The following is a 72,089-nucleotide window of genomic DNA, read 5'->3' on the forward strand; positions in this document are numbered from 1 at the left end:
TACCAAGCTTCTTCTTCTTCCCACCGCTTTCTTTTTGTGGCTCGGAGACAGCTACCACTTCATCCAGATCGATTCCATGATCGATCAGAGTCTGTGCCAGATCCTTGGCGCTTTCAAATATGGTCGACCTTGCAGCCAAGACATTTCCTTTTGTTGGTTGTGTTAGTCCCCATATGTACCTCTCGATTTTCTTGCTCTCCAGGGTGACCATTCCCGGACAGAGGAGAGCCAGATCACAAAATCTCGCGGTGTACGCAGCGATGTCGGAACCCTTCATCTTCAAGTTCCAGAGTTCGTGCTCCAACTTTTGCACTTCGCCCCTTGGGCAGTACTCCGCGAGCATAAGCTCCTTCAGTCTCTCCCAACCCATGGTATTAGCCACTGGCAAGGTTAGGGTTTTGACTCGACCATTCCACCAGGTCAAGGCTCTGTCGGTGAAGGTGCAGGCGGCGAACTTCACCTTGTTTGCTTCAGAACAAACGCAAATTTCGAAGATGGATTCGATCTTATCGAACCATCGAGTCAGGGCGATGACACCTCCATTTCCGTCGAAGGACTTGGGTTTTGCAGTCATGAAGTCCTTGTAGGAACACTCTTTTTGATGTCCCTGACTTCCATCTTGTCTCTGGGGGTCGGTTCTGTTGGATTAATGTCTAAGTCCATAACTATAATTGGTAAGACTTGACCCGACCCGGCATGGTCCATTTGGGTTGCATGGCATCATGCATTTGGATAGACTATAATGAGAGAAATAACACTTAAGGTTGGTTAATATATTATAAGTTCTAATATATTAATAAGGTTATTTAATTAGTATTGATCAAGAATTAATTTGGAATTAATTAAGTGATCAAAAGGAGACTAATTAAATATATGGGTTGATTGTGTAAATCATTCATTCTTATATATGTGGGCTTGTGATCCAAGATTCCTTATGTTGGACTAAGTCCATGGGGTGACCCATGGATACTCCATGGAGGTTAAAATCCATGGAGCATAAGGAATGGGTAAAGTTATGAGTTACATGGTGTAACCCTAATAGCCACCATATAAAAGAATCCCATGGCTCAAGAAATCGTGCACTAATGTGTGAGTGTGAGGGCTAGACGATTTCAAGGAGTGTTCAAGTTTCTCTCAAGTTATTCCAAGTGTATTTGGTGTTGTGTGAACCATTTGAGGTGTCACACTTGGGGCACTAGGCACTCAAGCTTCATGAAGACATTCTACATCAAAGAGGTATGTATTCTATCTTGTTATATTTATTATTTTGTATGCTAGATTAGGATAATACCTTGGATGTCCATAATTGTATGTATAATAGAGAAAACATAGATCCAAGGTATTTAGGGTTGCATGTACACTTAGGAGTGTTAGAATGCTCATAACCTAACAGTGATGTCAGAGCCTAGGCTTGTTTTCTTGTTATACTTGCAAAAGTAGCTGAAAAATCGAGTTGGATGCATATATTCGATTGTTTTGGCTGGAATTGGACTAGGAACATTACCCTAAGATGTTTTTGGACTTATAAACTTGTTTTTGATGTGGTAATGTTCATGCTAATCCAATTTCTAAGATAATTGTCATAATTTCAAGATTTGTATTAGTTTGTATGTTCTTGCTAATTTCTTGAAGATTGATGATTTGAATTATCTTGTTCTTATGAGGTTCTTAGATTAATAGAAAAGTTGTGTGAAATAGTTGTTTTCAATCCATTTTAATCTAAGAGTTGATTCCAAAGTGTGTTTTTGTAACTTGTCCTCAAGTTATATGAAAAGTCACATTTAAGAATCATAAAACTCATAAAAGTTGGCAAAGGTTACAAAATGAAGAGTCTAGTTCTAATTAAATGGTTTTATGACTCCATAACTTGTCCTCAAGTTATGGAGGTTCAAGAGTCTCTTCATTAAATTAAAAAAAAAGTGTAACCTTAATTAGTTCCATAAGTTACAATAAAAAAAAGTTATTTTTTTTATTAATTAGTTTAAAGTCTTCCATAACTTGTCCTCAAGTTATGGAACTTGAAGAGTTTTAATTAAAAAAAAAACTACTTTAAACTCATAAGTTATGGAATTAATTAGTTTTGAATAGTTTCAAAAACTTGCCCTCAAGTTTTGGAATTTGAAAAGTTTTCACTTATGAATACTTTAATTCCAAGTTAGCCCTTAGAATTTTAAAAGTTAAAATTCAACCCTTATACTTTATAATATTATAAGTTAATAATATTTATATATATGTATAAGAGTAAAGTCAGTCTTACCATTAGTAGGCCTCATTCACGAAGCCGGTCTATAAGGGGGGTATAAGGTTACTGCCTATAAAATGGCAGTTTAATGGGTGTCCACTCTCACCCACCGCTTCCTTGACTGGTGGAGGGTCGTTAGCCGAACGGGTAGGACAAGGACTATAATTCTCCTTTCATTAAAAGTATTAATGATAAATACTAAGTAACTAAACTCTTATTAATGCCAAATCTTAGTTACTTAGGAAAATGTGAATTTGGTGCTAACCCATGAAATTACACTTTGCACTTTGCTTAAGTCGTTAGTGGAGCGTGTGTGGTTAACCGGCACACTAACCTGGACTTAACAAGGTAGGCAAAGGGTAACTTAATATTTATCATAGTATCGGTGGAGCGTGTGTGGTTAACCGGCACAATGATTAAGGGGTAAATATTAAGGGTACCAAGTATATTTGCATGGTTATTCACACCTTGTTTTGTGATCCTCGGCATCCCAGTCACAAAACCTGAAGGGCACACTCGAGATAGAAACATGCCTTTGAACAGTTCAATGAATCTCAAAAATCTAGGACTTTCAAATCCAATTAAAACCTAATAAATTATTTCGTTTTTCATGGTGGAAATTGGTGAATCGTCATTCACCTACCTTCAAATATTTTATAGCTTGGATTACGACATCCCTCTTCTAAGTTATAAAATAGTTTGTTGGGTCCTAGCCTTAATATTTCATATTGGGTGTCATATTAAGGACTTTAAATCAACTATCTTGAATATCTCCCAAAAAGATGTCTGGTCTAGACATTTATGATCTTCCCAAATCTCTTGAAACAAGCTTTCCTAAATGAAGATGATGTCCCATGGATATCATACTTCTTTCACCTCCTCCAATTATTCTCCCTAACCCACAAGCTCCTAAAAAGTTTAAGGTCACTCAAGCCCTATTGGCAAGGCAAGGTCTAGGTGTGATCACATCTTGGAGATGTAGTCACATATTGACAAGCCGGGAGAGTTGGGTGTCAAAGTCTTGAGAAAGTTGGTGGCTCAATTACTTTCTAAGTCACATAGTGAGTTCTTTTGGGAATCCTATGAAACAGACTAAGACAAGACCCTTAATGATCTTATCTATTTGCTAAGATCAACTTCCTAAAACGCTATGGACATTGACAATGATGACATTGGATATCCAGTAAAGCTCTCTCTTCCCAATGGAAAGGGATCGGCCATAGTCAACTCGGTTGACCCAATGGTAAAGAGAGAGGCGAAGTCTGAGATAGTCCCATTATCAAGGGTCCATAGGTAACTATTGCCAAAGGAAGGGGCATTGGTTACGAAGCTGCTAAATTTACCTAAGGATGTTAAAGTCAATAAGTTTGGCTCTACTTCAGGTAAAGTCCATTGTCTAACTCTATTAAGTATATGCTGATTCTGATCGCGAAGATGGATTTCAATCGCATGGTTCGGTGATCAGAATTTTGGGCTATTACTTAAGAGTTATGATATTTATATTGCTTAGGAATAGATAACAACAAGGTTTTCATATGGATTGTAAGGATAAGTTTTTCCGCAAAGTTTTAAAATAAAAGAAAAAGGTTTTGATTTTATTTATTTTAAGTATCCTTACAATGGCATTTGTGAAAAGTTGTTGCTTATAAGATTCCATTGATAGCAATATTGGAAAAATGGATTTGATTATTTCGGTTGTGGTAGTGTCTAATATTACCAAATAAGGAAAGATTCTCATCACCCAAGGTTCAATTGGACCGAAACTTGGAATCATGCAAGTTGTATAGTATGATGAATGAGAACTTTCAGCTTGGAAAATTAAGACTAATTCCTTATGTGAATAAGGAAAGGACTAAGGGATCGAGTACACATTCTTGTGCACTGGTCAAGTCCACCACAAAAGATCAAGAAGACTATTCGTCATGATTTACTTAAGTTCAGTAAATATGGTTATACTTATAAGTTTAAGTATAAGTCTGTAGCATTGGAGAAGGTTCAATGTGAGACAGAACGAATAAGAAGAATCAAAGTATGGCAGAAAGATAAAAGTTTCTCAAATCTGAAAAGATGGGAGAGTACTTTAGTATCATGTTTATGATCATCTTAATGATTAAGATACCATATCACAATTGGTCCTCTAAAGTCATCTTAGTGCATTCTTATGACTAAGAAGAGGAGTCATGAATTGTTGAAATGGTTAAATCAAAAAGATGAGTCATACTTCGTTCCAAAACAATTCTTAGAGTCATACTCCAAGATTGTAACTTGAGTGACATATCTTAAAGAGGGTTCGTTAACACTAGTCAAATGTAAGAGTAAAAGGTTATCTACTCTTGTACATTTGAAATTGGTAAGTTGTGATGTTTTGGATAAAACAGAGACCAACTTAGGCCAATTGTGTAAAGTGTTAGTCTTGATAAAGAATCCGCACTATCTCTTGAATATTTGACAGTGGGAGTCTTAAAGCTCTTGAAAGTTTCAAGACTTAATCAAGAATAAAACCTAAAGTCCTTCACTAGCACACGACTTGAGGTTTATAACCTATCGTGTTGAAATTTTTGTGCCTATTCAAGTTGGCTTTGCATAGGAGTTCTGAGAGTTCTCAATTGGTTGCACAACTACTTGGAAGCAATGGCAGGCACCTGAGCTGCCAAATGGCAAGAATTTAAGATTGCACAAGTTTAATCAATATGAGTTTGGATTTGTCACTAATCTTGTCTTGTGATTATGGTTTTGAGAAATTCACATGGATAAGAACACATACACTATTAAATCTAAGTGTCATAAGGTTTCTCTTCGATTCATGAAAATGATGGCGAGGAAACACTTTCACTAAGTAGATTTTAGCTAGATAGCAATTGTGATATTTGCATTCTCAAAGTCGTTAGTGGAGCGTGTGTGGTTTACCGGCACACTAACATGGACTTGTGAGAAGTGGCAAAGGTCTAAACAATTGAGACTATGATTACGGCATCCCAATTCATTGTTCTAAAATTGTTTAGACACACATGTGAGCTATCTAAGAGAGGTGTATGATTTTGATAAAGTTTTATCAAAACAATCTAGTATCAGAAATCTGAACTTTGGTAAGAAAGTCAGCTGATTTCTGAGTACATGTCAAAGCTAGTGGGAGCATAAGTGTTATGCTAATAATCATCATGTTAGTGGGAGTGTGATAATTATGACAAAGGTTGCAAGTTAGCAATGTTAATTATAGAAAACAAAAGTTTCAATTCGTGAGGTTGCAGGGGTTGAAAAAGTTGTTTTGCTATAATTAAGGGAGAGGAAATTATACTTCATTTCAATTCTAAAAGCTTAGATTGAGATTTTAATCGTATTTAATCAAGGATATATATATGAATTTCATGTTGGAATGGCTCAACATAAGGAAATTCAATACATGGGTCCATTATTTGCGTTCTAAAATTCGATTATGATTACGGCATCCCTTTTCATAATCTGAATTTTGAGAACTTGGCAAATTGAAATGGAAATATTATAGCAAAAGACTGGTTTAGTCTTTATGTGAGACATCATGAATCGTGTCCCATATGCTTCGGATATAGGATCGATTACATGTGCTATATTCATCCTTTCTAAAATTTTCTAAATGCCTAGGGCATTATGAAGGGAAAAGGTCTAGAATTGGATATGACTAAAATGATTAAGCAATTGTTGAGGACAATCTAAGGTTTACCAAAGATTGGTTGCTCAAGGACAGTTGGAAGTATAATGTTAATTCTGGAAGGACCATATTGACATAATCTGTAAGGAGGCAACTCTTGTTCAGAAGTGATAGTCAAAATGGAATATGGAAATGTTTCAAAGTTAGAAATTATTCAATCTGTGTAAGATTAGGAAACTTAATGAAAGAAGGATGTTTCCAAGGAGCTGATCTCCTTTGGAATGCTCTGTAATGATTGTTGTCAAGTCTTTCTGACTTCGTGCATAATCATTAAGAGGATCAATGCATATAAGTTTAGAATCTAACAGATTTCAGTAAATGGCATGAATTTGGAATTCTTGCATTTGCAGTAAGGATTTGGGACTATGAAAAGAGGATCATTTGCAGAAGTGATAGTCAAAATGGAATATGGAAATGTGTTAGTCCCCAGATGTACCTCTCGATTTTCTTGCTCTCCGGGGTGACCATTCCCGGACAGAGGAGAGCCAGATCACAAAATCTCGCGGTGTACGCAGCGATGTCGGAACCCTTCATCTTCAAGTTCCAAAGTTCGTGCTCCAACTTTTGCACTTCGCCCCTTGGGCAGTACTCCGCGAGCATAAGCTCCTTCAGTCTCTCCCAACCCATGGTATTAGCCACTGGCAAGGTTAGGGTTTTGACTCGACCATTCCACCAGGTCAAGGCTCTGTCGGTGAAGGTGCAGGCGGCGAATTTCACCTTGTTTGCTTCAGAACAAACGCAAATTTCAAAGATGGATTCGATCTTCTCGAACCATCGAGTCAGGGCGATGACACCTCCATTTCCGTCGAAGGACTTGGGTTTTGCAGTCATGAAGTCCTTGTAGGAACACTCTTTTTGATGTCCCTGACTTCCATCTTGTCTCTGGGGGTCGGTTCTGTTGGATTAATGTCTAAGTCCATAACTATAATTGGTAAGACTTGACCCGACCCGGCATGGTCCATTTGGGTTGCATGGCATCATGCATTTGGATAGACTATAATGAGAGAAATAACACTTAAGGTTGGTTAATATATTATAAGTTCTAATATATTAATAAGGTTATTTAATTAGTATTGATCAAGAATTAATTTGGAATTAATTAAGTGATCAAAAGGAGACTAATTAAATATATGGGTTGATTGTGTAAATCATTCATTCTTATATATGTGGGCTTGTGATCCAAGATTCCTTATGTTGGACTAAGTCCATGGGGTGACCCATGGATACTCCATGGAGGTTAAAATCCATGGAGCATAAGGAATGGGTAAAGTTATGAGTTACATGGTGTAACCCTAATAGCCACCATATAAAAGAATCCCATGGCTTAAGAAATCGTGCACTAATGTGTGAGTGTGAGGGCTAGACGATTTCAAGGAGTGTTCAAGTTTCTCTCAAGTTATTCCAAGTGTATTTGGTGTTGTGTGAACCATTTGAGGTGTCACACTTGGGGCACTAGGCACTCAAGCTTCATGAAGACATTCTACATCAAAGAGGTATGTATTCTATCTTGTTATATTTATTATTTTGTATGCTAGATTAGGATAATACCTTGGATGTTCATAATTGTATGTATAATAGAGAAAACATAGATCCAAGGTATTTAGGGTTGCATGTACACTTAGGAGTGTTAGAATGCTCATAACCCAACAGGTTCCACCTCCAGTTCCACCAGCGTTCACTTGTGCCATTGCTGCAGTCACGGCGGCGGTAACTGCAGCCTGAAACATGACAGGGTCGAACTGAGGAGGTGGTGGTGGTGGCGGAGTGTCGTCGTTCCTTCTGATGGGTCTTGGTCGAGGAGGCATCTTGTTCTAGAAACAATCAGGAAGAAGAGGATGGTAAGTCCTCGAGATATAAAAACAAAATATATCTCATCCTGATAATGAAAGTATTCTACCGAGCGATAAACACAGAAAGGTTACTAATACAAGTAAGTTATCGCTTAAGGGAGAAGAGGTAGAAACTCTTAGAGTGAATCTGTATACTGAGTTTGATTCTAGCGAAAATACTCCTATAATATTTTATGTGAGATGATTTTGGTAAGTTTTAGGCCTGCTATAGCACCACCGTCACTCCCAAACACATGTTGGTCATGTCTCAACTGAATATAGTTGATCAGGCTATATTCACCCTAGACATGATTACATAACTGCCCAGGTTTAACCGCAGTGTTCCAGCATCCAAATCCTTTTGTTCTTTTCTACTAGCGACACGAATTTTGTTATGTATGCATGCTCGTATACTTTTTATAAAAATACTTTATATTTTGAAAGTATACTTTTAGCGTAGAGCACTTAGGCCCCTTAGTGTTTATAGTTGTATACCACGTACGGTTCGGTAGACTAGTTCGGATTGTCAGACGAATTGCTGCCCGATTTTCATTAAATCAGGTGAGTGTATAGTCACTTTCACCTTACACATAGATATGAAGTATTTACCTTAAAATACGTGTTATGTGTAAATATATTAATTGTTTATTTGAGGTGACTGTTGAATTGATGTTTTATACAAGTTTTAAACTGTATATATATTTTTATCTACAAATATGTTGGGTAAAACATGGGTAGATGAATTAGATGATGTGTGATGAGAGGTATCGATGTTTAAGATGATCTAGTCATCTAGCAGAGTATAGACAACGCCCACAGACTATTTTAGATAGTCCAGTGGAACGTTAGTAAACTTGTAATCGGTACGTATGTTTGAACTATATGTTCATCAAGTGTTCTTGAACTATATGTTCATTAGGTGTTTTTGAACTATGTGTTCATCCATTAGTTCTTCCTTTTGACACTATTACGTGTCGGGGTACAGGAGCGTACGGGAGTACTTTATCAGTATTTTCCCTATACTTTTATTTGGAAGAGCTTTGGAGTCTTCGTTCTTTTATGAAGTGATCGGACTACCTTCATGAGTTAGTGATATAGATCATGAGTTAAATAGTGGGTGTGTGATGAAAGGTGAGTTGGATAGATGAGATGATCAGTGATATAGATCATCAGTTGAGAGTGAGTGGTGAAATATGGGAAAAGCTTTTACCCAAATGTTGGCGTGAGTGGTGCAATGTGAGAAAAGCCCTTACCCAACGTTGACCCCCGTCATTCAGCAGAGTAGGGATGACAACCATGGACTGTTCTAGACGGTCTGCGGAACACTAGCACGCTCGCAACCTGTAGGTGTTAATGGACTTAAGTGTTTATTCGTTGTACTCTATTCCCCTTCGTGAGGGGTGAAATATGAGAAAAGCCCTTACCCAAACATTGACCCCCGTCATTCAGCAGAGTATGGATGACAACCATGGACTGTTTTAGACGGTCTGTGGAACACTAGCAGACTCGTAACCTGTAGGTGTTAATGGACTTGAGTGTTCATTCGATGTACTCTATTCCCCTCATGAGTGCCCTTAGGGCATGTAAGGCTGGGGAAACCCCTTAAGTATGTTCATCAGCTGTATGGAAAACCCATTGACATGTATTGTGAGGGGGGGGGGGGGGGAACTCCCGTGGGAAATACCGTCGATGAATAAGAGCTATGGACTTAGTATATGGAAAAACCATTGACATGTATTGCGGGGGGGGGGGGGGGAACTCCCGTGGGAAATACCGTCGATGAATAAGAGCTATGGACTAGCACATGGCGACGATGTGACTTCGTGCCTATTTGACATAAATTGCTGAAGGAAAGCAATGTTGTCACCTTGTTGGTTGTTTTATGTTAGGATGTCTTGTTTGACATAACTTGCTGAGGGAAAGCAATGTTGTCACCCCGATGTTTGTTTTATTTGACATAACTTGCTGAGGAACCCCCAAAGCAATGTTGTCACCCCTAGTGATAATCCTTAGGCTAGGTCCCTTATGATAGTTGTTTTAGGGACGTAAAGTGAGGATAAAGGGAATGGGTAATTAGGGTTATTTTGGTTGATGGAATTAATAAATTTATTGTTGATTGAGAACTTAATAAGTTTATTATTTATTGTGTGTTGAAAACCCTATATGCTCACCAGGCTCCCAAGCCTGACCCAGTCAGTTTAATTGTATCACAGGTATCGATACGAAGTTGCTTTACACTGAGAGATTAATAGAGAAGTAGATCACTAGTGTAAATGAATGTAAGTTTTGTTTATGCTTATGGTTTTGTATTGGCAATGACATCCCAATGGTTTAAGTGAGTAAAATACATTTCTTCGGAAATGATTTGATAACATATTTATTATGTTTTTCTGGGAACAAATTACGCAACACTTTTAATCAAATGATTACTCTGAAATTATTTTAAAAGCATAAATTAAACCGGTCTTTTCTGGCCGTGAAATTGGGGATGTCACAGTTGGTATCAGAGCATTAGTTTAAGCGAACTAAGAAATTGTAGGATTTCTAGACTTAAACTTAGAATGCTAAGCGATGATTGTGAGTTGAGTGTGTCTATTATATTTTAGGTAGTACACCTAAATTGACACGAGCACTAGTTTATTTTAGGAAGGATGCCTAAAATGCTTTTATGTGCTAAATGTTTTGTGTTATAGCTATAATGATGCTATTATTTGTTCGGATCTATGGTCTGTTCCCGACCGGATCTGGAAACCTTATGTGTGTAGGATTCTAAGCGTATGATTACGAGATTAGAACTAACAAGTAAACGTTTCGAAGTGATAAGGAGATTTATACGTTTATCGTAAATAAATCTTTCCTATCTTAAATTCTCGCCATGTACACCGAACGTCTGCTTAGGTGTACAAAACGTTATGGTGAAGACTCGTAGAGAATTGAGTAGATGGAGGAAATGAAAAGCTTACGATAGTGAATGATACCTATCAGAAGATATCGTAAGAGTGGTATCTTGTCTTAGAATATGTTTGATAAAATAATGAAAAGTTTAGAGGAGTATGGTACGTCTGAAGTACACCTTCGATTGGCAGGATGATGGAACGATTGGTATAATTCCTGAAGTTGTCCCATCATTTGGAATTTCCATCACCAACCAAGTTGAAGTAGAATTGATGACTGAAGATACGCATGGAAGAAGTCCTAGTAGAGTCTAGGAAAATTATATGATTAATTGGACACATTCATATGTGTTAAATTGTTTTGTGATTTTAGGACTTGGGGACTACGAGACAGTACTTGGGACGAGTATGAGTAGGTGTGAATAGTAGTAGAGATCTATACTACTGGAAGCACAGGACTCACACTTGGATCAGGGAAAGTCACAAGGTTACCAAGGAACTCGTAATTGATTCCGTCTTATTCTAGTCTGTCGTTACCATCGTTTCGGTAATGACTAAGAAGATGATTGTTATTCCGACCCTAGTGGTCATATCAAATTGAGTCCGACTACGATGAGTTTGTTATGTGGTTCAGAGAACCAAGTTCGATGTAGCAGTTGACTTAAGCCGAATTGAAGTAAAGGCTAATCAAAGCGATCAATAGAAGTATCGCGTTCGTTGTTAAAGAAGTTGGGTTAGGTTGTGTTCTGACCCAAAGGGGTAAAGTGATAGCGTATGCATTGAGGCAATTGAAGGAGCATGAAAAGAACTACCCCACTCATGATCTGGAGTTAGCAGTGGTAGTATTTGCCTTAAAGATAGGGAGGGACTATCTTTATGATACTAAATGCAAACTTTTCGCTGATTATAAGAGTCTTCAATATCTCTTTAATCAGAAGAAATTGAACATGAGGCAACGGCGTTGGCTGGAGTTACTCAAGGACTACGACTGTGAGATACTTTACCACCCTGGTAAAGCAAATGTTGTTGCTAATGCTCTCAGTCGGAAGGTGAATCTTGAAAGGAAGAGGCCAAGAGCGTTGAGAATTGAAGTTGTCTCTATAATTGTGGAAAGTATAAAGAAAGCTCAAGAGGAAGCTTTAGAGAAAAAAAATGACCGAAAGGAGGAACGTTTGGGAAAAACGTTGGTGTTTGATACCAACGGTCAAAGACTGAAGGTATTCAATGGTAGGATTTGGGTACCTAGGATGGGAGGAGTAAGAGGTCTTCTGATGGAAGAAGCTCACAAAACCATGTACTCGATTCATCCCGGCAATGCGAAAATGTATAGGGATCTAAAACCCTATTACTGGTGGCCGATGGTGAAGCTCGATGTTGCTAAGTATGTGGATGAGTGTGTAACTTGTGCTAGGGTTAAGGCACAACATCAGAAACCGTATGGGAGTTTAGATCCTTTACCTGTACCCATGGTTAAATGGGAAGGTATCACTATGGATTTTGTGACTAAACTGCCCAGAACAAGGAACGGTCACGACATGATTTGGGTGGTCGTTGATCGCTTCACTAAGAATGCGCATTTCATAGCAGCCAACGAGAAATGGTCTATGGATAAACTTGCGAATTCTTATGTGAAGGAAAGTGTGAGGCTGCACGGTGTTTCGTTAACGATTGTATCCGATAGTGACAGCCGTTTTACCTCAAGATTTTGGAGGAGTCTATAAGAGGAATTGGGTACCAAGTTGTGTTTGAATACAGCTTACCATCCACAAACCGATGGTAAGAGCGAACGAACAATTCAAACATTGGAGGATATGCTGAGAGCATGTACCCTGGAATTCCAAGGTAACTGGGGTAAACACTTACCTCTAGTAGAATTTTCCTATAATGATAGTTTCCACTCGAACATCTAGATGGCACCTTAACACGCTTTGTATGGAGAAAAGTGTCGAACGCCGTCATGTTGACTGGAAGCTGGGAAAAGCAGTTTATGGGACTTGAAATAGTCCATCAGACTACTGAAAAGTTGAAAGTGATTAGGGAAAGGATGTTAGCTGCTCAAGAGAGCTATGCTGACAAGAAAAGATAACCGATATCATTCAAAGTTGGAGATTCGGTTTTACTTAAAGTCTCGCCGTGGTAGGGACTTATAGGATTTGGTAGAAGGGGAAAGTTGAGTCCAAGGTTTATTGGACCATTTAAAGTTCTTCAGAGGATCGGGAATCAAGCTTACGAGCTAGAATTACCGGAAGAACTGGAGGGTATTCATAATACCTTTTATGTGTGTTATTTGAGAAAATTTACGGGAGATGTGCCCGACATAATTCCCATTTCTAAATTAAGGTTGGATGAAAACAAGAGGTTGATTGAAGAACCTGAGGCAATCGTTGACCGTAAGACTAAGAAGTTGTGATGTGAAAATGGTCGATTTAGTGCTTGTGCGTTGGAAACATACGAATGGGCCAAATCTCACCTGAAAAAAAAAGGAGAGTGGCATGAGGAGTCGCTACCCGTATTTGTTTGCTGATGTGTGATTCCGGGGACGGAATCATTCTAAGGGGGAGAGAGTTGTAACGCCCGTGTTTCTAGGCTAGGCATTAATATTGACATAATGGTCTAGGTTAACCTTTGTAACTCATTTTGAAGAAATGAAAGGGAATTATGTGAATTTTATGTGAATTATGTGTTTTATGCTTAATTATTAGGGTTTAATTAATTAAGAATAAAAATGAGCGTCAAAATTAAATATTAGATAAAGCCGATATCTATTAAGAAACTTGTAGGCGTGACAAGGATTACGGATATATAAAGAATACCGAAATCCGAGTTATAATGAAGAAGTTATGACCTGTCGAAGTTTCGCGACAAAACCGGCACGGGGCCGAATGTCGTAAAAAGTGAGTTTTTGATAAACTACTTTTTAGCCTTAGTGATCTAAATGAAACTCGTAGTGTTCGTTAAACCGAGAGTAGGTATAAAAAGAACGCCCAAATCTGACTTCGTATGAGGAAAGATTTTTCGAAGTTTCAGCTTAGCAGTATAAAGCTAAAAACTCGAATTTTAGATCGAGTGATTTTTAGCCGACACAACCTAAACGAGAATCGAAGGTCTCGTAAATAGTAGCACAACGGTAAAAAGTCTAACGAAAACGGACTTCGGATGAAGAAGTTATGAATTTTTAACGGATTTCCTGTCCCGGTCTGTTAAAAATAATAATTTAAAAATTAAAGTCAAAATTAGCCGACGAAGTCTAAACGAAAGTTGTAGAGCGTAATTTTACCTACGCGTGCATATAAAGAACGTCAAAAACGGAGCTCGTATGCGAAAGTTATGGATTTTAGAAGTTTTGGCGCGAAAAACGAGAAAAATCCCCAAAACCGAGGAATTTCGCACACGTGGACTTCGGCCACGTGTCCTCGCTTCGCATCCGACGCGTGTCCGGAAATTGGCTGAGTCACCGAAGCCACCTGGCGAGGCGTGTCATGATCTTCTCGAGTCCGAGGTTCGGTCCAGTAGAAGTGCGACGCGTGCCTCTTCCCTCGTGCGTCCGAACCCTCGTAGGTGCCACGAACCATCCCTACTTCGGACTAGAGCGCGGTCCACTAAGGAGCTGCCAGCAGCCACTTCGCACGCGCAGCCCATGTGCGAGCCCTCCCTGCGAGCCCTCGGATTTGTGACGCGTGGCTTCTTCTCAACCGTTGGATCAGGAGGCTCGGCCCTATAAATAGGAGGGTGCGAGACCTCCCGGGTATATTTCGGAAAATTCCACTTTTAGCCCCTCTTTCCATATTTCTTTCATTTTAACGTCCCCCGATGCCCCGGTACTTATTCCAAAGCCCGGAATACGCCACGAAGTGCCCGAGAAGCCCGGAAAATTTATCTTTTCGGTTTTGAAGCCCGACCTTTCGCAGAGCACGATTTCTCAATAAAACTCCCGGTTTTATTAGAAACGATCGTTTTAGGAAACGAATTGCTGCTCGATTTTCATTAAATCAGGTGAGTGTATAGTCACTTTCACCTTACACATAGATATGAAGTATTTACCTTAAAATACGTGTTATGTGTAAATATATTAATTGTTTATTTGAGGTGACTGTTGAATTGATGTTTTGTACAAGTTTTAAACTGTATATATATTTTTATCTACAAATATGTTGGGTAAAACATGGGTAGATGAATTAGATGATGTGTGATGAGAGGTATCGATGTTTAAGATGATCTAGTCATCTAGCAGAGTATAGACAACGGCTACAGACTATTTTAGATAATCCAGTGGAACGTTAGTAAACTTGTAATCGGTACGTATGTTTGAACTATATGTTCATAAAGTGTTCTTGAACTATATGTTCATTAGGTGTTTTTGAACTATGTGTTCATCCATTAGTTCTTCCTTTTGACACTATTACGTGTCGGGGTACGTGAGCGTACGGGAGTACTTTATCAGTATTTTCCCTATACTTTTATTTGGAAGAGCTTTGGAGTCTTCGTTCTTTTATGAAGTGATCGGACTAGCTTCATGAGTTAGTGATATAGATCATGAGTTAAATAGTGGGTGTGTGATGAAAGGTGAGTTGGATAGATGAGATGATCAGTGATATAGATCATGAGTTGAGAGTGAATGGTGAAATATGGGAAAAGCTTTTACCCAAATGTTGGCGTGAGTGGTGCAATATGAGAAAAGCCCTTACCCAACATTGACCCCCGTCATTCAGCAGAGTAGGGATGACAACCATGGACTGTTCTAGATGGTTTGCGGAACACTAGCAGGCTCGCAACCTGTAGGTGTTAATGGACTTAAGTGTTCATTCGTTGTACTCTATTCCCCTTCGTGAGGGGTGAAATATGAGAAAAGCCCTTACCCAAACGTTGACCCCCGTCATTCAGCAGAGTATGGATGACAACCATGGACTGTTTTAAACGGTCTGTGGAACACTAGCAGGCTCGTAACCTGTAGGTGTTAATGGACTTGAGTGTTCATTCGATGTACTCTATTCCCCTCATGAGTGCCCTTAGGGCATGTAAGGCTGGGGAAACCCCTTAAGTATGTTCATCAGCTGTATGGAAAACTCATTGACATGTATTGCGGGGGGGAACTCCCGTGGGAAATATCGTCGATGAATAAGAGCTATGGACTTAGTATATGGAAAAACCATTGACATGTATTGCGGGGGGGGGGGACTCCCGTGGGAAATACCGTCGATGAATAAGAGCTATGGACTAGCACATGGCGACGATGTGACTTCGTGCCTATTTGACATAAATTGCTGAAGGAAAGCAATGTTGTCACCTTGTTGGTTGTTTTATGTTAGGATGTCTTGTTTGACATAACTTGCTGAGGGAAAGCAATGTTGTCACCCCGATGTTTGTTTTATTTGACATAACTTGATGAGGAACCCCCAAAGCAATGTTGTCACCCCTAGTGATAATCCTTAGGCTAGGTCCCTTATGATAGTTGTTTTAGGGACGTAAAGTGAGGATAAAGGGAATGGGTAATTAGGGTTATTTTGGTTGATGGAATTAATAAATTTATTGTTGATTGAGAACTTAATAAGTTTATTATTTATTGTGGGTTGAAAACCCTATATGCTCACCAGGCTCCCAAGCCTGACCCAGTCAGTTTAATTGTATCACAGGTATCGATACGAAGTTGCTTTACACTTAGAGATTAAAAGAGAAGTAGATCACTAGTGTAAATGAATGTAAGTTTTGTTTATTCTTATGTTTTTGTATTGACAATGACATCCCAATGGTTTAAGTGAGTAAAATACATTTCTTCGGAAATGATTTGATAACATATTTATTATGTTTTTCTGGGAACAAATTCCGCAACACTTTTAATCAAATGATTACTCTGAAATTATTTTAAAAGCATAAATTAAACCGGTCTTTTCTGGCCGTGAAATTGGGGATGTCACAATAACCTGCACACCCGTGCTGAATATACTGTCGAGCCCTGGCAGCTGAACAAAACCCTGATCCCACTCTGGTGCCCTCACCATATACGATCAGTTCTCCCCCACTTGGGGTGCAAACTACCACCCGTTGGCCCTCACAATCTATCATAGCACCGAACCGACTAAGCTAATCTATCCCTACAATCACGCATACCTCCCCCATGGTAATCGGTATCAAGTCTATCGGAAAGGACACTCCGAAAATCTCTAACTCACATCCTCGGTAGACCGAAGAAGAAGAAATCCCGTGTTCGTTGGCGATGGAGACTCGCAACGGACACTCTAGCTCGCCTACTGGCACACTAAACTCCCTACTGAAAGTCTGAGATACAAACGACCGACTTGCCCCCGAGTCAAATAACACCAATGCGGGTAAGGAATTTACTAAAAACGTACCTAATCACAGGTACAACATATAAGCATACAACAGATATAACAAATGGGAGTAAGGATAGAAACATACCAGCAACCACATTTGGTGCTGCCCTGGCCTCCTCGGCTGTAAGCCGGAAGGCACGACCCTGAGCCTTCGGAGGCTCTGCCCTGACTGGTGTCCCATCCGTGATCCTCAAAGTAGCCGGTGCTAGTAGAGGATATTGGGCCTTCATATGGCCCACCTGCTCACAATGATAGCAAAGCCTGACTCCAGAAGTCGGATTCGGCTGCCTGCAATCCCTGGCCAGATGGCCCTGCTTGCCACATCGGTGGAACCCACTCCCTACTCGGAACGTCCCTGAATGAGCCTTCCTGCACTTCCCACAATTGCGGCCTGGATGTCCCCCAGTCCTAGTATCAGCGGTCTTGGACCGCTTCGGCGCCGGCTGCGACTGTGTCGGGGCTTGCCGCTGCTCCCTCAACTGCAGCTCAAGCTCTAACTCACGCTGCCTGGCGGACCCCTGTAACTCCAGTAGAGTATCGCATCTCTGAGTGGCAACAAACTGACGGATGTCAGTCTTGAGCATGCTCAGATAGCATGTCATCTGAGCCTACTCTGAGGCAAACTCCGGGAAAAACATCGCCCTCTCAGTAAACATACGGGTGATTTCCGTCACTGTCTCAGTACCCTGTCTCAGCTCCAAAAACTCCTGAGATAACCGCTCACGCTCGACCCTCGGAATGTAGCGAGCACGGAACATGTCCCTGAACTGCTCCCAAGTAACAGCAGTTCTCTGGTCATCCGTATACAACCCTGTCATCAATCTCCACCAGTCCTTTGCCTCGGAGTTTTCCAAGAAACATAAACAAAACATGAGGAGCTGTACGATCATGCCTTTGCCTTGCCGCGATCCCCTGATGTACCTGAAACAATAAGCTGAAACTGTAAGCCCGAAAGCTTAGTGAGTTCCCCCAAAATACCCATACCCACAACAATACACATATAATCATAAACATCATACTATGGGTCCAGTCAACCGTCGGGTTGGAATACCCCAGGCCCTCAACCATCCGGTTGGAATGCCAACATACTATGGGTCCAATCATCCCCGGGATGGAATACCCCAGGCCCACAACCAACAGGTTGGAATGCCCACATACTATGAGTCCAGTCATCCTCGGGATGGAATACTCACGGCCCACAACCAACAGGTTGGAATGCCCAGGTCTATTGGCTTTCTCACAAACCAGATAAGCCTCAACCGCCAAACAAACATGTGCACATATAACAGATAATCACATAACAGTCTATAGACAACAACTGATCTAACGGATCATACCACGTACCACATAATATTATCCTACCCTCTAAGATACCGAACTAACAGGTCATACCACATGTCACATAATGTCATCGTACCGTCTAGGATACCGATCTAACAGATCATACCATCATAACTTAACCAATAACAATTCAAAGGGTCGGCCTTGGTTCCTTAGACCCTTGAGTATAGTGAGGATAACTCACCTCACAATGTCGCACTGAAAATGATAGGCTCAACTCTCAAATCACCAACACGAGCTCCATCACCTATAGTTACCATAAAACCCTTTTTCCATAAATTTCCAAATTACCAAAATGCCCCCAGAGGATAACTGGTCAATCCTTGGTCAAAGTCAAAGTCCACAGTCAAAATCAATAGTCCATGTTGACCCGACTCGTCGAGTGTAGTTCACCGACTCGTCGAGTCCTTCCTGAACTCGAGAAGTCATGAAATCCTTGGTTGACTCATCGAGTTCCCCTAAAACTCGCCGAGTTCATGCGTCTCCAAAGGTTGGGAAAAACCCTAGCTAACTCGCCGAGTCATTCGACTGACTCGCCGAGCCCAAGGCAAACTTCATCGGACTCGTCGAGTTGTTCACCCAACTCGTCGAGTACATGACTATCTTCATATGACTCGCCGAGTCGACCTTGCGACTCGTCGAGTCCCTTCAATCCTTCAACCATGCAGATGCTTTTTAAGTCATGCAAAGGCTCCATATTGCAGATCTAAGCTCCTAGGGCATGATTATCACGTAAAGTTGCAAACTTTACGTGCATGCAAGATGATAATGCCCCAAAACCAGCTAAAGGAGTGGCTTAAGGTAGAGGAAAGGTCATAGCTTGACAAAGACTGATACTTTATGACAAGGAGGGACTAAAGCAGTCCAGATCTGAGGTTGCAAACCTCAGATCTTAACCCAAAACGGAGAACCACCTCAAAAACCCCAAAAAGGCTCTAAACCCATAAAAGAAAATATCTAACAAAAGGAGAGTCAAGGTAGCAACTTGTTACCTTCAAAATAGTGCCAAAACAGAGAAGAATCCGGATCTACAACAGCCCCTTGCTTCAAACTTCTTGAACTCCAATCCCTTTACTCCAAAGATCTTCTTTCAAGATAAGAGACACACAAAAATAGAGGGAAAGCACAATTAGGGTTTCTGAATTCGAGGGAGGCAGTAAGAGAGGTTAGGGGGAAGTAAATGATCCTTAAATAGGGTGCAAAACCCCGGAAATTAGGGTTTTTTCCTCCAGCTCCTACTCGTCGAGTCCCTTCTTGGATTCGGCGAGTAGGTCACTAAAAACACGCGGACCAACCCGCTGCTACTCGACGAGTAGGGCAACCAACTCATCGAGTAGACTTTGAACCAAGGAAATTCTTATTTAAAATCGATACCTGAGAATCGGGGCGTTACAAAAATGATATTATCAAAACATTTCCGAAGAAACGTATTTTTTTTATATTAAAAACCTTGGGATGTCATTGTCGATACAATACATACGCATAAACGAAATAATACATGTCTTACACTAGTTTATCTAAACTACTGGCCTATAGGCATCCATAAATATCTCATCATATCATCACACATGTGCTCTTATGCCACTACCTGTAATATAAGAAACTGAGTGGGTCAGGCGTGGGGGCCTGGTGAGCACATAGGGTTTTCAACCCACAATAATTAAATCTTTATTTAATATTATCAAATCATCAACCCGATTACCCCTTTTTGATATCCTCACTCTCTGTCCTTCACATCTAATTTCAAGAGACCTATCTTAAGGATCATCTTCGGGATAGACAATAATGCTTAGGTGAGTCCATGGCAATATATTTCAGTAAGGCAACCATGGGGGGGGGGGATGGAGTACACCTGGTGTACACTAAGTTCAAAAATACCTACAGGTTTTGAGCCTGCTAGCGTTCCACTTAACTGTCTAGAAAAGTATGTGGTCGTTATCTATACTCCATTACACAACTGAATCATATTTAAAGTTAAGGCCTCTAATCATCTATATCATCTTTCATCTCTCGTTATCTGTATCACCTTTCATCTCTTATCATCTATGTCATTTTATATCTACCCATCTTTACCCAACATATTTATAGGTAATTAAATACATATACAGTTTAAAATCGAGTAAAACATGTATAAATCGTTCATCTAGCATAGATATCCGAAACACAGATAATAGGCACATATAGCATGTAATTATCTTGAATACTTTATATCTATGTGTAAGATGAAAGTAACTATGCACTCACTTGATAAAGTGAACGATTCACAATTCGGGCAGAGCTTCGCTTCTAACTACTGACCTTTGCTTTGACGTGACCTAAAATTATTAACACTAATTCTAAGTCTATAATTATACGACTGAAAATAGTCTATATCTATCAATCATTCCAATGAATACTGATAGTTCTATAAGGATCAGCCAGGCATGACAGTTAGGAGGCATGACCATTTCAACATATAGTCTTTCTGATACTTTATGACAAGGAGGGACTAAAGCAGTCCAGATCTGAGGTTGCAAACCTCAGATCTTAACCCAAAACGGAGAACCACCTCAAAAACCCCAAAAGGCTCTAAACCCATAAAAGAAAATATCTAACAAAAGTAGAGTCAAGGTAGCAACTTGTTACCTTCAAAATAGTGCCAAACAGAGAAGAATCCGGATCTACAACAGCCCCTTGCTTCAAACTTCTTGAACTCCAATCCCTTTACTCCAAAGATCTTCTTTCAAGATAAGAGACACACAAAAATAGAGGAAAAGCACAATTAGGGTTTCTGAATTCGAGGGAGGCAGTAAGAGAGGTTAGGGGGAAGTAAATGATCCTTAAATAGGGTGCAAAACCCCGGAAATTAGGGTTTTTTCCTCCAGCTCCTACTCGTCGAGTCCCTTCTTGGATTCGGCGAGTAGGTCACTAAAAACATGCGGACCAACCCGCTGCTACTCTACGAGTAGGGCAACCAACTCATCGAGTAGACTTTGAACCAAGGAAATTCTTATTTAAAATCGATACCTGAGAATCGGGGCGTTACAAAAATGATATTATCAAAACATTTCCGAAGAAACGTATTTTTTTTATATTAAAAACCTTGGGATGTCATTGTCGATACAATACATACGCATAAACGAAATAATACATGTCTTACACTAGTTTATCTAAACTACTGGCCTATAGGCATCCATAAATATCTCATCATATCATCACACATGTGCTCTTATGCCACTACCTGTAATATAAGAAACTGAGTGGGTCAGGCGTGGGGGCCTGGTGAGCACATAGGGTTTTCAACCCACAATAATTAAATCTTTATTTAATATTATCAAATCATCAACCCGATTACCCCTTTTTGCTATCCTCACTCTCTGTCCTTCACATCTAATTTCAAGAGACCTATCTTAAGGATCATCTTCGGGATAGACAATAATGCTTAGGTGAGTCCATGGCAATATATTTCAGTAAGGCAACCATGGGGGGGGGGGGGGATGGAGTACACCTGGTGTACACTAAGTTCAAAAATACCTACAGGTTTTGAGCCTGCTAGCGTTCCACTTAACTGTCTAGAAAAGTATGTGGTCGTTATCTATACTCCATTACACAACTGAATCATATTTAAAGTTAAGGCCTCTAATCATCTATATCATCTTTCATCTCTCGTTATCTATATCACCTTTCATCTCTTATCATCTATGTCATTTTATATCTACCCATCTTTACCCAACATATTTATAGGTAATTAAATACATATACAGTTTAAAATCGAGTAAAACATGTATAAATCGTTCATCTAGCATAGATATCCGAAACACAGATAATAGGCACATATAGCATGTAATTATCTTGAATACTTTATATCTATGTGTAAGATGAAAGTAACTATGCACTCACTTGATAAAGTGAACGATTCACAATTCGGGCAGAGCTTCGCTTCTAACTACTGACCTTTGCTTTGACGTGACCTAAAATTATTAATACTAATTCTAAGTCTATAATTATACGACCGAAAATAGTCTATATCTATCAATCATTCCAATGAATACTGATAGTTCTATAAGGATCAGCCAGCCATGACAATTAGGAGGCATGACCATTTCAACATATAGTCTTTCTGAAATCCAACAACCAAACCAACGTGATCATTCTATACACCAATCCTATAAGTAGATTAATCAATATAACGACTTGGAATCACTGATAAATCTTATTTATAGTTTTATAATAACGACTTATGACTATAAATATAAATTACACTGAAAAGGCTAGAGTGTAGCTTAACTTGCCGAGGTTTTAGCAAAAACCGGGAAATTTGCATTGGCAGAATTCCGGGCTGATAGCTACTAGATGTCAGGCTCCTAGGGACTTCTAAACTTTCCAGGATATTCTACCACTAAGAAAAGATTCGGACCAAAGGATGTGAAATCGAGAGAGAGAGAGAGATTTGGAAGTGTGAGGAATGGTTGAACACAAATGAGCTATTTATAGGTTGATCATCGACCAGGCGCGTCGTGCAAGGGCCATGCATGCCGCGCACAGGGCTGACATTGCTCCCCATGCTTGCTGACACATGGCGACTTTCTACAGGGGCGATGTGGCTAGCTTCGGGCGCAAGTTATGCGCGTCGCGCACGCGCGCGTACCGATTTTTTAGATTTTAAAAATTGCGTAACTTCTTCATATGAGCTTCGTTTTCGACGTTATTTATATCCAAGGAAAGCTCTCGATCCGATCTATAACTTTCCTTTAGATTCCGTCGGCAAATTTTGACTTTATTTTTAAAGCTACATTTTTAACAGGCTTAGACTATTAAAGTCCGTTAAAAATTTATAACTATCTCATATGACGTCCGATCTCGACTGTCTTTATATCAGTGAAATACTAACAACGAGATATTCAACTCTCGTTTAGATTGTTTTGGCTAACCAAATACCAATCTAAAATTCGATATCAATGCGCAGACTGTTGCACCGAATTTTAGAAAAATCATAACTTCCTCTATTGAAATCAAATTTAGACGGTACCTATACGCACGAATTCGCTTTTACGATATATACGACTTTTGTTTAGATTACTAAGGCTAATAATCTTCCTAACTCCGATTTTCTATTTAAGATATCATAGCCATGCCGGTTTAAACGTGAAACTTCAACGGGTCATAACTCATCTGTTATAAGTCCGTTTTGAGCACTCCTTATAAGTCTGGAATCCTTATTACGACTACTTCGTCTCACTCATAGGCTATTGGTCCTAATCTTTAATCAATTTAGACACGAATTCTATCCCTATTTATTACGTAGCTATAAACATACAATGTATACATATATACATACAAATACCACGTAATAATCAAATAACCCTCTTTTATTAACCTCAAAAGATTACAATTATTGACCCTAATCACTTCATCATCTTTATTAATGTCTAGTGGGAAACGCGGACGTTACAGATAAGCGAACGAGTTTTCTTGTTCATGTAAATGAATATAAACGAACGAACAAAGATAAAAAAACACAATTAAGCATATATGAACATAAACGAACATATAATATAGTAATGTAATAAAAAAACATTTGAACATATATGAACATAAATAAACTTAAACGAATGTTCACGAACATAAATGAACGAATGAGAATGTTGTTCATGTTCGTTTGTTTAACTAAACAAATGAGAATTTGTGTTCATGTTTGTTCGTTTATTAAATAAACGAACATAAACGAACTTCCCACCGAACAGTTCACGAACGGTTCGCCGAACATTCGGTTTGTTTACAGCCCTACCTGCTATGAAAAATATGACTTACAAGTCACGCCTAATGTTATTTAGAACTTTGGTTAGAGGTGATTAACACTTGTTAATTATTATTTTCACCTTCAAATTTAATTAATTTGTGCCAAAACTTCTCCTAAGGTCACCTTTCATTAGATAATACAAATGGGTGGGGTGAAATGGGGCTCCCATGAGGATTTCTCCTCTAAAAGCACTTAAGAAATCTCCATCGACTCAGCTTTGTTTGGAACGAGCAAGCCCATGCATTGTAGAGGTCCACGCTATAAAAGATCCACCGAAATAAAAAGAATTTATAAATATTTCTTGCCCGGCTTGAGCAAGAACTCCCTGTATATGGTGTGCGGACCGAGCATAATATGCAATTCTTATAGTTTTAGCTAAAACTTTTTCATTTATTGTCCAAAAGACTTGATTCTTTTTGCGTTAGTTTCTTTTTAGCTTATATACATGTTAAAATAACAATAGATAAGTTTTACACTAGGGATGTACTTGTACAATAGTTCCTACGCAGTACATCATTTAGAACAAAAATAACATTCTACTTTATAAGCTTTGCCACTTAATATATATACATGACTACATCACTTCCCAACTTCTCAACCTAATATATACAAACTATGCAATATTTATATTGTTTTTATAAGTTTGCAAATAGATTTTCACAATCCAAGTACTTCTTTCACTAATTAATCTGATTTAGGCAACGTACTTTGAATAAATTGTCAAGTAGACCATATGTCACCAATTGTCCAAACTACATTTCATACACCCTATTTTTTCTTACCATATTATTTAACGTCTTCCTGCCTCTTACTATTCCATTTCACACTTTAATGTCCACAAATGCTAATTTACCTTTTTTGGCTCCTTACTTTTCCATTACTTCCTAAGTTCAGGGCATCATCACATAGGCATCATCACATAGACATGTCCCTAAATAGTCCAAACTCCTTCTCGATCACAAGAATATATTATATACCAACTCTAGGTAGTGGCGCATCTAACTTATGTGAAGGTGGGTCCTAGGACCCACCTATTTTAAAAAAAATGTAAGTCATACATAAATACTAAAGAACTACCTTGTAAATTTTCTAGAACCTACCTAATATATTTTATTTTGAAAAATATTATAATAAAATACGAGCCAATATTTTTATTATAATCTATTTAAAATAGCCCAATGCATCAATCCATTTAAATGCATTGTTCAATCCAATAAAACTATATAAAAAAATTAAAAAAAACAAGGAAACGGAAAAACGTTGAAGGCCTTATCACTGATCAACATGCAAGTCTTGTAACATCCCAAAAATACAGATAAAAATTTTGTTTTTAAATTCATTCAAAACATGCATTACTCATATCAAATCAATCAAAAGTGTATCATAGCAACATATTATCAGAGTACAAATTCCCAAAATCTCAAAATGCAGAAATCATAAGGTGATGCGGTGCGATCAGGCCGGACCCTTCCCCTTCGAATTGGAAGTACCTGAAACAAAAACTGAAAGTTGTAAGCACAAAGCTTAGTGAGTTTCCCCAAAATACCCCATAAAATACAAACATACAACCAAGCATATCTGGGTGCTTGCAATCCCCTTCGGTCTATTTCAACCGGATACAGTTAAGCATATATGGGTGCTTGCAATCCCCTTCGGTTTATTTCAACCAAATACAGTCAAGAATATATGGGTGCTTGCAATCCCTTTCGCTCTATTTCAATCGGATATCGGGTCTATTTCACCCCTACCACTACCATATAATATCATAAAAACGAATCATAGAGCCATCAAGCAAACACAAGCATATCTGACAGTTGTCACGAAGTCAACCATCATACTACAACATAAACTAGTGGGTCAGTATTGGTGCCTTCGACCCACAGATACAGTGAGGGAAGCTCACCTGATACTAAAGTCATCTAAATCTTGCACTCGAACTGCCGAAACTAGACTCCGCCTAATAACATAATAATTAACACTGATTAACAATTAAGGTCCATTACTCAACTCGCGAGTCCAAGACCCACAACCAAACCCCTTAAGGGCAAAAAGACCATTACCCCTCCCATTGTCCAAAACCCTAAATCTTAACCAAAAGTACAAAAGTCAATAAAAGTCAACTGCCCAACGTGTACGTTGGGCGTACTCTCTTCCTACGCGGGGCGTACTTGAGAAATCAGGCGGGATCGGGGTCTCACCTGGCTACGCTGGGCGTGGCCAGTTATAAGCGGGGCGTACTTCGTCTGACCCTAAAGACCAAACCAAAAAGGTCTTAATAATTAATACATGCATCCAAACACAGATTTGAACTTCTTAGAACGTCTTAACCCATAAACTCTAAAACTTTAAGCCTTTGTATGGCTGAAAAGGGCTTAATCCTTAAAATCTAACTTGATCCACACTCATTACCACCAAACTCTTGCATGGCTAGAAAAGGACCATGAAGCAACCATTTTTATGAATCTACAAGACCTAACATGCATGAAAGGACAACTAATATGCTATGGAGTGTCCCAAATTCATAAAGGTCCAAACTTTGGGACAAAAAGCTCATAAAACCAAACTATGGAGATCAAAAAGGAAACACATCAAGGTATAGACTTGATACCTTCAAAAGATGCAAAAGGAGGAGTAGTTTCTGGATCTATAAGCTTGCAAGCAACACCTCCTTCTTGAATGGTCTTCTTCTTCAACCAATAAGCACCAAAAGTCACTAATAAGCTCCAAACTCTCACAAACAAGGCTTAAACTCGAGATTAGGGTTTTTTAGGGAAGGTGACTGATAAGGAATGTTCAAGGGAGAAATAAAGTGGGTTAAATAGGGAAGCAAACCCTTAAAATTATGGTTTTGAGGTTGAGCTAGTACGCCCAGCGTACTAGCAGGGCTTCCGCGATCAGATCAAATGAGTACGTTGTGCGGACCCACAGGTACGCCCAACGTACTAGATGAAATGCGAAACTCATTAAATGGGATCAAATGTGCAAACTCCAATAGGTTAAGGGCTAAAATGGAAATACTTGATATTTGGATGCTACAATTCTCCCCCACTTGAATCAGACTTCGTCCTCGAAGTCCGTTGCCGGAAATAACTCTGGGTAATGCACCCTCATCTAGTCCTCCTGCTCCCACGTCCATTCTGAATCCTTGCTGTGCTGCCACTACACCTTTACAAACTCAACAACCTTGTTCCTCAAGGTTTTTGTCTTCTAGTCGAGGATCGCTACCGGTATCTCAGTGTAGTTTAGGCGGTCATCCATCTAAAGATCCTCCAATGGAACCACTGTGGAATCATCGACCAAACACTTCCGCAGCCGAGAGACGTGAAAAGTGTTGTAAATCTGACAGAGTTCCTCCGAAAGATCCAATCGATAATCTACCCTGCCCACCCGGGATACAACCCTTAATGGACCGATATACCTAGGGCCCAACTTGCCCCTCTTCCTGAATCGGATGACACATTTCCAAGGTGACACCTTCAAGAGAACCATATCCCCAACCTGAAACTCTAGGTCTGATCGACGCTTGTCGGCATAGCTCTTTTGCCGACTCTGAGTTGTCTGAATCTAATCTGAACCTGCTGAATCAACTCGGTGGTCTTAAGTACCACCTCGGTACTCCCCATGACTCGCTGACCGACCTCACCCCAGCATATCGGGTTCCTGCATTTCCTCCTGTAGAGCATCTCAAAATGAGGTCGATCGATGTTGGCATGATAACTATTGTTATATGAAAATTCTGTTAACAGAAGATACGTATCCCAGCTACCACCAAAATCCCGAACACATGCCCGCAGCATATCTTCCAATGTCTAGATGGTCCGCTGACTCTGACCATCCATCTGTGGGTAAAAGGCCGTGTTGAAATGCAGACAAGTACCCAAATCCTCGCGGAACCTCTTCCAAAACCTGGAAGTAAACTGAACATCCTTGTCTGAAATCACCAAAACCGGCACCCCATGTCATGCTACAACCTCCATGATATAAATGTCAGCCAAATTCTCCGCAGATATGCTCTCCTGAATCGGAATAAAGTGCGCGCTTTTGGTCAATGGATCGACAATGACCCAAATCGAATCCACTTCGCGCGCTATCTGACGCAACTTCGTAATGTAATCCATGGTAATCTCTTCCCATTTCCAAACGGGAATGGCTAATGCCTGCATCTTGCTGTGAAGCCGCTGATGTTCGGACTTGACTTTACTGCAAGTCAAGCACCTCTCCACATACCAAGCTACGTCCCGCTTCATACAGGGCTACCAATAATCAGGATGGAGATCTCTATACATCTTCGTCGCCTCGGGGTGAATGGAAAATCTCGATTTTTGTGCCTCCTCCATCAGAACCTGATGCGCACCACCCCAATAAGGGACCTACACCCTCTTATGGAGAGTCAATAAACCCCGACTATCATAATCAAAGGAAGCCACCTCACCCACTATGCCCTCACTCTTTTAGTGCTCTTCATTCATAGCCTCGACCCGAGCCTCTCGAATCTGCTCCAAGAGTGGAGTAATCACTATCATCCTCATACATTTATATCCATGATCGGAGCCGCGACCGCCTTGCGGATGAGAGCATCGACCCCCACATTGGCCTTCCCTGGATGGTAAAGGATCTCACAATCATAATCCTTCACCACATCCAACCACCGACGCTGCCTCATATTCAAATTCAGTTGATCCATCAAGTAGCTCATACTTTTGTGATCCGTGTAAATAGTGCAGCGGACCCCATAAAAGTCATGTCGCCAAATCTTGAGGGCAAAAACTACAACCCCCAACTCCAAATCATGCGTCGGATAATTCGCCTCATGAGGCTTCTGTTGCCTCGAAGCGTAAGCAATAACGCAGCCCCTCTACATTAAAACCGCACCCAAACCCGTGATCGAAGCATCGCAATAAACAACGAAATCCTTAATACCCTCTGACTGGGTCAGAATAGGCGCCTCACATAATATCTGTCTCAAGGTCCCACAAATGTTGCCTGCTGCTCAGGCCCCCAACGAAAAGTGGCAGTCTTCTTCGTCAGTCGAGTCAGAGGAACTGCTATCTTGGATAAATCTTGAATAAATCTCCGATAATAACCTGCCAACCCAAGGAAACTCCGAATCTCAGATGAAGATCTCGAAACCTTCCACCTCTCCACAGCCTCGACCTTGGCCGGATCGACCAAAATACCATTCTAGTTGACAAAGTGCCCCAGAAACTGCACCTTGCGCAACCAAAAATCACACTTAGAGAACTTCACATACAGTCTCTCCCTCCTCAGGGTTTCCAATACCTCCTTCAAGTTCTCCTCATGCAGTTCCTAGGTCTTAGAATAGACCGGGATGTCGTCGACGAATACAATCACAGACCGATCCAACATTAGTCGGCACATGAGGTTCATGAGGTCCATGAACGTGGCCGGAGCATTGGTGAGCCTAAAGGGCATCACCACGAACTCGTAATGACCATAATGAGTTCGGAAGGCCTTCTTCTGCACATCGTCCTCCCTGACCCTCATCTGATGATAACCCTAATTAAGATTAATCTAGGAAAACCAAGATGCACCCTGAAGTTGGTCAAACAAATCATCAATCCTCGGGAGTGGATAACGGTTCTTCACCGTTAACTTATTCAGCTCTCGGTAGTCAATACACATCCGATGCGACCTATCCTTCTTCTTTACAAACAAGATCGACGCCCCCAAGGTGAACTACTCGGTCGAATGAACCTCTTGTCTAACAGCTCCTACAGCTGTGTAGACAACTCCTGCATCTCCGGAGGAGCTAACCGATATGGTTATTTGGCTACCGGAGCCGCACCAGGAAGTAAGTCAATCTGAAACTCCATTTGCCTCTCTGGAGGCACTCCAGGAAAATCCTCCGGAAACACATTCGGGTACTCCCGTACAATTGACGCCTCATCTACAGTCGCCTTACCCTTCTCTCTAGGGTCCCCATAACATATGCGACGTAACCGGAACAACCCTGATGAAGGTAGCGCCTGAACCTAGCTGCTAAACACAGAACCAGACCGTGTTGCGCCCCCTCTCTCCGGACCACCAACTCTCCCCTATTTGGGGTCCGAACACGCACCATCTGACACTCGCAATCAATCACCGCCCCATTGGGGCTCATCCAGTCCATCCCCACTATAACCTTGCTCCTGCGCAAAGGAATAGGAACCAAATCGATTGGATACTACTCGCTGAACATCTCTTAAACACAATCCCGATGAACCCTCCATGCCCGGACAGATCGCTCATCCGCAATCTCAACCTCTAATGGACAATCCAGCTCTCCCGGAGCTCCGAGAAACCTCTTGTTGAGCGCAAGAGACACGAAAGATCGGGTAGCCCCAAATCAAACAATATCAAAGCAGGGATACCGTTCACAAGAAACGATCCCGTCACCACATCCGGTGCAACACGTGCCTCCTCGGCTGTCATATGGAAAGCCTTGCTCCTCACAACGGGCGCATTCGTCTTGTCTTGGCAGCCATCAGTAATTCGTGGGGTCGCTGGAGCAGGTACTACTACTGGTCCTCCTGATGCTATACTCAGGCATTTGGCCTTCTTGTGTCCCCTTTGATTGCAATGAAAGCAAATCAGATCTGATGTATGGGTGGTGATGATAGCATCAGTGCAATCTTTCTAAGGTGCCCTGTCTTGCCGCACTTGTAGCAACCCGAACCACCCACTCTGCAAACCCCATCATGCGACCTGTCACATTTGCTGGCCCTTCGACCTAGAGTCGAAACCCTTGGGTTTCTTCGTTGAAACCCCAACCATCTGCCCAAGCTCCGCCTTCATCTTCCTTACGTGCTCCAGATCAATCTTTCGTTCCTGCACCCTGGATATCATGTCATTCAGAGTCGGGCAGGCAGAAAAACTAAGAAACTCCCTGATGGCATATCTCATCATATCATGGTATCGGGTCTTCCTCATTTCCTCATCAGCCACATACTGGGGTACCAATAAATCTCTCTCTCTCTCTCTCTAAACTTGGCGGTAATCTCTGTCACAGTCTCAATCGTCTGCCTCATGTCTAGAAACTCCCTAGCTAACTGTTGTACCTCAACAGTTGGTGTAAAGTCTGCTCGAAACCGGGTCACAAAATCAGGCTTGGTCAAGGCCTCAATGGCTGGGCCTCCCAAAGTATAGTCGACCTCCTCCCACCAATCTCGGGCTCGCTCCCTCAGACATCCTGCAGCGAACCTCACCTTCGACCCCTCGGGGCAAAAACTCGTCATATGGGCACACTTAATGTCAGCTATCCAACGCCCGACTGCGATGAGGTCCTTCACCTTATAGAAATCTGGTGCCCCACATCCCTTGAAATCCGTGAAGGAGAGAGTGCGGGCCCCAGACTGGCTAGCGTCCAAATCGGCCCTGAAGATCAGACGGCGATCCTCCATCTGCTTGATGATACCCTCCTTGATCGATCGAACATCACCGGGGTCACATCAAGGATGCCACTAGTAACATCGGATGCAGTGAAATCACGTAGCCTCTTATCAATCGGTTCGATGCTCGTTCCCGAACCTGATCCCGATCCTGAACCCCCTGCTTCATGACGTGTCACCGCCATACTGAAACATAACCACATAAACAATTAGCAAATACACGAGAAGGTTCACACTCTCAAGTTCCCTAGATTCATCGTGGTCTTCCTGGTCTCAGGTATAAATCCTGTGCTTCCAGCTGTACGAGCCCAATATTACCTTCTACACCTATTTATACCCTCATCAAGGACTACCCCGACTCCTCCAAGTCGCTCTTCCCATCTAGTACATTCCTCATACTATAAGGCGTCCTACACACCAATGCATCTCTCAGGGATTTCCCAAGACTCCCTTCCTCACCCCTCCTTCCTATTAGTTGCAGAAGGAACTCCCACTAATACCACCTAACTACTATATGGGCACAATTACATACTATCATTACTAGATAATTCTTCAAATGGCAGGTCCCACACTACAACGGTTGGACTCAAACAAGAGCTGCGAATAAAGTTAAACCTATCCTTCTAAAATTATCCAATCACAATAATATGTAACCCAACACATTCATCCACTAGTTAGTTAGTACCAACATAGTTCCCAAAAGCACAAAGCATGCAACATTCGAGCATCAGGCAATTCAACTCAGAACATAACCTATACATGTCATCCTATCAAGTAACTGATCTGATACCAGCATGCGAATCTATAAGCTCATACAAATAGACACATAAGGGCATCTCTCCTAACACTCTATCATGAAATTTTGAGCAGATCCTTAGCCCCTAATCTAGCATGCAATCATCATATCATAGCATAAAACATATAAGATGTATGGGTATTTTGGGAAGACTTACTTTAGCTCGGTTGATTGCACACATCACACCCCTTTTTCTTTTATTAAAATCCTTTGGTTAATGAATCTATTTGTGGAAAATCTACCAAACCCTAGATTTGAGTCCTTGCACACCCGAGAGTATGCCTGAGTCCCTCAAACCAAGGCTCTGATACCAACTAACATCCCAAAAATACAGATAAAAATTTTGTTTTTAAATTCACTCAAAACATGCGTTACTCATATCAAATCAGTCAAAAGTGTATCATAGCAACATATTATCAGAGTACAAATTCCCAAAATCTCAAAGTGCGAAAATAATAAGGTGATGCGGTGTGATCAGGTCGGGCCCTACCCCTTCGAATTGGAAGTACCTGAAACATAAACTAAAAGTTGTAAGCACAAAGCTTAGTGAGTTCCGCCAAAATATCACATACAATACAAACATACAACCAATCATATTTAGCTGCTTGCAATCCCCTTCGGTCTATTTCAACCAGATACAGTCAATCATATCTGGGTGCTTGCAATCTCCTTCGGTCTATTTCAACCGGATACCGGGTCTATTTCACCCCTTACCACTACCATATAATATCATAACAAAGAATCACAGAGCCATATAGCAAACACAAGCATATCTGACAGTTGTCATGAAGTCAACCATCATACTACAACATAAAATAATGGGTCGACATTGGTGCCTTCGACCCACAGATACAATGAAGGAAGCTCACCTCATACTGAAGACAACTAAATCTCGCACCCGAACTGTCGGAACTAAACTCCGCCTAATAACACAATAATAAATCCTAATTAACTGTTAAGATCCATTACTCAACTCGCGAGTCCAAGACCACAACCAAACCTCTTAAGGGCAAAAAGACCATTTTGCCCCTCCCATGGTCCAAAACCCTAAATCTTGACCAAAAGTCCAAAAGTCAATAAAAGTCAACTACCCAACGCGTACGTTGGGCGTACTCTCTTCCTACGCGGGGCGTACTTCATAAATCAGGCGGGATCGGGGTATCACTTGGCTATGCTGGGCGTAGCCAGTTGTATGCGGGACGTACTCTGTCTGACCCTAAAGACCAAACCAAAAAGGTCTTAATCTTTAAGACATGCATCCAAACATAGATCTGACCTTCTTAGAACGTCTTAACCCATAAACTATAAAACTTTAAGCCTTTGCATGGCTGAAAAGGGCTTAAACCTTAAAACTCTAACTTGATCCACACTGATCACCACCAAAATCTTGCATGGCTAGAAAAGGACCATCAAGCGACCATTTTTATGAATCTTCAAGACCTAACATGCATGAAAAGGACAACTAATATGATCTGGAGTGTCCCAAACTCATAATGGTCCAAACTTTGGGACAAAAAGCTCATAAAACACAATTATGGAGATCAAAAAGGAAACACATTAAGGTATAAACTTTATACCTTCAAAAGATGCACAAGGATGAGTAGTTATTGGATCTATAAGCTTGCAAGCGACACCTCCTTCTTTAATGGTCTTCTTCTTCAACCAATAAGCACCAAAAGTCACTAATAAGCTCCAAACTCTCACAAACAAGGTTTAAACTCGAGATTAGGGTTTTTGAGGGAAGGTGACTGATAAGGAATGTCCAAGGGAGGCATAAGGTGGTTTAAATAGGGAAGCAAACCCTTAAAATTAGGGTTTTGAGGTTGAGCACGTACGCCCGACGTACCTCACGTATGCCCAACATACTAGCAGGGCTTCCGCGATCAGATCACATGAGTACGCTGCGCGTACCCACATGTACGCCCAACATACTAGATGAAATGCAAAACTCACTAAAAATAGGACCAAATGTGCAAACTCCAATATGTTAAAGGCTAAAATGGAAATACCTTGTATCCGGATGCTACAAGTCTCCTCTAAGTTACGCATCTTTGACAAACTTTATTATAACTATTGAAATTACGTTTAAATATTTGAATCATACGACGCAACCGCACAATATCTTTTTACTCTTTCATTTTTTAGGTTTTGATTACATAAAGAACCACATGGTTTTTGGTTCTAGATTCACCGGTAACTCTAGGATCTTAAAGTCCAATTATACTCCCCCTTTTGTGCTCAATGTACAAACATTAAAGCACAATCTCACTACAAGAAATTCTTATTATAATGTCTTTACGGAATACTGGCATACACCAAGTGTGTCTATAATTTTTTGGAGTGCTATAAAAATATTCGAACAAATGATATCATTAAGAAACTTGGTTTATGGTGGATCAGGAAACCAATATTCTAAAACATTTAAGAACAAGAACATCTTTGTATCCATATTAATAACTCGACAAATAACAAAATCACATCTTTAATAAAAGTAGCCGTAAAAGTTTTATAGACTTGTCAAACTAATTAAACTATAATGTAACACAAAATAATAAAATAAGCTCACTGAATATGATGCAATAATATGGATCAATGGTATGAATTAGAGGGATTGCAAGTTTAGTTAACATAAAATATTTTTTAGAAACAAATAGTATAGTGAAATAGACAAGTTATAGGGCGCAAACGGCGTTATAAAATATAAATTACTTCAACACTATTTGTATATTCAACAGTGGCGGAACTATATGAGTCGTTGGGGTACTATAGCATCCAAAAAAATTGTTTTATGTATATAAAAAAAATATTTGTAAACATTATACCCCAGCTAAAGAGATAATATCATGTTTTTTAATGTCCTGGATATGATAAATACATAGAATATTTCTTGATAATGTTTGTACCATCATATAAAAATTTCCGGCTCCCTCATTCAAAACTACCATTAACAAGAAACAACCTGAATATCAATTTCAGTCCAAACTTGTTGTATTAAAGTTCTAATTTAGGTTATACAGTTTTAATTTAAAAAATTAAATTATAAATCTATTTTCACTTAACAAATAAGAATTATATGTAAAAAATAGATTGTTGCATAAAATATCTTTATGCAGTGAGGTTGCTTCTAGGAAACAAAGCTGTAACCTCCGAGCCACACGACATCACATAAATCGGCGCATCAAGGCTTTCCTCCAAACACGAGTTAACTGTATCAATATCAAAGACATGTTCGTGATAAATGATATATTATGGTTATTAAAGATCGAAAATTTGTCAATAAAATAAACTTTGAAATTTTAATATTGCCAAAATTTGATGTTATTTTATTTTCTACATTTAGTAAGGACCGACCTTTTATTGAAAAATGGCTAACTTAGAATCATATAATCTTACATAAGTTTTTCTAGAATTAAGAATTTTAGCAACTTAAATCATATAATCTTAAATAAGTTTTATTTTTTTTAATTAATATTTTTTTAGTAACATAAAACTTTAATCTCAAAGTAAGAATAAAAAATAACAATATTTTTATATAATAATAATATATAATATAATACAATTTACATCAAAGTTACTATTATTTTTTCAAAAGTTCATCAGAAGGCAGGCAGCAAAAATATGAAAATTGGGATTTTTTTTAATAAAGTAATGTGATATTTAAAAAAATAAATAGTATAAAAAAATCATAAAATAGTAAATTTAATGTAGTTTCCCCTCTAAAAATACCACCCACAAATCCATAAAAGAGACAACAATCTCTCTCTTTCTCTCTCTCACACACATACACACAGAGATACACACTGTTTAAGAAGTTGCCTTCTCCCCTTTTCTGGTTATTCTTTATTTCTTTTCTCATTTCCATACAGCCATGGCAAAGACCTCTATGCACTTCCATTGGTCAAATAAGGTCAGCAATGAAGATCAAGAAACCCCAACACCCATCAATCCTTGCCATAAACCCAACGTCAACCACGCCGAACCTCACAAACCACCACCACCACCTCCGCCACCCCTACCAAAAAAGAAACTCCAAGCTGTAACAGTTGCTAGATTCCGCTCAGTTCTTACCGCTATCAGGCAAAATAGAGCAAACCTTCAAAACACTCTTGGCCCTAAAGTTGTCGGAACCCTATTTGGATCCCGGCGAGGCCACGCCTACTTCGCATTCCAGAAAAACCCCACTGCCCAACCAGCTTTCTTGATCGAGCTTCAGACACCAATTAGTGGTCTTGTTAAAGAAATGGCTTCCGGGCAAGTTCGAATCGCATTGGAATGTGATAAAGAAGAAGAGAAGACGAAAAAGGTGGGTACTTCAAGAAAGCTTTTGGAAGAGCCTGTTTGGAGGACTTATTGCAACGGGAAGAAGTGCGGGTTCGCCGTGAAAAGAGAGTGCGGAGAAAAAGAATGGAGAGTTCTTAAAGCGGTGGAGCCGATATCAATGGGGGCTGGGGTGTTGCCGGCGGAGAAAACAGTCGCCGGAGAAGATGAAGAAACCATGTACATGAGAGCGAAATTTGAGAGAGTTATGGGGTCAAGAGATTCAGAAGCTTTCTATATGATGAATCCTGATAGCAATGGTGCTCCTGAACTTAGTGTTTATTTGCTCAGAGTTTAAGAATTCAATGCAGAATTTGGAAACTAAATCTAAGTTTTAGTTCTTAATTTGTAGCATGAGAATATTTCTTTTTCTCTTTTTCTTTCTTCTTGTTATTAAAAATGGAAAAGGACGAGTTGCTTGTAATTTGTAGTTTTTGAGGGGAATGGGATACATATTATTAACCAAATTTTTTTATTTCGAATGATCTAAAATGGGAAAAAAAAAAAGGTTGGTAAAGTATTTATTTATTTGTTTATTGTAAGAAATTACATGATTTGGGATTTATTGTATGAGTAACCATAATATTTGCACATTTTTAGCAATCACACTTCACTATACTTCTTTTTGTGAACATTTAGGGGAAGGTTTGAATGTGTTGAAATTTTGATTATTGATGTCTTAATTCAAAAACAAATAATTTTACAATGTTTGATAAATTATGATTATTTACGTGACAAACTAATTACATTTAGAGAAGGTAAAACTTTGATTCGATAAAAGGACTTTTAATATAAAATATAAAGAGTATCTAAATGTCAATCTTTAACTTTAATCATGTATTATAATTATTTGTTTCTAATTTTATAAATATCACAATAATAAAATAATAATACTGATTCATTGTATTCAAACTACTTTTAGGAATAGATATGAAAATCGACTTTGTGGGCTATTTTTTATAACAAAATTGGGAAATTTATTAATGTTAAGTGCAACATGGCATGATGATTAAGTTCAATAATTAGTTTGATTCTCATTAGTATTTTCCAAACTCATGTGATTATTAAATATTTAAGATTCTTTTTCACTTGGAAAAAAACAAAACTAGAGAACAATGAATAAAATAAATGGCACCAACCCAAAGACCGAACTCTTTCTTTATGCATTTAGGATTTCTCGAAGATTATTTTTATGTGTATCCTTATGAGGAACTAAAAAAAATATAAACAATAATTCTACATTATTCAATTAAATTTATAATGAGACCGTTAGTCCTACACATTTATAAAAGAGAGCTTGATGAGCTTTCTCCAAAAAAAAAAAAAAAAAAAAAAAAAAAAAAAAAAAAAAAAAAAAAAAGTAGCTTATGCTAATGGATAGTTAAAGAAGTGGATTTATTACAAAAAAAATTCCACACATTTTTATTAGCTACAATCCGATTAACCATTAATGCGTATAACATTAATTAGTTCCCACAAATAGAGACAATTTTGGGCAAACCCATTTGGTAAAGGATTTACCATTTAAATTGGAGGTCTCATTTTCTAATCCAGACGTTGATAATTTTTAATAAATTGATGATACTAACTTTAACCACTAACCATCCGTTTAAAATAAAGTTCCCACAAATAATATGACTATTCCATGGATGTGTTGGTACTTCTAAATGCGTTCCATGCTTGGGTAATGCGCTCTACCATGAAAGATGCATCCTTGATGTTCATGTTTGTGTTGATCATGGAGGCTCAATGATGCGTTGTTATGATGTTGGATGCGCTCTACGCATGGTGAATGCTCCATGTGCATTAGGTACATGACAGGTAGCCACACACATCCCTCAAGATTAAATATTCTAGAAGCAGCTGCATGACGTATTGTGATTGGATGATTCCGTTTGAGGTCTATTTTTATATGTGAATCACCCATCATAATTACAGTATATCTATGATTTGCCTATAAATTGATTCATATCCCACATCAACATTCAAATGCGAGATACGTACCTGTATGAGTGCATAGATTTCAAGAGAAAAATAATTATAAGGTTGGGAGAAAATTCAAATGGGAGATACGTACGCGTATGAGTGCACATATTTTAAGAGAACGATCATTGTAAGGTTGAGAACATATTTGCAATACAAGAGACTAGAGAGATTCCTTTTGTTTGGGAGCTCCAGTAAGATGCAACATTTTGTGAATGATTGTGATTGTTCTTAAAAGATTAATAAAATCATCTCTCTCTCTCTCATCCGTGGACATAGATCACATCGATCAAACCATATTAAATACTATGTTCAATTTTACGTTAAAGCTTATTTGTTTGTGTAAAATTGTTTAACTTGTTTTGTTGAATCCCAACAATATTAAAAAACTAGGAAAAATAAAATTTGTGAAAATTTTCCCCATTATTTAAATATTTGTCGTATTTTAGAAAGTTATGAATAATGGGAACCAATTGGCCAATATGGCGAGGGTTTATGCACGTTGTCTAAACATACAATGGTTGTATACAACAAGAAAAAAGAGTAACACGGACGACATCTGATTGGACGAGTTGGATGTCACCCTATAAGACTAAAGGGAGTGGTTGCGGTTCTACCACAGTTTTGCCACGGTGTCAAAAAGGAACAACGCCCCTAGTGTGCGGTTTAGGGTGCGGTTTGGCCGCACTTTTCTTCTCTCTTTCTATATATATATATATATATATATATATATATATATATATATATATATATATATATTCCATCTTCAACTCTCTCTCTCTCTCTCTCTCTCTCTTCTCCTTCTTTTCTTCTTCCTTCTTTTTCGGTACACCACACCTAATGTGTGGCAAAGACCACACAAAAGTATGGTAAAATTGACATGGAGTCCATGTGACATCTACGTGGCATAGGAGGGGGTCCAATTCTTGTGGCACCACTCCCTCCAGCCTTACAATTACCATTTAGGAACTCGAACAATTCAATTTATTCGGTTTGTGGCAAAAATAATAACAATAATAATAAGCCCAATTGTAACACCTCAAATTTCAAACCAAAATTTCATTTTTAAATTACCCAAAATATTGTTCATAAACTAAACCATCAGAAAATTACAAGTATCAAATACAAATCATCATCGCAAATATCAGAGTGCCACAAAATGCCCATTAACAAAATCTCTCAGCGAGTGTGTACAATCAGACCTTCGCCTTCCCGCGACCCTCAGAAGTACCTGAAACACATATAAATAACAAATGTAAGCAAGGAGCTTAGTGAGCTCCCCAATATATCTCATACAACACAACACATAAAGAGTTATGGGTTATCAGCAACCCTGGAGACTACACGAAGTCTCAGTGGGCAAACAACACGCCTTGTGGGTTATCAGTAATCATGGAGACTACCCGAAGTCTCAGTCACACGTAAACAACATAACACAATAATAACAACTAGACCCAGCTTGTCATCACAGATACAACTATTCTACCACACATGTAAGAATAAGTGAGGATACTCACCTAATACTGATGATTGATAAATCTCACTCCCGAACTTCCGAAACTAGACTCCGACTAATAAACACAATAAGTAACCCTAATCAGTTAAGGTCATTATCCTGAATCACAAGTCCAAATCCCACAACTACGCTCCTTGAGGGAAAAAATACCATTTTGCCCTTTCCATGGTCCAAAACCCTAAATCTTTTACCTAAGTCAAAAGTCAGCAAAAAGTCAACATGTCCAACGCGTACGCTGGGCGTATACTCCCTACGCGTCGCACACTCCATGAACAAAATCGGTCGGGGTCAGGCCTGGCTACATTGGGCGTAGCCAGAAGTACGTTGGGCATACGCGGTCTGATCCCAAACTTAACTTCTTAACGTCTTAATCGTTAAGACATGCAACCCAAACTCAGATCTGACCTCAGAAGAATGTCTTAACCCATAAAGTTCATAACTTTAAGCCTTTGCATGGCTGAAATAAGCTTAAACCTCAAAACCTTAACTTAAACCATACTCAAACCACCACACTCCTGCATGGAAAGAAAGGGACCTTCAAGGAAGCATTTTTATGATTCTAGATGACCTAAAACACATGAAAGGACAGCTAATATGTTATGGAGTACGCCATACTCACAAAGATCCAAGCTTGGGACAAAAAAGGTTCATAATAACCCATTTAAGAGATATAGAAAGAAACACACCAAGGTATAAACTTTATACCTCCAAAAGATGCACAAGGTGAGGTAGTTTCTGGATCCACAAGTTTGCGAGCAACACCACCTTCTTCAATAACCTTCTTTTTCAACAAGAGAGCACCAAAATCACTAAAAACCTTCAAAATCTTCACAAAAAGGATGATACTCGAGATTAGGGTTTGGAAGGAGTTTAGGCAGTCTCTAGAAGGTCCAAGGGAGGTATAATGTTGATTAAATAGGGAGCAAACCCCTAGTTTCTGAGCTAGTACACCCTGTGTACCGCATGTACGCCCAACGTACTAGCATGTAACCTGCTTGTAACGTTTACAAGGCTTGATCATGTACGTTACGTGTACCTCACGTACGCCCAACGTACGGGCTGAAATGCAAAGATTTTGATGCAAGGGACCAATAATGAAAAATGTTTGAAAATCGAATGTTACAATTCTCCCCCAATAGAATCAGACTTCGCCCTCTAAGTCAGCCTCAGAAAACAGATCAGGGTAGTGCTCGCGCATCTCATTCTCGGGCTCCCAAGTCCACTTCGAGCCTTTTTGGTGTTACCACTGAAATTTGACCAAGTTCACTACCTTGTTCCTCAAGGTCTTCACTCTCCTATCCGGAATCGCCAATGGCCTCTCGATGTAATTCAGGCGGTCATCGACTTGAATGTCCTCCAAAGGAACCATAACTATCTCGTCAACTATACACTAATTTAACTGGGAAACATGGAAGGTATCATGAATCTAAATCAACTCCCCAGGTAGCTCCAACCCGTAAACCACCTTGTCCACACGCGCCAACACTCTGAAAGGGCCAATAAAACTGGGGCCCAACTTTCCCTGCTTCCTGAAGCGAACAACACCCTTCCAGGGTGATACCTTCAGAAGTATCAAATCTCCTACCTGAAATTCTATCTTAGAGCGTCACCGGTCCGCATAAATCTTCTGGCGACTCTGGGCCATCAACAATCTCTGTCTGACTTGTTGGATGAGCTCGGTCGTCTTAAGCACTGTCTTAATGCTCCCCATAACCCTTTGACCAACCTCGCCCCAACAAATAGGAGTCCGACACCTCCTTCCATACAGAAGCTTAAAGGGAGGCATACCGATGTTGGCATGATGGGTGTTGTTATAAGAAAACTCAGACAAGGAAGACAGGAGTCCCAAATCCCACCAAAATCAATGATGCAGGCGCGCAACATATCCTTGAGTGTCTGAATAGTCCGCTCGCTCTGCCCGTCGGTCTGTGGATGATAGGCGGTACTGAAATGCAATTGGGTTCCCAACTCTACGTGAAACCTCTTCCAAAATCTAGAAGTAAAACGAACATCCCGATCTGACACAATAGAATTCGGCACCCCATGCCGAGCCACCACCTCCCGAACATAAATCTCAACTAGTTTCTCCATTGAAGAGCCCTCACTTATGGCTAAGAAGTGAGCACTCTTCGTCAAACGGTCAACTATCACCCAGATAGCATCAAATCCCCTTGAAGTCTTCAACAATTTTGTGATAAAATCCATTGTGATCTGCTCCCACTTTCCACAGTGGAACCTCCAAGGGTTGTAACTTGCCGTGAGGGCGCTGGTGCTCAGCCTTGACCTTCCGGCAGGTCAAGCGTCTCTCTACAAACCAAGCCACATCCCTCTTCATACATGACACCATTAACTATGCTTCAGATCAAGGTACATCTTGGTAGCCCTCGGATGAATGGAGAATCTCTACTTGTGGGCCTCCTCCATGACACCATTAACTCCTGCTGTCGATATCAAAGGCTGAAATCTGATCGATCAACCGCACACTTTTCCGATTTTCTTCCTTTATGGCCTCTGACTGTACTTCTTTGATCATTTCCAAAACTGGGGTCATCACATTCATCCTCATACACACATCCTGAATCGGGGTACCGACCGCCCTCCGGATCAAGGTGTCGGCTACCACATTGGCCTTGCCTGGGTGATACAGAATCTCACAGTCATAATCTTTCACCACATCCAGCCACCTCCTCTGCCTCATGTTCAGGTTAGGCTGATCCATAAGATATCTCAGGCTCTTGTGGTCCGTATAGATGGTACATCGAAGTCCATAAATATTGTGGCGCCAAATCTTGAGAATGAAAACCACCGCCCCCAATTCCAAATCATGGGTGGGATAATTCGCTTCATGAGGCCTCATCCGCCTCGAAGCGTATGCAATCACATGCCCCTCTGCATCACCACAACACCCAATCTGAAATGGATGCATCGAAGTAGACCACACAATCCTCAAATCCCTCAGGGAGGGCAAGTATTGGTGCCTCACACAATCTCTGGCGAAGAGTCTCGAATGATTCTTGCTACTCAGGCCCCCAAATGAACACAACATCCTTCCTCGTCAACTTAGTGAGAGGAATAACAATCTTGGAGAAGTCTCAAATGAATCTCCGATAATATCTCGCCAACCCGAGGAAGCTTCGAATATCAGATGGAGAGTTTGGCACTTCCTACTGCATCACCGCCTCTATCTTGGCTCGGCTAACCAGGATACCGTCCTAGTTGACGAGGTGTCTTAGAAACTGAACCTCGCGTAACCAGAAATCACACTTGGAGAACTTGGCATAGAGCCTCTCCATCCTCAAAACTCCGAGAATCTCGCACAAATGCTCCTCATGCTGCTCTCTGTCTTCGAATATACCAAACTTTCATCGATGAAGACGATCACCGATCGATCCAACATGGGGCTGCACACCCGGTTCATGAGATCCATGAACGCCGCCGGTGCATTGGTGAGTCCAAAAGGCATCACCACAAACTCGTAATGTCTGTAACGAGTTAGGAAGGCCGTCTTCTAAATATCATCCTCTCGCACCCTCATCTGATGGTAACCAGACCTCAAATCGATCTTGGAAAAACAAGATGCCGCCTGCAACAGATCGAAAAGATCATCAATCCTCGACAATGGATAACGGTTCTTCACCATCATCTTGTTCAACTCCCGATAATCAATACACATCCGGTGTGAACCATCCTTCTTCTTGACAAAAAGGATCGGTGTTGCCCACATAGTTCCTGAAGATGAGAGGATAACTCCTGCATCTCAGGAGGTGCAAGACGATATGGTGCCTTGGCAATTGGCGCCGCACCATAGATCAGATCGATCCAGAACTCCACTTGCCTCTTAGGAAGCACACCAGGTAATTCCCCTGGGAAAACATTGGGGAACTCACGCACAACAGGAACATCAGAAATAGAAACCAATCTCTTCTCATCAACCTGAGTATCCACTAGATATGCCAGATAACCCATACACCTATGCTGTAAACTTTTCCTCGCCCTGGCGGCTGAACAGAAAGATGATCTTAACCTAGTTCCCTCGCTGTAAATGGTCATCACTCCCCCACTAGGATCTCGAACCGTCAGCATTTGTCGATCACAATCAATCAGGGACCCAAACTGGCTCAACCAATCCATTCCCAAGATAACACATACATCTCCCATCGCAATAGGGATAAGCTTTATCGGATATCCAACACCAAAAATCTCTAGTACACAACCCCAATAGATGTCAGTAGTGGAGACCGAACACTCATCAGGTATAGAGACTCTCAATGGACTGCTCAAGGCCTCCCGTACAATACTAAAACCACGACAAAAAGATGATGAAACAAAAGACCGACTTGCACCCGAGTCAAACGGCACAAGCATAGGTACATAATTCACAAGGAAAGTACCTAACAAGATCAATAACATAAGAAACATAAATAAATCAACAGAATAATAAAGAACACATACCAGCCATGACGTCTGGAGCTGCTCAGGCCTCCTCTACTGTCAACTGAAATTCTCTCCCTCGAGCCCTGGGAGCCTTGGCCTTCCCCTACCGGCCATCAATAATACACAAGGTCACGGGGGCCGGAGTCTGAAACGCCCTAGATGCAAGATGAGGACACTCGGCCCTCAAATGACCTATCTTGTTGCAATTAAAGCAAATCCAAAATCCCTTGGGGCAATACTTAGCCAAATGCCCCTCCTTGCCACACATGTAGCAAATAGTCCAGGACCGACAGGGTCCCTAATGCCCCTTGCTGCACTTACCGCAAGTGCGGCCCTTATGGCCTCCAGCTCTCGAGTCAGAGGGCTTGGGTCGCTTAGTCATCGGCTGCGACTGCACTGGTCTCCTATGTCTCACCTGGATCTCCCTATCCTCTCTAGCATGGGTCTCCAACTCAATCTCTCTCTCCTCCTGGCATTGGTCTGCAGCTCAGCCAATGTCCGATATGAAGTGTTCGCCACGAACTCATGGATATCCCTCCTCAAAATACTCAGATACCGACTTACATGTGCCTGCTCAGTCGACACGTGCTCAGGGAAAAACAGATCCCTCTCATGAAACATCCTGGTGGTCTTAGTCAACGTCTTTGTCTTCTACTTGAGAGACAGGAACTCCTGGGCCAACCTCTCTCTCTCTCTCTATCTATCTATCTCAACCATTGGTACAAACCCATCTCTGAACATCTCGGTAAATCTCTCATAGGTCACTGAAGAACGCTCTGTAAGAGTATAAACAAATGTCACAAATTTCCACCAATCCTTCACTCCCAAGCGAAGCAGATTCAGCGCGAAACGATCCCTCAGATTCTCCGGATAGGAGCAAGTGTAAAAAAACCCTCAACATCAGAAATCCATCTCATCGCAGCAATCAGATCATGGGCCCCATCAAACTCTGGTGGCTTCGTGTTGTTGAACTCCCAGTACCACAACGAATCACCCACGTGGTCTCTCAGCAGCAACAGTTGTGGTGGCTGCGATAGCAGCAGCCTCAGTGATTGCGACATAGCGCTCGTCGAAAGTCTCAATCAGCATGGTCTTAATAGACACAAACATCTCTGGTATATCCCCTATAATAGATGCGACCACCTTGGCTGAAACGATCCTACGAATCTCATCATCTCTGGCACTCGGCCTCTCGGGGTCGCTGGAGCCTGAACCTCGGGTAACCACCATACTGAAACATACAAGAAAACCATCAGAAGCAGGCTAAAGTGCACGCATAAACACCCACACAGTCCTGCAAGTTCCTTATTTCCTTAAGATTTCTCCTTGGGTCGCGTACGGATCCGGTGCTTTCAGTAGTACGGGCCCAATACTACCTTCCACACTAACCCATATTTGTCTCAAGTCGTCCTCTCAAGACCCTAAGTCACAAGGACTCTATTTCTCAAGATCATCTATACACTCGCCCTGCTGGTTCCTCAGAACCACTACTAAGCATCTAGGTACTCATTCTAGACTGCTTCCCAGCACTGCTCAGTCTCGCAAGATCTCCGTTGTCCTCGCCATTTTCCTTACACATGCCAATCGTACATAATACGAGACTCGATAGACATTCAAATAAAATATTCTAACTCAAATACACAACCAAACAAGGAACGGGAAGAAAGGATAAATCAGGCATTTTAAGGCTATAAAATCCTAAATATGTACAATTATGCAGCATACACCAAGAAAATAGCAATGACGGATTCAACCTCATAAGAAAAAACTCCTAGGATAAAGGCATCACAAATCACGCAACCCTATCACACCTTTCCTGCAGGATCCTTAGCCTATAACTAGCACATAGTTCTATCAGCTCATAAGATATCAGCTCTACATTACTTATAATATAATTCGAGATATTTTAGGAAACTACAACTCAAGCTCTGGCTGATTGTATATCCTGCTTCACTAGGTTTTCTCCTGTAAAATTCTTTGTTTCTTGGAAAAGTTTTTATGAAAATCTTCAGATCCTTAGTTTGAGTTTAGAATTCCCCTAGAGTTCATCCAAATCCCTCAAACCAGGGCTCTGATACCAAATTGTAATACCTCAAATTTCAAACCAAAATTTTCATTTTTAAATTACCCATAATATTGTTCATAAACCAAACCATCAGAAAATCACAAGTATCAAATACAAATCATCATCGCAAATATAAGAGTGCCACAAAATGCCCAGTAACAAAATCTCCCAGTGAGTGGGTACAATCAGACCTTCGCCTTCCCGCGATCCTCACATATAATCAATAAATGTAAGCACGAAGCTTAGTGAGTTCCCCCAAGATATCTCATACAACACGACAGATAAACAACTATGGGTTATCAGCAACCCTGGAGACTACACGAAGTCTCAGTGGGCAAACAACACGCCCTGTGGGTTATCAGCAACCCTGGAGACTATCTGAAGTCTCAGTCACACGTAAACAACATAACACAATAATAGCTAGACCCAATTGATCATCACAGATACAACTATTCTACCACACAGGTAAGAATCAGTGAGGAACTCACTTGATATTGATGACTGATAAATCTCACTCCCGAACTGCCGAAAAAACACTCCGCCTAATAAACACAATAAGTAACCCTAATCAATTAAGGTCACTATCCCAGATCATCGTTGGAAGAATGTTGTGTATTTGAAGTACATTCAAACTATATCGTAAAATAATATTTATCAAGTGATATCGTAAATATTGTATTAATACCTATAGAGTGGTGTTGTACATTCAAACTATGTTTACTGAAATAATAACACCGTTGGAAGAATGTTGTGTATTCGAAGTACATTCGGACGGGATGAATGTTTTGGCATAACCGATGAAGTTGTTCCACCGCTGTCCAGAATGAAGCAATGATTGCTTATAGAATAAGAAGAACCGAAGATGGTGATCAATACTTCGGCAGTATTGCAATTGATGTTGTGCAAGATTTAGAAGAATTAAATGAAGATCAAAGGAAAGGCTAATGAAGTTTTCAGACTCAATAGGCCAAGACTTTGCCTAAACATTTTGATGTAGTATGTAGTTCAAGTAGTAACCCTATATAGGATGTTCAGACTTAGTATTTAATAATACTGAGTGACGATTGACTTCTATCACATCCTTATGGAAGTTCCATTGTGTGTTAAGCCGACTTTAACATACATGATTAGGATGGTAAATTAAGTCATTTAGTGGTAAAAGGCTAAGTAACTTACTTGCCTAAGTAAGGTAGAATGCTTAGTTGAAGAAGATATACACTCAAAGTGTTGTATGAGAAGAGATGTTGTTGTTAGGAATGACAGAGAACCAAGTTAAAGCTAGTAGAGCTTACTGAGATGCAGCTATAATGCGGACTTCTTTGGATAGACTTCTATGAAGTAGACTTAAAAGATACAACCATGAGAAGAAAACTTACTCAGATACAGGAATAACGATGTCATGAAAGGATAATGAAACGAACAAATGTGTATGATGATTTGCATCAGTTAGAAGATGATGCAGGTAGTTGAAGACCGTTTGTCTCCATGCTGCTAGAGTAAATTCTGGTATAGTATGTCTTGCAGAGTAGACACTACCCGAGAAAGAATTTATATGAAGAATTGGAAGTAAGATTTCTATCGACCTACGAAAAAGTATTAGGATATGCTAGATCGAGCATATGCATGAGAAGAATCCTAGAAGGCGAGTATAGGAAATCCAAGATATGTTTGATAGAAACGCGAAATCCTTAATTGAGTCTAGGAGAAATTGTCGTATGTGCTTGTTTGAACACATTCATGTGTGATAAGTTCCTTTGTAAAAATTCTTGATATGGTGACTTGGGGACTGCGAGACAATACTTGGGACGAGTATGAGTAGGTGTGAATAGTAGTAGAGGCCTATACTACTGGAAGCACATGACTCACACTTGGATCAGGGAAAGTCACAAGGTTACCAAGAAACTAGAAATTGGTTCCGTTTTTGTTTGAGTATGTCATTACCTTCGTTTCGGTGATAACTAAGAAGATGATTTTCGTTCAAACCTTAATGGTCGTAAAGAATCGAGTCCGATTAAAATAGATCTGCGAAGTGAGGTGATTGGTTCAGAGAACCATGTCTCGTGTAGTGACGAAATTTCAGTCAGAGAATTGAAGAAGGAGATGGTCAGACGGAGAGAACAATCCAAACAGTAGAAGATATGCTTTGTGCATATGTCTCGGAGTTGGTGCGCGTCAAGTGGAAACATCATCGAGGCCCAAATTATAATTCGGAAAATAAGAATGAGATAAGAACGAAATATCCCCATTTGTTTAAATCATTGTGATTTCGGGGACGAAATCCTCAAAAGGAGAAGGTATTTGTAACATACACGTTCAGTTATCGTGTTATGTAATTTTAAAAGTGAATAATATAATGAAATATCATATGAATTTAAGCGTTGAGTTCTAAAAGATAGTTTTTACTAGAAATGAAGTAAAACTATGTTTAGAATCACTCGGAAAATATTGGAAGTCTTATGAGATTCCAATCTAATATTGAAAGTTAACGAAAATATAAAATTTGAAATAAGTAAAATTTTATTATTGAAATTTGTATAGAATCCCGTTAGAAACATTTAGGTGAAAACCCCATCGAAATCCGAGTTATAACGAAGAAGTTATGACCAATCGAAGTTTCGTGACAAAACCGACACGACGCCGTATAACGTAAAAAGTGAGTTTTCGATAAACTACTTTTTAGCCTTAGTAATCTAAATGAAATTCGTAGTATTCGTTAAACCGAGAATTTTCATAAAAAGAACGTCTAAATCTGACTTCGTATGACGAAGTTATGATTTTTCTAAGTTTCGGTATAGCAGTAGACAGCTAAAAACTCGAAATAAAGATCGAGTGATTTTTAGCCGACACAACCTAAATGAGAATCGAAGGTCTCGTTAATAGTAGTACAACGGTAAAAAGACAGACGAAAACGGATGTCGGATGAAGAAGTTATGAAATTTTAACGGACTTTTCCTGTCTCGGCCCGTTAAAAATATAATATTAATATAATATTAAAAATAAAGTCAAAATTAGCCGATAGAGTCTAAATGAAAGATGTAGAAAATAATCTTACCTACGCGTGGATATAAAGAAAGTAAAAAACGGAGCTCGTATACAAAAAAGATATGGATTTTTGAAGTTCGGAGCACAAACTTCGAGAATTTGACTGCATTCACGACGTGAACACAGTGTTCACGACGTGAACTCAGTGAACGATGCGTTTCGAGCCTAGAAGACACACGGCAAGCCTAGGGGATGGCCAGGATCAAAGTCACGACGTGAGAGTCGATTTTTCAGCCTATAAATAGAAATCGAGCCCTCCAGGTTTATGTTACAAATTCTCACTCTCATTCACTCTCTAGACTCTCTCAAGACCCTCTAACACCCTCCGAAGTCCCGATATCATCCCCGACACCCGAAGCAAGTCCCGACGCTCCGAAGTTCCCGAGAAAATTATATTTTCGAGTCGAAACTCTGCCCGCGCAAGGTCCGGTTTTCGATAAAAATCCCCGGTTTCATCACAGAAAGTTATATTTAGAGCCGAAGTGCTGCCCAAAATTATCACTTAATCCCCGGTTATTTCACGGTGAGTTCAATATATAGGAACAATTGTATGTTATGTGTTATATGTGCTATGTGTTTTTCCGTGTTATCATCTCGTGTTATTATTTCTGCTATTTTGATAGCAAAGTTGTACCTTTGGCCATGTGATTAGTGAAAGGACTTAGATTCACAGTGGTATTGGTATGTAGCCTCTGGCCATGTAGAGTATGTATCGTAAGAGAATGACTTCTATTCTATGGCATTGGCAGAAGGTTAGATAGGGCTGAAAGCCTGAAATCTACCAAAATGTTTAATCAGAAATTGTATGTCATCTGTGCCATTTGGGCCGAAGCGTTATTGATGTATATCAAGTATTGAAATTGTTATGTCTCATTGATTGTTATGGAAAGCCTGTCGCATGATTCACATATGCCTTTGTTGTTCCTTGTTCCCTTTGTTTCTGTCATATTGGTATATATATGGCATAACGTTATATTGTATCTATTATTGAACTCACTAAGCGTCACCGCTTACCCCTATCAATGTTTAACAATTGCAGGTAATGAGAATCCAGTATAGTCATATACTGTTGGAAGATTTAGAATAGTTTATACTATTACTTTTGTACTTGGGTTTACGTATGTATAAAGCTTAAATATCCTGGGTAGTTATGTAATATACTAAAACTTAGTCGGTTTGTATCCAGTCTTTTGTAAGCACACTATCAATGTAAAATATTATTTATAAATATGCATGTAGCATGTTTTGGAGTAATATTGTTTCAGAAATACGAAAGTTAGGGTCTTTCAAAATTGGTTGCAACGTAGTAGGTCAATAAGCGTTGAAGAGAAGATGATTATATTTTTACTTGTTATAGGACATAATGAACGTTTTCGAGCCGTTACAGGAGGGTTTCACAACTCCTTACAAACGATTCATCTATGTTTTCACGAGGTCCTAAGTGTAATGATGTGTTTTGCAAGAGAAATTATAGTACCAACATCTTCTAATACAACAAGACATACCTCGGAGCGACATAGACGGCTAAAAGACATATTTCCTGAAGCAATAGGTGCACTAGATGGAACACTTGTACATGTCGTAGTGTCCGTTGATGAACAAACTCGCTATAGAGGAAGAGGGAAAGGTGAATGTTATCAAAATGTAATTGGAATTTGTGATTTTGATATTATATTCACCTTTGTATGGGATGGATGGGAGGGCATAACACATGATTCAAAAGTTTTGAAAGAAGTTTCATTTAATCCAACGTTTGGATTTCCATTCCCTTCACCAGGTATGTAATCTTTTATAACTTTTATTATCTATATTCTTTATATAATCAGTATTACCTTTTTAACCAACACACAAATATAATAAATGTGACATTTATAGATAAATATTACATTTGTGACGCCGCATATACCAACACACATGGATTTATGGCTCCCTACCGCAATATTATGTATTAGTTAGCCAATTTTCGAAGAAACATGGCTTTAACTAAGGAAGAAAAGTTCAATCATGCTCATGCACAACTTAGAAATGTTATTGAACGTGCATATGGTGTATTGAAGACGAGATTCTCAATCTTAAAACGAATGGCTCCTTATCCATTTCCAGTGCAAAGAGACATAGTCATTGCTTGTGTCGCGATCCATAATTTTATACGGAAATTCAATATTCAAGATAACTTATTTACAAACTTTGAACAAAACAATATGGATAATCCTAACGTGCAAGGTGGAGGAAGTGAGAGCCAAAATGTACAAGGCATAGAATGAGGTTCAGAAATCGTTGAATATATGACTACTTTGCGTAACCAGATTGCTAATCAACTATTTTTAAATGGTGAACGTTAAATATCCTTGCAAATTATTATGTTGTTTTTTATTTGTATTTGGATTTTTTATGACAATTTGTATTTAGATTTTAAATGATGAACGTTAATTTATTTTATCTAGCACAACATAAGGGTAATACAGTCATTTTTTATAATTCACCACAGTCAGTCAGATAAATAATCAAACAACATAAACTCAGTCAGATGTGGATACAGTCAGAACTTCTAACCCTGTCAGCTTTAACATAGTTAACAACTATCAAACACCTAAAAGGAGTCGTTATTTTTGTTTTCATGGAACATGCTTTTAATTTATCATAACCGTAGGTTATATATATATATATATATATATATATATATATATATATATATATATATATATATATATATATATATTTTTTTTTTTTTTTTTTTTTTTGTGGTTTAACTGATTATAATTTATTCTATTGTATTTGAGATTTGTACGTTTTTATCACCCCCGTATTAGTATTAGACTTATTAGATTTAATTTTCCTTTTAGTGTACTAAAAGTTCTAGCAAGGATAAGCCTCATATAGTACATATATATAGTACAGAACTGAAAACACCTTTACATCAAAGTGAGACATAACATTAACGTTTAGTTTCTTGTAAACTTAATTTAAAGTACTCTAGTGCATTGTATTTTTGTAGGTAAATTGAAAAAACTAGACTTTTTTATAAATTTATAAATAGGTTCATATATTGATAATAAACTTTAACTGGTAAGTTGTTTGTACGTGGAATTTACTACTGCAACGGGGAATGAGTTGTCTAGGCGTTTCTATGTGTATGACGTCACATATTTGGTCATCCTCTTTTTTTGCTTTTGCTTTATCTTTTTTGCTTTGTCTAACGTCTCATGTTGTTTGAGAATGGATAACGGTCAGATCCCACCGTTAAAAAGAAAACGCTCCTTTCATTTTAGTGGGTTAAAAGTTGAATATCATAGTTAAGGCGCTTGAGTAATGGTATGTGTGTGCGGAATAGCTAAAAAACTATCTGCTAGTTGATAAACAAAATAATATGATGGTTGCTAAAAACTAGTTGATAAACAAAATAATATGATAGTTGATAAAATAGATGCAATATGTCAAATGACATAAAAAAACATATATAAATTAAGTTTTATAATCAATAAAGGTGTATGTAAGAAAATTTTAAAATAGTCTTATAAGTTATTTTTTATTGTCTACAACCTAAAGGCCATATAAAGGTTGTACGTGAGAAAACCTAATTATTGTTCTATCGAGTACTGAAGTACATACATTCATTATTGATCATTATTTTCTCTCAAAATTTATAATTGTGTGCTTTAAACTTGAACTTAAAGGCCATATAAAGAAACCTGAAACGTGTTTTATGTCGACTTCAATCGACCATTCTTCCACTCAAAACAAACATAGATCAACTTTTGACAAAAGGGTAGAATTGTAACTTTGTCCATGATTCAAGGGTAGTAATGTAAGTTGCAACTACAAAGTGGAAACCCTAGAAACAAAAGAAAATAAAGGATATATCTTTTTAGGGGTATTAAGCTGCATATGATAGGGGAATAGGGGTTGTTTGATTTTGGTGCAAACTTTGAGTAACCAAAGTGGGATGGAATCCCTATAAACATTTTGAGAATAAACGATGATAATTAACAAATAAAACAATACATGCAATTACATAAAAAACAAATATTTCCTAAAAATTGAAATGATGAAGAATGATTGGGTTGAATATTCTTTTTCCTGGTTTCAAGGCTTTGTTTATATATCAATTGTCATCTCCAAAGTAGCGATGGGGCCATCTTGAGCATATTAGTGTCAAACAAATATTCACTCAATGACAATTACACATTTTAATGAGATCTCATCATCTACTTATCATTCCTTCAAGATTCCGATTTTGGTGTTTCTTAAACTTTATAATTATTAACTACATATATAAAATGGTATATACATAGTTATTTATTGTTTGTTATTTATATTTACAAAGAAGTTGCATGATATATATGATTATATATCATAACAATTATTTAAATTAATCTTATAAGCGTTCACATAATTCAAATATTTCGGCTGTGAGAAAAGCGCTAGCCAAAGTAGAGTTCAATTGTTGCAATTCTGATTTCTGAAAGCTAAATGCTTCACTACTAATTAAGTAACCAAATATTGCAATAAAACCCCTTCGTGGTTTCATCATTTTCAGTAAACCCTTTCATATATATAGTAAAGATTGCTTTCAAGTTTCAGAATATTCAGCAATAAAATGATTCGCCTTATAATTTAATCGTTTTGCCATTAATAAATATTATATCCTAACAAATCATAATCCAAAGTTTTCATTTGTACAAAAGTTTTACAAGGGTGAGTGGGGGTCTATAATTTATTTACCAAAGATATATATATATATATATATATATATATATATATATATATATATATATATATATATATATATATATATATATATATATATATATATATATATGTTGGGTATATACTTATATTTTACATAATTATATCAATTACAAACGTTTTCATCCTGTGCATGACTGAATTAAGAAGTCGAAATAAAGGTCTAAAGAGCTTAATGAATCCTTATATCAATAAATATGAAGTAAAACATAAATTGTAAAACTATTATGTAATTGTGGAGTCAGGAAATTAGTTAATTTACAGTCTATAAAATTAACGAATGGATTATAACTTCTATTTTGAGAGGCACAAAAAGTTTTTAGTTCATGATTTATATGTACATAAGATTTTAGATATCTTTATCAATTATAAATATTAAATAAAAAAGTAGAAAATGGATATAAATTTTTTATATAAATAACGAGATTCTATACGGAAGAAAAACACAGCGAATAGAAGTGAGTGTAGCAATCTTCCCAATATATTTGCTTTTGAAGACATATAAGATCTTTCAAGTGGCTTTGGCTTTCTCTACCAACCCTTTTGCTTTTAGAAAACATTTATTTATATAATGCTTGTGTCAAAAATATTAAAATACTATAATGTAATGCACGTGTTTCTAGGCTAGACATTAATATTGACATTATAGTCTAAGTTAACATTTGTAACTCATTTTGAAGAAATGAAAAGGAATTATGTGTTTTATGCTTAATTATTAGGGTTTAATTAATTAAGAATAAAAATGAGCGTCAAAAATAAAATATTAGATAAAACCGATATCTATTAAGAAACTTGTAGTGGGCGTGACGAAAGTTGTAGAGCGTAATTTTACCTACGCGTGCATATAAAGAACGTCAAACGGAGCTCGTATGCGAAAGTTATGGATTTTAGAAGTTTTGGCGCGAAAACCGAGAAATTTCGCATAGGTGGCTTCGGCCACGTCACCTTCGCTGTATGAGTGCCACGTGTCCGAAATTGGTGAGTCATGCGAGCCACGTGTCCGAAATGCTGCTGAGTCATCCGAACCGGAGAGCTGATCCGAAGCGGTCCAGTAGAAGCGTGACGCGTGCCCCTTTCCTCGTGCGTCCGAGCCTCGCAATGAGCCACGAACCCACCCTACTTCGGACTAGACCTCGGTCCACTTAGAAGAGGACAGCGAGCCCCTCGCATGCGCATCTACGTGCGAGCCCACGTGCGAGCAGGTGCTGCGAGCCCTCGGATCTGCGCCACCTGGAGGCTTCTCAACCGTCGGATCAGGATTTTCGGCCCCTATAAATAGGAGGGTGCGAGACCTCCCGGGGGTATTTTGAAAACTTGTCATCTTTAGCCCCTAAACTCATATTTCTTTCATTCTAACTTCCCCCAAAGCCCCGGTATCGATTATAACCCCCGGAATACACCACGAAGAGCCCGAGAAGCCCGGAAAATTTATCTTTTCGGTTTTGAAGCCCGACCCTCGCAGAGCCTGGTTTCTGAATAAAACTCCCGGTTTTATTAGAAACGAACGTTTTAGGAAACAAATTGCTGCCCGATTTTCATCAAATCAAGTGAGTGTATAGTCACCTTCATCTTACACCTAGATATGAAGTATTTTATATGAAATACGTGCTACGTGTAATTATATTAATTGTTTAGCTGAGGTGACTGTTGAATTGATGTTTTATACAAGTTTTAAAATGTATATGTATTTTTATCTACAAATATGTTGGGTAAAACATGGGTAGATAGTGATGTGTGATAAAATAAAAGTGATGAGAGGCCTTGATGTGATTTGAGATCCAGTCATCTAGCGGAGTTTGGATGACGACCACGGACTTTCTAGACAGTCCAGTGGAACACTGGCAGACTCGCAACCTGTAGGTGTAATGAACTAGAGTGTTCATTCGTTGTACTTCATCCCCCTCATGGTTGCCTTGAGGACATGTATGGCTGAGAAAACCCCTTAGCAGTAGTGTCCATCCCGATGATATTCTTTAGGCTAGGTCCCTTGTGATAAGTGTTTAGGGACGTAAAGTGAGGATAACGGGAACGAGTAATCAGGGTTATTGTTGATTGGTGAACTTAATAAGTTTATTATTACTGTGAGTTGAAAACCCTATATGCTCACCAGGCTCCCAAGCCTGACCCACTCAGCTTTTTATGTTACAGGTAGTGGACCCCGAGCATAGTCGGAGGACGATGAGAGATTTTTGGATTATAGGCCAGTAGTTGTAAATAACTGTTGAAAGGCTTATAATGTCCTGTTTATGCTTTTGATCTGTATCGGAACATGACATCCCGAGTTTTTGATATGAAATGAAATTATATATTTCTTAAACAAAGGTTTTGACAAACTTTTATCATCTTTTGTTTTGGGGACCAATTCCGCAACATCTTTTAAAAAGATTTCTCTGATTTTATTTTAAAAAGCATAAATTAAATCGATCTTTTTTGGCCGAGAAATTAGGGGGATGTCACATATAATCTTTATCACATAATGATTTTATAAACTAATGCTTAATCTTTATTTTTATTTAACAATATCTAATTAAAAGTGTTATATCAATTATTATTTATTCTGTAAAAGAATTGTTTTGTTTGTTTCTTATAAATTAAGTTTTACGCATTAATATTATATGAATAATCGAATTTTCAAAGTTTATATATATATATATATATATATATATATATATATATATATATATATAAAAGTGGTTCAAATGAGAACCACAAAAGATTAAGAACCGTAAAAACCCAATTTTATAAGAAAATATGTACACACTACTTATTAAACATGTTAAAATCCTGATTTTTTTTTTGTCTTTTTAGTATGAAAAAGGCAAAATTGTAATTTTTACAGTCTAATAGTTTCATTCATACATCGATGCATATTTTAACACAAAAGTTATATAAAATACAAAATTTAATATAGTCCTAGTACACAAAATTCACACTTTAAATATAATCATAATGTCAATAATTCACTAATATACGAGAGTCATACTCAAACTCTGTCACCACCACCAACTACCACACGTCAGCACTAACCATCTATGTCAACGTCGAAATCATCATTCCATTCAAACCGAATCTGTATATAAAATCATGCATTGTCAGCTTAAATACTATATTTACAGTTTAATAAACCTATTAATTCACTAATTTAGAGTTTAATGCAACAATTATAAAAACTAATACATTCTTATATATTTACTCCACAAAAAAACACTCACAAGAAAATTAATACAAATATTCATACTTTAACATAAAATTCAAAAAAAATCACAACATAATACAATCAATTCATAGCTTAATACAGTCATTCACAGCTTAATATGGTCAATTTACAATTTAATGCACAAAATTAACAGCTTGATATATTAAATTCACAGTTTAATGCACAAAAACTATACATTCACATCTATATTCTCTACTTAAAACTTACATTTGTACCTTGAGATATTTGGGCTATTGTTTCTTTCAAATTTTAATTTACATAATATTCACAATTTAAATTTTACATATTTTAATCAAAATTAGAGAAAATAAAATATATGTATAATGCTTCTTTCATCTCATATTTTAGAAGCAAACATAAAATTCGTAAAAAAAAAAATTAACAGTTTAATATACTCAATTCACAGTTTAATACATTTAATTCACAATTTAATACACAAATTCAGCGTTTAGTAAAATATATTTACAGGTTAAAAATTACATTTGATGATGTTTAGAGGCTTGAAGGTTGTATTAGATAGCAGTTCACAGTTCACACACTCATCACAATTCACAACTTAAAAACTCTAAATTCACATTATTTGAGAAAACACTAATATAATAAAAACACGTTTAAATTCACATTAAAACTTATAAAAATTCATACATATAGTGCTTAAAACTTTTTAAAAAAATCATTTAATCACAACTAAATCTTATGAAAAAAAATCATGTATTCACAACTTAATATTTACAAAAAATCATGCATTCACAACTTAATATTTATAAAAAATCATGTATTCATAGCTTAAAACTTTTTATAATTGAAACAGTCAGATATGTATAAAACCTGTGCATTAATAACTTAATAATTATAAAAAAAACAGTTATTCACCGCTTAAGAAACTAGTTTAAACTTTCATTCACAACTTAATAAATTAGTTCAGAAACTAATTCATATTATTCAAAATTTAAATACGTACCTTGTTTTTAGTGAGACATTTCATTAAACATCTTCAATGCATCTTATGTACAGATCTGAGATTGTTCCCTTGCTTCAGATCCATGAGCGCCGATGGCGGGCAGCAACAACGGTGGTACGACGTCGATTGTGGTAGAGGTGTAGTCATATCAACGGTGGTAGCATCAGATCTGGATGTCAGGTATGTTGGCGGTGATTTCCGTCATATTTATTGTTCAAACGAAGCAAATCGGAGAAGTTTTCTTATATTCCATCAGATCTGGACGTCGAAGATCTGGAGACGAACTAGATCTAGACTTCGGAGTATAGTGTGACGTTTTTTGGTGTCCGGCGAAACACAGTAGCTGATGTTAGGCGGTGGTCGGTGGTGATAAGGTCGCCTATCAGATCTGACCAAATCGCACCAATATGTTTTGCATTTTAGAGAGAGAACGTAAAGCTGAAACAACTTCTTGACTCTAGATCTGAGACCAGGTGACGATCAACAGTGATGGAGGAAAGTGGTGGTTACCACCGCTCGCCAGAGCTCATAATCTGAAGGGGAAAATCGAAGATCTAAATTCAAAATAGTAGATCCGAAGACGAAAATCATTGATCTGAAGAGGAAAATCGTAGATCTGAAGTTGAAATTGTAGATCCGAAGAGGAAAATCGTACATCTAAAGCCGAAATTGTAGATCTGGAGCCAACCGGAGCTTGTGGATCTGGTGGCGGTGGTTCTTCGGCGGTAGGAGGCGACGGCGATTCGTCGGTGGTAGGAGGCAGCGGCAGTCAATGGTGGTGGCTGGTGGCTAACTAGTGGTAATGTTTGTGTATTATTCAAGTTTGAGATGAGAGAGAAGATAATCATGTGAGAGTATATGTAGTATGTGTAGATCTGATATAACAAAAGATGAAAGTGGGTTCTTGTGTTATACTTTAATAAAAATGGTTCTTAAGTGGTTCTTAACCTTTAATGGTTCACACATATATATATATATATATATATATATATATATATATATATATATATATATATATATATATATATATATATATATATATATATATATATATATATATATATATATATATAGAGAGAGAGAGAGAGAGAGAGATTACAACCCAACCTAAGCTTATGTACTAAACTTCATGAAACTACGCGGTTTCATTAGCTAAGGATTTTCTTGAAAAAAAATACTATGTAATTTCCTAACAAATTTAATCATTCCTAAAACATAACGTGATTTCTTGAAACAAGTTTTTTCCAAAAGATTTTCTTCTCATTATTCGTTGTTGCATACAGAGTGAATCATATTGAATTACTTATCATTCGTGATTGGTACATGAATTAAAGGATAATGGAGAAAGAAATGTTATGGGGGACGGTATATTTACAAAGTCAAAACCGAACTGAGTATATATTTACTAAGTTAAAAGACACAGTTTAGAGATTTAGTATCAAAACTTAGGTGAAGCTGTAATGTATATTATTTATGCCATATATATATATATATATATATATATATATATATATATATATATATATATATATATGTGTGTGTGTGTGTGTGTGTGTGGAAAATTGAATATATCCTACAAGATATATAAGCTTAGGTACTCAAATCCACCATATTATGTCGTTTTATATCATGTATGCATTACAATGTTCTTAAACTTCAACCCTAACTTGATTTACTTCTAAGATTTTTGAAAATTTACTATTATTTTTCTCTTACATCACATCTTTCTGTTGAACATCTACGAGGCTATATATATATATATATATATATATATATATATATATATATATATATATATATATATATATATATAGAGAGAGAGAGAGAGAGCTAGGTTCAAACGTTTCTCACATCTATTGTGTGCTAGAATGCACCAATAAGAATTTAGTAAAAATTAAATTATTATTTAATTAAATAAAGATAAATATTAAATGATTTCCATAATTATATATATATTAAATGATATCCATCATTATAATTCTTTTTTTATTGAAACTAAATAAATTCGTCATTAACATCAGCAATAATATTCTTTCAGAATGAATTCGCATCTAGTTTTTCATGTGTGGGTTCGTATTTTGTTTCATGACCGACTCACTCAAAAATACAACAAAGTAGCTTAGAACATGGAGGACGAGAGTGTATTCTAGTAGAATGAGAGTCTATTCTATAAGAATGGGCGTATATTTTAACAAAATGAGTAGAATACACTCTCTTTCTTCATATTCAATATAAATTTGTTGTATTTTAAGTGAGTGGGTCCATAAACAAAACACGAAGTCATACATGAAAACCTAGATGTGAATTCATTCTGAAAGAATGCTATTACTGACATTAATGACAAATTTAAATAGTTTTAAAAAAAAAGAGAATTATAATTATGGATATCGTTTAATGTACATACAATTATGGAAATCATTTAATATCTATCTTTATTTAATTAAATAATTATTTAATTTTACTAAATTCCTATTGGTGCATTCTAACACACAATAAATGTAAGAAACACATGAACCTAGCCCTATATATATATATATATATATATATATATATATAGAGAGAGAGAGAGAGAGAGAGAGAGAGAGAGTTAAGTTCAAATGTTTCTAGCAACTATTGTGTGCATGAATGCACCAATAGGAAATTAGGAAAAAATAAATCATTAAATAAATCATTTAAGGGTATTATAGTAATCTTTTCATAGTTAATTATGGTAGATCAACAAAAATTCCTTATATCACGCAAGAAGCAAAGATAAATATAGAACATTAGCCCTAAATCGATTTCACCGCTTCCCACCACCCTTGTAGATCTATTTCACCATTTCTCTCTGTCTTCTCTATTTGTTCCATATTCAAGCCCTAAATCGATTGACGAAGCGAATGATATGTGTATGGCTGTTACAATTGTAGAAAGAAAAGAGAGAGAATGAATGAAGAGATTGAATATGGAATAAATAGACTAACTGTTCAATTTTCTTCATTGACCCTTTTCATCCGTCATCATCATCATCATCCTGTGTTGCCGCTTCTCCTTCTCCTTCTCCACCGTCAGGAAATCAATTTTAAAACCCTATCAGTAAGACCAAACCCTTCACCAGTTTGTCATCGTCAATCAAGGAACCCCTACCCCTTTTAATGTTTGGTTCTGAATATGAAAGACACCTGCATTTGTGCTTGATAGCCGCAAGAAAAAAATCAACAACCTTTCCCACTTATTTGAACCAATTACCAGGTGAGTATGGTGTGTGATTTATGATTCTTGAATATTTAATTGATTATTAATTGGTTCGACTAACTGTTCTTGTGTATTGGTGGATGAATTTGATTTATAATCCATTTGAATAAATATCCCTAAGTTTGTAATGGTTGTTTTTAATTTAATTGACTTGGTTTTTTAGATTTTTGGGTTGTAAACAAGATTTGGTTTCATTTGACAGGAATTGGTGGCTTATTCAGGTGCAAGACAGTTGAGGAGTACAATATTGCTGCTTCTGTAAGCATTAGCACTTTCCCCTTTTTGCCCTTTTCCCCTTTCTGTAAATCTAATTGTTGATTTCATGATTGTTTTTGTATGTGATTAATTTAGATGAATTCGATTAGTATGTTAGTGTGTTTGGCTGTAGTTTATCTTATTGCAGGTAAGGTGTTTGTGAAAATGTCTAAAAGAGAACTTGATATAATATATACAATTTGTTTGATTGGTGGGTTTGGATGTGCATTATCTCATGATTGCTACTTGTATTTTACTTGACAAGATCTGATGTGTATATACATGCTTGTATGTGTTCAGTAGGTCTTTGATGGACATAACCAAAGAATAAAACATAAACAATAGAATGAGAAAACACAATATTCTTTTAGAATGAGGTTAGTAACACTCATCAATTTGATGCCTATTATTATGACAAAATTAGATTTCAATCTCCTTATTTGTCAAGATAGGAAAAGTAAAAACAATTTTGTGATGTATTTTTTGTCATATAGAAGAAAATAATATGATTTAAGTGTATTCTGTGATGTATTCTGTCAGAATTTATTTGTATAAATGCATTTTGTCAGAATGTCAAAAAGAATGTTTGTTGACAAGTATATTTGCTTAACTAGTAATAATGAGTAATGCATGTTATTCTTTTAGAATGCCTTCAAGAACGAATCAAATATTGATCATACCAGAGAAAGACTTGGAATGAAGTTAAAAAAAAACAAGTATTGTGGCGATTAAAGCTATAACTAGCACAATGTATTCTATGTATTCTGTTAGAATGTATTTTATGTATTCTGCCAGAATGTATTATATGGATTCTATCATATTATACGTATTCTACCATAATATATAAAGTGAGAGGAATTGCAAGTAACATGCTTTTAACCATTCTTCGTTTTTTTTGTATTTGTGATACGAATGGCTGGAATAACGGGTTTAAGACATGATAGGAATAACTTGAAGAATGAATAAAAGATTGATCACACTCACAATTTAAGAATGTTGTTATTTTTTAAGAATTTTATACATTTTTGTTGATATTCTTTTAGAATATGTATAATTATCTTAAAATGTATAAGACTATTAGTCTGTTAGAATATGTAATAATTTGAATTTATGTTTGAATGTATAAAAATATATTAGAATGTTGTTATTCTTCAACCGGGGATTCAAGAATTATGGTATTCTTCAATAATATTCTAATAGAATAAAATTATGAAAGAACATCATTCTAACAAAAAAAATTCTGACGGAATAAAATCGGTTATGTTTACAAATTACATTGGAATTAAAATTGAATTAATATAAAAAATCCATATTTTCAAAATTAGGAGAATTAATTATCCCTAAAACTCAGAAAATTTCCTTTTTTAAATATAGTTAATTGTCCAAAATACCTTTATGCTGAAATTTGTGTGATTATATGGTACATTCTATCCCATTGTAATATCATAGACTCTTAGATCATGACCATTTATTATATTCCATCCGATGGTCCAGATCTATGCATTATGGCACACAATAGATGTAAGAAACAAAATAACCTAGCCCTATATATATATATATATATATATATATATATATATATATATATATATATATATATATATTATAGTTGCAAATAAAAATTATATAAAAACAAGATAATTATGAAATTTCTAAAAATCTTGGAAATAAATCAAGTTAGGAGTTGAATTTTAAGAACTTTTTACAATTACAATGCATACTGTAACACCTGGTCTTTGCAAATATATATATTTTATTTATTTTTAAACTTCAAGTATTGGGAAGCTTGGTCCTACGTGGAGCGTAGGGTAGTCTCCTGCGCAACGCGTATGAGGGAAACTTGGACATAGGATTTAAATGATCTACACGGGGCATAGATTCCAGAACCAAAACCCTAATTCTTGGAATTGTGAGCCTTATTTAAAGGCTCTAACCCCTTGAGGCATTTCCATTCTCAACCTCCACCCCTTAAGCAGCCACCTCGAAACCCTAATCTTCTTGTGTGAGTTTTGGTGGCCTTTGAGTGTTTTGTGTGCATCTTTGATGGAATAAATCTATCGGGAAGCACTTGGGAAGCTCCAAGCATTGTGGATCTGGAACTTGCATCACATAATCATCCTTCAGAAGGTATAAAGTTCCCACCTTGATGTTATTTATGTTAGATCTAATTAATTCTTAAGAATTTCATGATTTTGTCCTAATAACCATGGTGTATATGAGTAAGAGCTATTCCAAACCATTGGAGTACCATTTTCAGTCCGTTTTTGGGGTTGCTAAGTCACAAAAATGAGAGCTTGGCCACTCTCATCAAGCCATGCTTGAGATTTTGAGCCATAGAAGGCTTTTTGGACCTACGGTTTGGATTAGTGCTCTTTGTATGCATGCAAATGGATAAAGTAAGAGATTTATTCATTAAGACGTCCATTTAGTATAGATCTGGAAGCTTGGAGGGTTAACTTTCCATATTAAGCATTTAATAGGAAAAGTTGGACAACAACGTACTACGTAGGGCGTAGTTTTGGTTACGTTGCACGTAGCTCACTTCTGTCTCGATTTGCCACCTTAAGGTCTACGTTTGGCGTAGAGCTGCTATGCTGGGCGTAGATCAGCTGAAAGTTTACTGTTGACTTTTTGACCGTTAACCGTTGACTTTGACCAAGTTTAACTTTAGGTCAAATGGAGCATTTTGAGTTGTAGGTTGAGACTTGGTCAATGTTTGTTGTATATGTCACCTGTAGAGCCGGTATTTGGATTTGTGATCAGTTCAACTATCTTCTAGACTTTGAGGTGAGTTCTCTCACTGGACTCATGGGTCGAAGGCACCAATGTCGGCCCATTAAATTGTGTTATGCATCTTTATGTATAAGATGTTTGAATGTTGTAGTGATTGTTGTATTGGTAGATTTGTTATGATTACCTGTTCTACTTGGTTATTTGTTTATGTGTATATGTTAACATAATGTGGTTGGTTTGAGGCGGTCCTGCTTTATGTTTAAGGCCAAGATACCCGGGCGGTCCAGTTGATACTGTAGGCCCAAGGGAGCGGTCCAGTTTATGGTGTAGGCTCGGGAGCGGTCCAGCTTGTTGCTGAAGGCTCAGGTGGCGGTCCAGCCTTGTGTTGTAGGCCTTGTGTGCATGTATCGTATATGTGTTGTGTGTATGGTATTTTGGGGAGCTCGTTAAGCTTTGGTTTACAGTTGTTGATTTCAATGGTTTCAGGTACATCATATGTAACACCCATAAAATTCATGAAAAATTTAAACTTTTAAAACCAATCCACAAATCATCGTTATTTACAATATAGTTTTCAAAACATGTTTAATATTAGAGTTTTCTCAAAAGCATAAATCAAAGCACGAGGAGGTGTACGATTACGCCTTCGCCTTCCCGCGGTCATCTGAGATACATGAAACATAACCCAAAATGTAAGCCCAAACCTTAGTGAGTTCCCCCAAAGTACCAACACATAAACAAATAGCACATATACAATAACAACATGCACTGAGTCCACAGCTAAAATACTGGATTACCCCTGAGCCCACAACATAAATCTGGCTTGCCCTCGGGGCCCATAACTTATGTCTGGCTTGCTCCTCGACCGGATCAGTCCTCGGACTAAATACCACCAAGCCCTCAGCATGAGTCTGGCATGCCCTACCCGACCCTCAGCTCGTATCTGGAATGCTCATGAGCCCTCAGTATGAGTCTGACATGCCTAACCCGACCATCAGCTCATATCTAGATTGCTCCAGGGTTTGTTGGCTACCGCACGGAGCAGTACAACCTCAACCCAACCCACACAATATGTCGACATATAACTGATACTAACATATACAGATAATCATACATACAGTATCAGACTACTCTCATTCACAACTAAAACCAACCTAGCCATTTATTAAAATATATTTTCTTTTTCATCTATATATCCAACCAACCAAAATAATTTTTATCAACCACATTAACAACTCAAACCAACCCAACATTTTATTATTATAAAATAATGAGAACTATACAAAAACATATCAATATTGGTCTTTATTTGTAAAGAATTTTTTTTATAAATATGGGTCTATTTTTTATTTTTATTTTTAAAAAAGATAAAGCCTCATTTAATATTTATAAGATTTATTTAAGAAAAGAAAAGACAAAAAAAGCAATTGAAATTCCAAGACAAATGTTCACGACTAAGTTTGGTGGAGAGACCCTTTCCCTCTTTAGTTGGCCATTTTTCTTTATTTTTCATTTTCTTTTAATCCATTTTTAGTGAACAACTAGAAAAATGGTCATCAATGAGAGTATTCTCAACAACGGCTTTATTTACACTACAGTACACAAAAGAAACTACCGGGAATCTGTGCTAATTAAACGTGGGTTTTAAATTTTATTATTTGTATATAAAAATTAATATATAATACAATAAAATACATTTACATATAAATAAATTTATATATATATATATATATATATATATATATATATATATATATATACACACACACACACATACAAATCTTATGGTCCGGTCCGGTTTTTATACGGTTTGAAATCTTAAAAACCTTAAGCCGAACTGTTCACTACGGTTTTAAAAGTTCAAAACCACAAACCAAACCATAAAAAAAAACAAACCGTAAAACCAAACCGATGACCGGTTTGACCGGTTTCACGGTTTCATAGCGTACCACGAACACCCCTAAGTATCACATGTAGTCTTACCAATCTACCAGACTAGCGTATCAAAACTAGCATGCATATCTATTCCGTACTCAACATATCAACGAATATCAGGTTATCAAAACAATGGGCCGACCTTGGTGCCTTCGACCCGAAAATACAGTGAGGAAAACTCACCTCGCAAACTGAACAGAACCGATGAGGTCCGACTCCGAATCTCAGCTCTCTAACCGATACCTATTTCCACCAAGTGACCAATTCCATTAAAATCCCAAAATACCCAAAATACCCTCAAGGTCACACTTGTTCAAACTTGGTCAAAGTCAAAGTCAACTGGTCAAACCCACTAAGTCAACTGAGTCAACCCAGCCGAGTCAACTCAACCGAGCCAACTCAACAAGGCTGACCCATGCGAGTACGGGGGGCGTACTCCGGAGGTACGCTTAGCGTACGCGAATCCTCGCGGAAGACCATCATCGGGGTGGTTGGCCGAGTACGTAGGGCGTACTCCCATGTACGTGGAGCGTACCCTCGCAGCCTCCAAACTCGATTTAGTGCTTAATGGTTTAAGCACTTAAGCCCATATTTCAGATCCATGACCAAAACACACCCTAGAGTCATAAAGTTTCCAACTTTATGACTTTACACGCCTAATAAGAGCTTAACACAAGGTCTTAATCCATTAAGACCTTCTACAAGATGCATGGATCAATTCTAACCAAAGGGACTTCATTTTTATGGCTAAGTACCCCTCCTATGATCTGAAAGGACAACCCAAAACGTCTAGAACATGCCATGCTCAAGATGAGACTTTTGGGATAAAAAAGGTGACATAAAACCCCCATTTCTAGATCTATAAGAATAAAAGACAAAGGTGCAACTTTATACCTTGAAACGCCTTCAAATGAAAGATGAATCCCAGATTTAAGGTGCTTCTTCCTCCAAGTTGAAGATGAATCCCAGATCTAAGGTGCTTCTTCCTCTAAGTTGAGCTTGATCTCCTTCCCTCTTCTTCTAATCACACAAACACACTCTTTAATGCTTGAAATGGCCTTACAAGATGCTTCTAGGGTTTCAAATCACGAAGAGAGGGTAGAGGCTATTTAGGTGAAGAGAAATGAGGCAAAAAGATGTTTAAATACCACCCAAACCCTAAATATTAGGGTTTCCAAATTTATCTAGTACGCCCCGCATACATAAATGTACGCCCTAGTACGCTCAACGTACACACATGTACACTTGGTGTACTTCTCCTGCCAAAATTACGAGAATGACACTAGGGCTTCAAGGCACATTATCTTGGACTTAGGGACCAAAATGTCATATGATAAACTTAAAGGGATGAATTTAGAAGTACCTTAACACCGGGATGTTACATCAGATGATCGGGACATGGCTAAGGTGTGATCGTACACATCCTCCTGCTTATTTATGTTTTGAGAGATTTTTGATACACTGATTCTATGGATTTGATTTGAAAGCAATGGTTTATATCTTATGGATTTTGTGGGAGATGTTTTTATAAAAATGAAAAACATTATCATAGTTTTTGGGATGTCACAAGTTAGTATCAGAGCCCTGGTTTGAGAGAATTGGATGGACACTTGTGTGATTCCAAACTCAAACTATGGAACTGCAAAATATTTTCATAATTATGATTAAAATAATCAAGGGAAAGGATGCGATGTGTACAATCAGTCGGAGCCAAGGAAAATTATTCCGCAAGATACCCACACTTGTTTTGTGTATTGATGATATGATAGAATTGCATGCTAGTTTGTAGGCTAGGGATCTTTAAGAATTGCATGATAGAATTGCCTGATTTATAATGCCTGATAGCCTAGGAGAACTTCTTGATATTCTATATGGAACTAACATTACTACTGCGGTTGCTTAGTGTGTGCATCATAGTTATACATAACTAAGATTTCATAGCCTGAGAATGTTTGATTTAGCCTTATTTCATGTTCCTTGTTTGGTTGTGGGCTTAGGGTAGAATTAATTATTCGACTGCCTATCGAATCCAGTGTTATGTTTGATTAGCATACACAAGGCGGCTACAGGGTTAGTGGAAGTTTCATGAGTCAGATTGGTTAGTAGGGGGCCAACGTATGGAGAGATTAGCTACACTTGAGGGAGTAAGTATAAGGAGTATGTGCATCCTAGTTGCTTCCGCTTTATGGCCAAGAAGTTCGTGATGATCCTTTGATACAAATACGGGTAGGTGTGGAAGGTAGTATGGGCCCGTACTACTGAAAGCACATGACTCGTACGTGTGGTAAGAAAGTCACGAATTTCGGGGGTTTAGAGGTCAAGTGGTGGTGTGATAGGATATAATGTGATGATCGGATTTGTTGTGGTTTATTTTCAGTACGGTGACTATGAGAGGTTTAGGATCAAGAGCAGGCGGCCCGGAGAGGCCAAGATTGACTAATGATGAGATCCGCGAGATGATCACCACTCAGGTGACCATGGCGGTCAGGGACAAGATCTCGGAGATGTTTGTGTAACATCCCAAAAAGCACGGTAAAATTTTCATTTTTCAAAAACAACCTAAAACCATAAATGTTTACAAACATAGTTTCAAAGTGTCAATAGTCACAAATCAGAGCATCCCAAAATCAAATGTCATAAAACTGAAGGATGTGCACGATCAAGCCTTCGTCTTGCCCCGATCATCTAAAGTACCTGAAAACATGAAACCAAACTGTAAGCACGAAGCATAGTGTGTTCCCCAAAGTACCAACACACAAACATGTAACATATGCAATCATGCATGATGGGTCCAATCAGTCATCGAACGGGAATATCCTCAGGTCCACAACCTCCGGGTTGGATTACCCCTGTGCCACAACCTTCCGGTTGGATTGCCCTGGCCCACAACCTCCCGGTTGGATTCCCATACATACTACATTCTAGGTCCATAACCTCCCGATTGGATTACCTTAGCTCACAACCTCCCGGTTCGATTGCCATACATACTACATACTGGGTCCACAACCTCCCGGTTGGATTACTGTTGGCCTACAACCTCCCTGTTGGATTGCCCCGGGTTTATTGACTGGCAGCACAAAGCAGTATAGTCTCAACCCAACCACACTATATCAACATATGCATAAGATAAACATATAACCAATCAGCAGAAAAACGGGCAGATCTATATATCACTACCGCATAACAACATCCTATATATCAGGATATAGATCTAACAAACCACTACAGCATAACAACATCCTATATACTAGGATACATAATCTAGTGGGTTGGTATTGGTGCCTTCGACCCACAAGTACAGTGAGTAAAACTCACCTGAATCGAAGAACTCTGAAACACTGCGATACGATCCCTTTTCTGCACTGCTTGCACCCACAAATCCACTAACACCAGAACCATATAGAATCTTAATCAATAGCCCAAAATACTCAAGTTTTACCCAAATTCAAACTTGGTCAAAAGTCAATGGTCAGCGGAAGTCAACGAAAGTCAAAGTCCAAGACTGGTTGCGTACGCCCAACGTACTCCACATACGCCCAACATACGCGATTCAAGTCCAGTATTCCAAGCGTACTCCCAGGCACGCCCAGCGAATGTTGGCTGATCCCAACATTCCATTAAGCACTTTATCCCTTAAAACCTTTTGTCCAGAGCTAAGATCTAGACTCAAAACATCGAATTAATTCATAAATTTTCCACTTTTATGACTTTGCATGGCTAGAAAAGGTCCAAAAGCTAAAACCCTAACTTATTAATCCATTAAGACATCACAACTCTTGAATGGAAGGGATAGAAGGACCAAGATCACATTTTTATGGTTCCTAATAGCTCCATAACGGATAAAGCTTCCAACTTTATCCATTAGAATGGTCCAAACAACCAAGATCTAGTCTTTAAGTCTCAAGGGGACCAAAAGTGCATCTTTCTCAACTTATTCCATTAAGTCTAAGTTTCCAACCTTCAGATCTGAATCAAAATGATGTTTAGATGGATAAAGTTTCCAACTTTATCCATAACAAGGTCCCAACTTTCAAGATCTAAACATTATGCACTAAAGTGACCAAAAGTTCACAGCCCCAAAACTAGCTAGATCTAACAAATGCAACATCAAGATTCACGCTTTATACTGTTGGATTAATGTCTAAGTCCATAACTATAATTGGTAAGACTTGACCCGACCCTGCATGGTCCATTTGGGTTGCATGGGATCATGCATTTGGATAGACTATAATGAGAGAAATAACACTTAAGGTTGGTTAATATATTATAAGTTCTAATATATTAATAAGGTTATTTAATTAGTATTGATCAAGAAATAATTTGGAATTAATTAAGTGATCAAAAGGAGACTAATTAAATATATGGGTTGATTGTGTAAATCATTCATTCTTATATATGTGGGCTTGTGATCCAAGATTCCTTATGTTGGACTAAGTCCATGGGGTGACCCATGGATACTCCATGGAGGTTAAAATCCATGGAGCATAAGGAATGGGTAAAGTTATGAGTTACATGGTGTAACCCTAATAGCCACCATATAAAAGAATCCCATGGCTCAAGAAATCGTGCACTAATGTGTGAGTGTGAGGGCTAGACGATTTCAAGGAGTGTTCAAGTTTCTCTCAAGTTATTCCAAGTGTATTTGGTGTTGTGTGAACCATTTGAGGTGTCACACTTGGGGCACTAGGCACTCAAGCTTCATGAAGACATTCTACATCAAAGAGGTATGTATTCTATCTTGTTATATTTATTATTTTGTATGCTAGATTAGGATAATACCTTGGATGTTCATAATTGTATGTATAATAGAGAAAACATAGATCCAAGGTATTTAGGGTTGCATGTACACTTAGGAGTGTTAGAATGCTCATAACCCAACATTAGTATCAGAGACTAAGCTTGTTTTCTTGTTATACATTGCAAAAGTAGCTGAAAAATCGAGTTGGATGCATATATTCGATTGTTTTGGCTGGAATTGGACTAGGAACATTACCCTAAGATGTTTTTGGACTTATAAACTTGTTTTGATGTGGTAATGTTCATGCTAATCCAATTTCTAAGATAATTGTCATAATTTCAAGATTTGTATTAGTTTGTATGTTCATGCTAATTTCTTGAAGATTGATGATTTGAATTATCTTGTTCTTATGAGGTTCTTAGATTAATAGAAAAGTTGTGTGAAATAGTTGTTTTCAATCCATTTTAATCTAAGAGTTGATTCCAAAGTGTGTTTTTGTAACTTGTCCTCAAGTTATATGAAAAGTCACATTTAAGAATCATAAAACTCATAAAAGTTGGCAAAGGTTACAAAATGAAGAGTCTAGTTCTAATTAAATGGTTTTATGACTCCATAACTTGTCCTCAAGTT

The 72,089-nt window shown here is 38.1% G+C and overlaps 1 protein-coding gene and 1 pseudogene across 1 annotated transcript; one reads left to right on the plus strand and one right to left on the minus strand.

Moving 5' to 3' along the window:
- The first annotated feature begins 36,028 nt into the window (after positions 1-36,028).
- Positions 36,029-37,067, plus strand: LOC145161554 (protein MIZU-KUSSEI 1 pseudogene; annotated as a pseudogene).
- A 5,482-nt stretch (positions 37,068-42,549) lies between these two features.
- LOC145112440 (uncharacterized) lies at positions 42,550-44,558 on the minus strand. Its single transcript, XM_079048608.1, has 3 exons — positions 44,552-44,558; positions 43,935-44,490; positions 42,550-42,733 (listed from the first exon to the last, which is right to left on the minus strand). The coding sequence occupies exons 1-3, from the start codon at positions 44,556-44,558 to the stop codon at positions 42,550-42,552; spliced, it is 747 nt and encodes a 248-aa protein (XP_078904734.1).
- Between the last annotated feature and the right edge of the window lie 27,531 nt (positions 44,559-72,089).

The sequence above is a fragment of the Lactuca virosa genome, chromosome 1 (assembly GCF_052849685.1).
Source record: "Lactuca virosa cultivar CGN04683 chromosome 1, Lactuca_virosa_CGN04683_v6, whole genome shotgun sequence".
Lineage (NCBI taxonomy): Eukaryota > Viridiplantae > Streptophyta > Magnoliopsida > Asterales > Asteraceae > Lactuca > Lactuca virosa.

Excerpts from the sequence above, each read along its gene's own strand:
- LOC145112440 (XM_079048608.1), bottom strand. Across the intron at positions 42,734-43,934 it reads CCTGGTGTGCTTCCTAAGAG|GCAAGGCCAATGTGGTAGCC; the intron begins GCAAGTGGAGTT and ends TGTATCACCCAG.